Source organism: Etheostoma cragini, chromosome 5, assembly GCF_013103735.1.
Source record: "Etheostoma cragini isolate CJK2018 chromosome 5, CSU_Ecrag_1.0, whole genome shotgun sequence".
In the NCBI taxonomy this organism is placed as follows: domain Eukaryota; kingdom Metazoa; phylum Chordata; class Actinopteri; order Perciformes; family Percidae; genus Etheostoma; species Etheostoma cragini.
The window spans coordinates 2,733,584-2,805,672 of record NC_048411.1 but is presented as its reverse complement, the minus strand read 5'-3'; the positions used below and the strand labels follow the sequence as shown (position 1 = coordinate 2,805,672).

Here is a 72,089-nt window from a genome sequence, read left to right as displayed (position 1 = left end):
AGACTCATCGGCTGCCATGCTTGATTTGAGCGCCTACCTGACATGAAGGCGTATCAGAAGATCATGAAAGATTCAGTGGCTCCTTTCAGGCCTTTTTACAACGCTTCACACGCTCCTTCTGCCCTGCACCCCTCCCACAACATTGACTATAAAGAATAAGCATGATGAGAATGTTTTATGTAGATGCAAATCTGTTTTTGTGGCTGGGTTTGTCTGATGAGGATGATAGGCTGTGTAAGATCATACATGGCAGGAGAAGGGACTACTAATGTGTTTGGACTATAGGCCCATAAAATCACTGGGTCATCCCAACCGGTACCGTCAGCTGACCACCCACCCAGAGCCCGCTTCTGTCCCAGGTTTCTGCCTGTTCTGTTACCAACAGGTAGACAGGTACTGAAACTGGACAGGACAAGACAGAAACCCAGACTATCAAAATAAAACAGGAAACAGAACATACAGACACTCAAGGGAACACAAGACAGGAACAACACAAAACCAGGGAGGAAATCAGAACACAAACACGAGGAGACAAGACAGAACCAAAAACCAGAGAAGGAGGAACAGAAAACAAAGCAATATACCATAATCATAACAGTGTCTTTCCTTGCTGAAGATGCTGCAAAAAGTGCAATTGCTCTTTGGGGCTTGTTGGGTCTCTGCGTAGTCTGGACCTATTCTATCTGTAAAGTTCTAATCTAATCTAACATCTGTCATGATTTTATTTATGACACCATATTTTGTTGATGAGATGACGTTTCTTCAGAAACTTAGGGACATTTTTGAAATTTTAGAGCTCATAGCTCACCCCCTTCATAAGACCCCTCCATTGGAGCCTCCTGCGCTGCTGTTTTTAACCAGTTTGAGCCAGTGTCACGCTCTTTTAGGATGTCCTACGGATGTTGTCCCACCATGCCTTTTTAAAGAGATTTTTGGTTGGTTCAGATCCTTGTGGTCCGACAGATGATTTTCTATCAGCATTGTCAGCAACCTCCTCCGTGCCTCTCCCTTGTGGAGTCCCTCAGGGTTCTATTTTAGGGTCAATTCTCTTTTTCCATTTATATGTTCCCCCTCGGGTCCATCCTAAAAAAGCATGGAATTTTATTCCATCTGTACACTGACGCCACTCAAAGCTACATGCCTTAGAAAAGGAAAGATGCAAACTCCTTAAAGCCACTCTTAAAAAAGGACATCAAAGCATGGATGCCATTACGTTTCTTAACCTTTAATGAAAGAAAAACTGAGGTCCAGGCATTTGAACCTGGTGGTGAACATAATGCCATTCATATGGACCTGTGACACTTGAACCATAAATGAGGTCTTCTGTTAAAAATGTGGGTCTGATTGTGGACAGTGATTTTAAATCGGACAATCAGATAAATTCTGTAATAAAATCAGGCTTTTTTTCTATGGACGCTCTTCTCTAAGGTCAACTGGCCTTCCTTCACTGACACCCTGTATGTTTCAGAATTAATTTCAAAGTACTATTGTGGAACCAAGAACAAGGTTGCAGAACAGGGAAGACTGCATCTCTGCAGTAGTAGCTCCTAAACTCTGGAATCAGTTGTTGCTTCTGCATATTAGGTCGGCTCCTGCACTATCTATTTTTGAATCCTGTCTAAAAACATTTTGTTATTCTCAGGCTTATAACACATTATAATAGTTGCTTTCCCACATTACACAAATTATCATTTTGCTGTTAAACTGTCCTTTTGTTTTTATGTGTTCTATGTTTTTCTTTTTGTGGTTGTACAGCACTTTGGTCAACTGTTGTTTTTAAATGTGCTCTATGAATACATTTGGATTGGAAATAAGATTTAATTGAATTAAATCATGGAACTACTTAGCTATTAAATGGCATGCAGAAATCATTCCAGAAATGTTGCAAGTTGCTTTAATTCAATATAACCATGCATTATGAAGTGGCAAAACTAGTAAAAAATATTGACTTTAGATTTACTGTCCACTCGTTTAGAAAATGAAATGTTGCCCTTGGCCTCAATAGCTTAAAATTCCAAGAATTAAAACCCCTGTGTGTGGAGGTGGGCGTGGTCTGTAATCAGCTGTAGTGGAGATAGGTGTGGGGATAGATCAGGAGAGCAGTGCCAGGTGGGTAAATTGTCTCAGCTGATTGTTGTTGGACTAATTACAGTCCCTTTATCTGCAGTAATGTGCTGGCACTTCAGATGACTGCCACACACCTCAGAGACAGGACTGGCCTGTGAGAGACAAGCTAGGTTTCCAGCCACTTGTCAATCAAATTATCTGAAGTTTAGTAAAAAAAAAAAAAAACTCATGCAAATAAAGCTGGTGAAAGTGTGTTTCCATCCAACGGCTTTAAAGCAAATAAAAACCTGTGCATAAAGACGTCACATGCTGTTTTGCGATCAAGTCCCACAGCTTGTCCTAACCTTTGTCGGCCATTTGCTTCGCGAGTTCTTGATAAATTAAATTCAAAAGTCTGTCGTCTCTCGTCCATCCACTTCCATCTGTCTTTGTAGACATCCGGATTGTATGCAGACAGAGAGGAAATACTGGGGGAAATGAACTAAAACTTCTTCTTCTTTGTTCTGTGGCGAGTTGAAACCATAAAATGACCTTAAACTTCATCACAATTCATTATTTATTCGTCAAATAACGTTTTCATCATCGCACAAGCCAGATATTGATCAAGATAAAATCAGACGAGACCGAATCTATTTCTTTGAGTCAATGTTCATGAAATTCCATCGAATTTTATTGTTTCCAGAAGGCATTTTTCATTCAATATCACTTAATTTGGATAAAAACGTGTGGATGGAAACATAGCTACTGATTTGGTGGTTCTTTGTTAAAACGTTGTGAGCAACTGGCAGAGGCACATGGATTATGGTTGAAAAGTTATGTTAAAAGTGCGTGAGCAGTTGAAATAAAAACCGTTGCTGCCGTCGTGGGTCAGCACAAACCAGCGTCTAGTCAGATAAAGCGAGATCTGCTACAATGGTAAAGCTTCATTCAGGAAAATCATAGTGATAAAGTACTGCCAGACCAGGTTGAGTTGGATGAATGTGGTGACACCATTTATACAAAACTACAAACAATTCTCTACACGTAAGCATTGACATTGCTTGAGGGATTGTGTTTATTAAACTGACAGTAATTCGTCTTCTCTTTACAGCAGTTTTTACAAACTACAATAACTACCTGTAGTGGGTGCCAAAATGTACCAGATAAATGTTATAATTACAAATCACACAAGGTTACAATCTTTTCAAAATGCAACACTTCAGATTATGTAATAGTTTTTTTCCAATTGCTAAAACACATTTTAGGCTAGTTTTCAAAATACTTAACACAATTCACAAAACCACACACCCAAACGGCAGAATACCTCATATATGCTGCTAAATGAAGCACTACAACCAAAACTACATATCAAAATCCAAATTCTGCTTATTTTACACGTGATGATACCTGTGTGTAGTGTGTTATGTGTCTTGTCTTTAGGGGTTATATGTTTGTGCACAAAATGGATCCGGGATATTAATATGACATCTTACAGCCATCTGAGCAACAAAACAGAATGTATGATAGCATCAGACAGTGTCAAAAAAAATGTGACAAGCATTAGGCCTCGCAAGAGGAAACACGTGAAACGTTAAGAGGTTAAGTCTATAAGTGACTCTCCCGTTATGTGCTCTGTGCTCTGACACTTAGACTGTATATATACAGTATATATAAATATTAATGGTCTATGCTCTGACATCATGCTGACTGTCCACAGAGGGGAAGTGTTGCTCAGCAGAGACTCCATCCGCTCCACAGCTTCATTTGCTGTGGCTGCTTGGACTGAAATGTCCTTGTAATAACCCAACATTAATACTGACAACATATCCCGATTATATGTGCTGGTAAAACAGTTGGAAGTGGCTATTAAAAATGACGTCATACAACACCAATCTCAAACATTACAGCTACACTACCAACTAAAAGGGACACTATAAACAGTAATGGGAACTCAATGTTGTGCTCATAACTTCTGTTGCTTAGAGAATATCAATGATTCCTTACAAAATGTGAATCATACTATATAGAACATTTTCTGTTGGGCCTGTATGCAGTTCTGTTATAGTCTGGACATAAGCAGACCAAGCTGAGCTCAACAGATCTGAGATTAAGCGTTGGTCTGGGGAGTCTGCTCTGTGTTTTCTCTGCAAGAGGCGGGACCAAGGGGCATAGTTCAAATGACTCTGGACGCAATTGGATAGTCCTTCAGCCAATCAGAGCAACGAGCCAGGTGGCGTAGAAGTAAAAGCGCCAACACGGGTTGTTTTTGATTTTTTTTAATTGTTAAAAAACAACATACAAAACCCTCATTGGGGAAAGAATACAAATCAAATGTTGTCCACGTATAAGAAAGAATCCCCTGAGCAAAAGAAACATAAAAACTTAAAAATAAACCAGCTTACTGATGTCTCACATGACAGTGTACTAAAGCTCCGTTACACATAAAAGAGGATATGTTGGTGAGAGTGGGGATATTATCAATCTCAAGTGACAGCCAATCATGTATCTCGGACCATTACTAGGTTGCTGTACTTTGGTGACGTTTGTGGAAAAGCTGCTTGGTCGCTTCTCTATCGTCATTGTGTTAAACCCGCCAATAGAACGCTAGGTAGCTAGCCAGTTTGTGATTGGTTCCTGCGAAATTGGGAACCGAAGCAGGAGAATTCAACGTGGGGCTTAACCAGTCTAGCTCGGTCACTAACTTCTGAAAATGTTGAAAACTTCAAAAATGGCTAAAAACACGACGGACATAAAAAGCAGCTACACTTTAGAAAGAAGATCAGATACATATTTTTTCATTTCTTCGAGCTATGTCACGTAGCACAATAATTTGAACACAGCAATAGCGACAAACTCATTCCAGTTCATCATCCACGATAGACTATTGTATTTCACAAGCCTGAAAAGCATAATGGTGTATGACTAGTTGCAGCATCACGATAGCTTACACAGCCTAAAATGACTCGGTTTACAGAATTTACATTTTGAAAAAAAAGAATACTAGTATACATGTGTGGGCATAACATAATAATAACATAATCTTGTATAGAAGTTATTTAAACCACTTCTGTATCAGAAACTCAGAGCTAATGAATAGTATTGTGTACTCCCTAAAGTAAGTTTTTTTCCTGGAAGTGATGGGGGAGTGATCAGCAGACCAGCCGTTTAAGTGATGGCTCAGGGGCCCCATGAGGGCCCGGCTAATGACTTGTCTCAGTGGAAATGAACGACCCTCAAAGTACTGAGAGAGCTGGAAGACAAAGTGAGCGCGCCGGTCTGCAGTGTGCAGTTAATATATAGTTGGAAGAAAATATCTATACAGCAGACAATGATGTAAGGGAGGGGGGAGGGGAAGGCAAGAGTCTGGTGGTTGTACATTACAGTACCACTGCCCCACCCTCCAGCACAGGGCTTGATCAGTATTCTACAGCTCTCGGTGGGTGTGAACAGAGTTGTACTTTACAGCTGTTTGTAATTGGAGAGCGCATGCTGGAAGAGGATTTACAGCTGTGCCGATAGCGGATGATGGAAGATAGATCAGGGCCGGCAGAGCGGCAGCAGATTGTTGTTGGGCCGGGCTGACAGATTATTATCCACTGGCCACTTGCCAAAGCTGGCTCCATGCCAGCCAGGAACAGTGATGGAGTACATGCAAGAAGGATGTTAAAGTAGCCGCAGCAGGAAGTGCCGGGGGAGTGAAGAGAACCAAAAGGGTGTGTTTCCATCAGTTATGGGGATTTTTAAGATAACGTTCAAAGAAAAAATTGACAAGTTTACCTTTCTAAAAAAGGAAAAGACATGTATTACGTTACTTTCATTGATGAAGTCTAGACAACAGGCGGGTCCAGTGTGTATGCATGTGTGTGCTTTTCCTTCTCTAAGTCAATGTGTCTGAGAAGTGTTAATGACTGGTTGCCTGTAAAAACCTGCCTACATTTAACATTCAATAAAAAGTATCAAAGACATTGAGGGAGATTAAGAAGTTAGGCTGGGGATAAAATAATACAAGTTTTCAGTGGTTAGTTAAAATAACTTGAAACTCACAGGGTCGGAGGCCATGTACAAAATTAGGATGTTGTCCTAAAAGGGGACACGCAGTCCCTGTGTTCCCCTTCGAGGGGAACTCGAACCGCGTCGGTTGCGACACCTTGGGAAAGCCTATAGTGTCGTAACCGACGCAGTGTCTCGTTCCCCTATCTCGGGGAACAAGGGTTACATACGTGACCCGAGACGTTCTCATCTAGTGGGAGAGACTAAAAACACAAGGTAACGAGGGAAGTTAAAAGGGACACACGGGGACAGAGCTGACAACGGACTTGTGTTCTTGGGGAGACCGTTTTTGCCGGTTGTTCTTGAAAGAATGGACTCCCCAGCTAACTGCTCTTGGTTCCCAGAATGTTCTGGTAACGTTCGTTTTTGGTTGCGGGAACGTTCCCCCGAAGGTTGTGTTTTGATTGCATGTGAAAGTTGGTTTAACGTTCTAGGAACGTTAGGTTTTGGTTACTTTACTATTGATAGATTCTTAGATTCTTGTTATAAGTATTTACACCTGATACATTTATAACGCCAAAGTCAAGCACAAAAAATTGTTTTAAAAAAATATATTTTTTAAGATTTTTTAAAAACTTTTCCACCTTTTAATGGGCAGGACAGCGAGGTGAGACAGTGGAGAGAGAGGGTGAAGACATTTAGAAAATCATCACAGGTCGGACTCAAAACCTGGACCTCTGGACGTTTAGGGAACTTTGTGTGACAGTAGCTGACTCTGAGGTTAAGTTACCTCTCTTTCTGAAACAGGCTGGAGTTACCATAGTAACTGACTCTGAGGTTAAAGTACCGCCCTTTCTGAAACGGGCTGGAGTTACCATAGTAACTGACTCTGAGGTTATGGTACCGCCCTTTCTGAAACGGGCTGGAGTTACCATTGTAACTTAAGGTTAAGTTACCTGGCTGAAGTTGCCCATCTCTCTCAGGTTTGATTATCCTCTGTTTCTGAAACAGCAAAAAACAGAGTTTCCCTCATCTCAAGGTTAACTAACTCAGTTTTCGCTAAACCTGCTTTCTGAAATGGACCCGTGGACTGAAAACACATAGACAGGCTGACAAGGGTTGGACACGCAGGGCAGGACTACAGAGACACATGAGGTAATCCCAAGAACTGGTCTAATAAAATAAGCTAAAAGTCCAAAGACCAACTGGCCAGGGGGAAGATGGTGACAATGACATGTGAGTCCACTAAGAGACCCTCCCATTGAAAAGTGATTGCAATTGGTCTCCCACCTGAGGACACACATTGGGAGGAGCAGAATGGATTCAAGACCGTGGCTGTGTTCAGGACTGAAATACTCTTGATGCTGCAGCAAGAGCAGTGTGCCGGACTATCTCCGTCTCCCAGTCTTTGTTTTTGTTCAATGCACCTGCTCAGAAATATTCTTTGGATGTGTGTTGTGGGTAGATGTAGCCAGTGGTCGAGCACTCAGGATGAGTCAGAGACGTGCTTGGAAAAATATGGGGTTTTTATGTATATTCCCAATTAAGACCCTTAAGAGACAAGAACCATTAATAATATCCAAATTATATAAAATACTTTCACAAAAATGAAAAATTGACATGAGTCAAAATAAATGTAGTATACCAAAAATAAATACAGCTGAAAATCCGTAACCTTTCCTTTCTAGTCACTAGAGTTTTCTACAGACTTATATCCTACCAGAGCTTGTTCCCCAAACAACTGAAACCTACTGTATAGCTCTGAAGCGTGCCCCTAGAATTGGAACATACCATTACTAAAAACACAACAGGAGTGGCTCAAGCGAGTAGTCAATTCAAAGCTCTAAACATCCAAAGTTAGTAAATCTAGTGAACTAGAAATATGCGGAATGATGTAGATATAATTATAACAAACGTTTAAACAAACCACAAGACATCTTGAGGGTTAGAATATACTGTGTATTTAAAATTTGTGAATTGGGGATTTACGGAGGGCTTGTATGATGTTGACAGTGATGTTGTTGTTACGTAGAATTTCCCATGGGGGCAACATAAACTACGTACTATAGCTTTAAAAGTCTTTAGCCACTGAGCACTTATGAAATATGAAAAATACAGAACTAAACAGTGCAAGTTACAAAAACCTCTTTAAGAGTTTAACTAATAATCTGCTTCATCAGGGCTGTGTGGATGATGGTTGATCAGATACTGTAGCCCCGCCCACTAGAAACCATTGAGAGATAAACAAATGCAGATATGTGTCATGTGAAATAACTAAATTCCAAAAATAACCAAAACTAAAGTTAAAAAGTAAGTGTTACGTATTGTTGAAAACGTCAAAAAAAGTGACAAACATTGGAAAAAAAGCGTCAAAAGTGTGGGAATAAGGGGCGAAAAAAGTCAGAAAAAGTTAAAAACATCGATAAAAAGCGTCAACAAAAGTGTTGATTTTGTTTATATATCATTTAATAAGTTTCATTCCATATTTTCAATCATGTATACAATGTATTCAGACTTTCATTCCATGTATTCAGACTTCAATTACTATACATATAGATAGACTGTATACATATTTAATATATATACATGATCCAAAGTTAATGTGGTAATGCTTCCTCAGCTGCATTGTGTGTTTTCTTTCTGTTCGGTGGAACTCAGCCCACGCTGGAATGCCACTTATCTTGATTAGACAGGTGTGGGGGGGGGGGGGGGGGGGGGGGGGGGGGGGGGGGGGGGGTGACGGCATAGGTTTAATCTCATCTAACAGTTGGGCGGGCGCCAACAAACATGAAATTTCTAAAGAGCAATTTTTAAAGGGGACACAAATAATACAGCCGCAATGACACTCAGAGGATATGTGTACACAGAGGAAAGCGTGTAGCATGGAGACTGTTTCTCTTGATTCAATGACAAAGCTGACTAAATTGATTTTGATATTTCCAAATAGTCTTGATATGAGGACTTATTCTACATGCTTGGCTTGTTAGTGTATTGAAAAAGGATCTTTTCTGTCATTTTATCTAGGCAACAACACAAATCTTTAACGTCAGATGTCCAAATAGACGTTAGATTCATAGGTCCACCACGAGGTCATGATCTAATTATTAAATGATCTTGCATCCTCCACATACATATTAGGTTTTATGAACAGAGGATAGATATTTAACTGCATGAAAACCCACTGATCTGCCACTTAAAGTCACATTGAGCCAAAGACATGTACATTAGATCTTTAATATTAACCCTAATATCAGTTCACACACATTACATTAGGCTTATTGCCGTGTTAACGTTAGTTGTAGTAGGTGCATTTCTATCCAATATGCTAACATAATGCTAATATATGTAACATAATATTATATTACCATAACATGCAAACGTTTTGTCATGACTATTAATCACTCAGCATCATTTCTACTTCAGAAAAGAACAACTTCATTTTAATGCTACGAAGCCATCAACCGCCGTTAGCATCCCATTGACTCCCATTCATTTTGACGCAACTTTGGCAGCGAATAACTTGACATCTAAGGTGTTTAAAGACTCTATTTTTCCGTTCTTTATTTCTAAAGAAACACAGCAATGTATAAAAAGCTCCATTACCTTGTAGCTCACGTTATGGCCCCGTGGCAGACGTTTTTATAAAAATAGGCTAACGTTTGTGTCATAACCACGTGACTTACTGTTGGACAGTAGAGGAATTACCGTACTGTCAGGAGAAGCTCGCAGACAGTTTGTACTTGCATTAGTATTTTAGTTAGCAATAATTAGCCTGTGCCTATGTTATCACCTAACATACTGTATACCTACCTCTCCGTCTCTGCTGATTGGGAATGATTGAGATTTCTCTTGCACAGCTACCAGAAGACTTACAACTTTCAGACAGGTTGCTCACGTCACATCCAAGTCGTCAAGCTCAGTTGGAGGCTGCGCAGTAACGCTCAGCACTCACAGGAAAAGAGCTTCTGATATCCTTCACTGGTCTACGTCCAAAACAAAAGGATCTGTTGGTCCATTTCTTAAGCTGTCTATGGGGGGCACTTACCATCAGGATTGTGATAAGACCATCATCCAGCCACATGAGGCCAGTAAAGGAGCAGGAAGAAGATGCTGGAAAGTGAAGTGCCCTGTGTGGCTGCTGATTAATGGTGGGGTTGTTTGGTTGTAGAGGTAGGGGAGAATATTGCATTACTTAAGCCCTGTGCTTTTTCTCTTTACAGTATTTGTATGAGTGGTTAGGACTATAAATGTGTACATTGTGTTGCTTACATAACCTTTGCCTCTTTATGTAAGATCTGCATATGTGAGTCATTACTGCAGGTTTTCTCTCAAGTCCTCTGGGCCTGCGTCTGCTGGTACTTTCTGCAAAGTTGTAGTTTTTTGTTTTGCAGTGAAGAGCTTCAGAACGGACTGTGGCCAGAAGAGTGCAGTTTTGCCAATTCTTTTCCAATGAAAGTAGCAAGTAGTTCCAACATTTCGGCAAATGTCGCAGGGAGAAGTCATACGCTCATTTGCGTATCTGTGATGTTGTGCACATGGCTTCATTTGCCAAGTTAATTTCTTCAAAGGCTTCATTTGTTTCAAGCTTAAATCTTAAATCTTAAATAATTTCGTATAGCTGGAGCATGGAGACAAATAGTCTAGTTCTGCATAATTACTGAGTGCAGTGGGAAACAACTAGCCTGGCTGTTTACTGAAAAAATCCTTACAGAAATACATGTATCTGTTTTTAAAGAATATTTTTTGGGCATTTTCAGCCTTTATTGTTGACAGGACAGAGTTTGTGGTAAAACAGCCTCCTGAAGTCATGATGTCACAATACGATTGCCAGGCTTGGTATTATTGTGTGTACAGATACAGAGAACTCCACTAAAAGCTCACTGACATATGTGGCATTGTTATACATAAATATTGGATGAATGATTTCTTCTTTTAAAGCTACTTGACCCTCCTGTTGTCCTTGGGTCAAATTTGGCCTGTTTTTAAAGTTTCTGTATCAAAAATATAGGTTTCTTCCCAGTAAAGTAAAATTAAAGATCATTTGCTGTTTCTTTTATTACATTTTGGGAGATTTATTCAATATTATAGCACAATTCTGCTGTTTAATCTCAAAAATGAGGAATGATTTCATAAAAATGAGGTGTGTAGACCATGAATTCCAAGCATAAGTGTGAAACTAGTGTTTATGATTGTGTTAGAAAAGTGTTAGAGGTGTATTTACTGGTAAAAAAAGGGTAGAAACTGTGACAATCAAAATTTCAAAGCGACAAAAAGTGAACAGAAATATGAAAAAAGCGATAAAATGACAAAAAAACGCAACAGAAACATCAGGAAAAACAACAAGCAGAACTAAACAAAAAGCGACGAAAATGTCTAAAAAGTGACGGAAGCCTAGAAATAAATGCAAAGAAATCTTGAATTATTTATTTCTTTAGCTGGGGAGGACAACACAAGTGTTGAGTGGAAAGAGGGTTATTAGGGGCTAAACACTCTACTGAAACCATCCTTTTGTGTTATTTTAAATGTGTGCCTAAACAGGATCTTTGAATCTGAATAAAATCCATTTTGTGATTGGTCTTACTGTACAGTAACTCCACAAGCTTTAAATCATTCAAATATGAAATTCAATTGAAGCTTACATTTGCTTCTGATAATTGGCAGCACACTGCCCCGGAGTCCTGCAGGAAGTCAGGTCATTTTAATGTTTTGTTCTTCTCCATCTCTCAGATCAATGCCTAGCTCCTGGACTAAATATTCATGACGGAATTAAGTCATTGTGAAGATTTTATTCTAGATTTATTACCATCATTTGACTCTATGAAAGTGTAATATTAGATGTTGCATAGATGGTGCTTATTAGAACACCAATATCATGATTTGTGTTTAACTGCATTACAATTTATGAAACACATACACACCCTTCCCTGGACAAAATGAGATGAGCTTTTCCAGGACTATACATATGAAGCGTTGATGGCATTTTTGATTGAATTCAATCCAGTCTAATCCAGACAGTGGAAATTCCATTTGAGAAGCGCTGGGGGGCAAAGTACAGACCAGATCTGCTCTGGGACCAGCTTCCAGGAATGAGAGATGTCAGAGAATAAGAGGTTCTGACAGGGGGGGGGTTAAAGGTCAGGGCTGCGGTAAAGTACAACTCACCTTTGGACAGGGAGTCAACTGCCCCCCCCCCCCCCCCCCCCCCCCATCAGGAAGACACAGCGTAACCTCCAGCTTCGATCAGAGACAAAACACCTTGGTGAGGATTGCTTGTGTCCATAGGCGCCCTACCATGGGTGCTCCTTGGACCCATGGAAAAAACTGAGCCCCCACTGAGCACCCACGTGTGACTCCCAGTAGGCTACATTCATTTTGAATTTAACATTGCACTTGGTGCTAAGTGGAGCGCCTGTCATAGTGTGATGGTTATGTCGTTGTCAGTCCCCTGCTCCGTTGATTCTTCATTTCCCACAAAGCTGATGGCGGTCACGCGTCAGTTCAACTTCTCATCTCCAGTCCTATCTGTTTTTAATAGAAGTGGCGCTGTCCTGAGTTGAAAGAGAGCCTACTTTATGGTTTTCTTATTGCATTAATATGCGTGTGTGTTCCAGTCGGCCGCTGTCCATTTCCTATCATTCTAAAATGCAACCAATTTTTAACCATTTCTTTTTCTTTTAAACCCACCGAGGAAAATAGATGCTTGTGTCCCCTCATTTCTTTATGCATGTGTCTATGGTCAAGTATATATTTGTAGTATATAGTGTAGTTTCACCACTCACCACACTCTTAACTGGTACAGATGTTGTGCAGTGGGCTAAATCAATAAAAGAATCAGTATTTGTTGGTGTGTGAGTATATATGAGGAGTGTGAAATGGAGACAAAAGCTGTTTAGAGTTTCCTTAACACTTTCCCCTTGGTTGCTACACTAACAGTATTACACTTTATCAGCAGTGGAAAGTAGCTTTAAAATACTGTTGAGTATTTCCATTTTCTCCTACTTTATACTTCTACTCCACTGCTATTCAGAGTCACTATACCTCACAATATATTATGTAGCTTTAGTTGGGCTACTTTGAAGATTTAACCTAATAAATAATAGTAAAATATTATGAATAAATATGATGTAGGCTATTAAAGTGGGTAAAGCTGAGGCTTCAAATCCTGTGGTTAAATTCACAAGCCAAGTAATACTTTTGCGGTCATTTTGATGAAAGTAACTCAAAGGAACGCAAAAGTATTGTAAAGCCTTAAAATTCAGAAACAGTAATATTGCAATATAACTACTTACTCTCTGTCACTGTCATAGTCGGGTTATGCAGATAGAGATTGGACCTTAATGCAGAAAACTACTAAGTTACTATTTGTTATCTGGAGTCTGCACCTTCAGGGTTGAAAGCACTTAATTTAAAGTCTCTTTGACTAAAAACATCAGCTAAATGACGTGTAATTAATTCAGTGATTTATTTGTGGAAAGCTCACAATGATCAAGATTTCAATTGGTAGTAACCTTTTCCACTGTATACCTGCCATCACTCAATCAACAACACAATAGAAACAGGCTGTGTAGAGCTAAGGTTTAATGTAAATAAAGTTTTTAAAAACAGCAGTTTTCCTCACAGGTTATTACTAACATTGTGCAATGCAACAACATTTCTTTGCTAGTTCAGATACAATAGTTTGACTGAAATCATCATCTATTCTAAGGAAGAACCCAAAAGCTCAGGGAAGCTACCCAGATATATTCTTAACATTTCCTAGTATCAAAGTCCCCAGACACGCAGTAATACTGATTGCTATTATACCTTCCCTAATAAACAAGACCTGGTTCATGAAGACATATGTTGAACCTTTGAGCATTACTATAACATCGATCCCACCCACAGATCTCTCCTGTGTGTTAGTCTAGGAAGCTTTTTCAAAAATGGACTGCTCGGTTAGATGACTTAGGAGTTGATGCAAAGTGAAACAGACGTTACATGAACACATTAATTTCCCCTCGTCCCAAAATACAACCACAGTCTGACTGGAGATATCAGGGGCAATCAATCCGTCACCGTCATCACACTCGATCACGCTCCCGACTGAGCCCTGGCAACCTTCGTGGAAACCAGCGAGAGCGGTGGGGAGGCCACAGCAATGCTTTAATTAATAATTCCATCAGGGGGTCTCAATGATGACACAGTTTCATGTGGAAAATAACAGGAGAGGGGAGGCGCTCATGGGTCAATCGCTCCATTTGTGTAATTGTGTTCTCTGAGAAATTGAAGTGGGAATGGAACGTTCATGCTAATATGAATCCCCGTTTGACATCTTGGTTACCTCTATGTGGCGGAGGAGTTTCTGCTTTCTCAAAGTTAAGTGTCACCCAATAAATTGCCAAGACTGTCCTGGTATGACTCCCTGCTCAACTCCTTTAATGTCACCTGATATCAGGCAGGAAACAGAATTCGGGGCTATGCCAACCCTGGTTAGTCAAATTAAAATTAAATGAGTATAAAAAGAGTAGTTCATGGGGAGGCATCAACTCCCTCCCCTGTTATACGTTAACAAAAGGCCTACTGATGTTAGGTCTCCTGCTTTGTCCAATGCTCTTGCCCTGTAGTGATCAGTTTCGAGCTCCCAGTGGATCAAATGACCGGGTATTAGAGGGGGTGACGAACCCACAAAGAAATACCCCCCACCTCTGTGGTTCCTCTCAGCTATGAGTAGGTTTTTAGCCTTTTTTAGATCATCGTTTTGGTAGGTTAACTTAAATCCAAGCACGTTGCAACACAGCAACCAGCTGCAATCTATAGTTCTTAATACAGACTAATACAACACCTTGCACTTTATTCCCTATCATCTACTGTACATTTTACAAATACAACCATACAGAACTATTCATACAGAGTTATTGCTACAGAAGAAATGTTTGGAGAGTAGCATGAATGTACAGCATTGACAAACGTTCAATCCTACCTTTAGGTAAAGAGAAACTTAAAGCTCCCAGTCACATGATTTTGAAAAATATGTCTCTAAGGGCTAAAATGCATAACCAGAAAGAAAAAAGAGCTTGTTATATGACTTTACATGAGTGTACCTTTTTGAGGTTGGTACAAATGCTAAGAAACAAGCAAGAATTTGAAAAAGAGTGGCAGCTGCTACTGGCCAAATGTGACTAATGTACAAAAGTAATATAAAACAGCGTAACATTTCAAATAAAAGCCAGTATTCCAATCAAAGTTTGATTGACATACGGTGTATTGTCTAAGTTGTTTGCAGGATTGACCACAGTTAATGTGACAGTAATATTGTGATATTTGCTACTTCGTGGCACAGCTGCAACACCAGCACATATTCAAATCATAATTTACAGTAAAACAATCATTCACGCCCAGAAAACAACAACAACAGCAGTATAATGCAGAGGACAGTATCAAAGTTGCCTGGTCCTTGATCCACTTAAAGGACCAGTCCAAAAACCAAGGCCGTCAGGATGAAACTGTTTCAGCTTTCATTTGACGCAAATGTAAAAGCATTTGTACTATAAAACAGTATTCTAACTGCAATACTATTAGAGCCTATATAATGCTTTTTTTGTGTGTTATATATAGTGTATGGAAAATATGTTTATATGAAGTACAAAACCCAATTCCCTCCAAAAGGAGACTTTTCTTGTTAGTGATGTCACTGATGGAGAAAACCAGCCTAGTTTTACATCTGTGCTGTCCATAGGTGCTGACTGAAAATGCACCCCCACCCACTGGCTTGTTTGAATTTGAATCCCAACAGAGTAGGCCAGCTGACCAATCAGAGCACACTGGGCTTTTCAGGAGCTCAGACAGCGTTTTAGGTGGAGGAGCTGCAGCAATGGGCAGCATGAGACACATTAAAGTATGTAATCCTATCCTAAACAGCCAGAATATAGATATGATGCTGAAAAGAAGTATAACGGGGCTCTTTGATAGCATGTTCTACATCCTAACTTGATGTAAGGAGAGAACTCTAATGCTTTAATGTCCCAGTTTGGACCACAGCGCTACTTTAAGAGACTCCCTTGTCCTCATGGATGCATTAAGATGAATAGTGTTGGCATCTGAATCCATAAAAATCTCCAATGCAAATAACCCTTCTTCCAGCTCAGCTGACTGCATGGCTCAGGAAGCAAGAACACAAGACATGGATGTTCACATCAGCAGAGACAGGGCTCAGTCAGCCATGTCTTCACTCATTTAGAGTATGCAGCAAAGCGTGGATGGACTATAGGAAGCAGATGTGGAGGAATGACACATACAGTATAGTTAAAATTCCTCCCCTGAATCACACCTTTACGTCCATATCGATACAAATAAAAGACATAAGTCTTTGAACTTTAACAGCCACTGAATAGTTACTATTGAAATATTTTATTTTGAAAAACGTATCTGAATTGTTTTGTTCCGAAATGACCTCTTTGACCTCTTTTGAATTTCAATGAATATTTTCAATGGTCACAAATACCGATACAATGAAATATCAACGTATTCATATTTAACTTTAATTCTTCAATCTGAATTTGAGCAATCAAATGTGATCAACCTGACTCTATTTTTTATCTGAAATTCTGTAAATTGATTTTATCTGAATTTGCGACCACTGAAAAATAGATTTTCGACACGTCACGACAAATCAATTTGTTTTTCAAAAGGAAATATTTCAATATTAACCCTTGTGTTGTGTTGTCAATTGTTTTGTCGATGCTTTTTAATCAATGTTTTTAACATTTTGTTAAATTTTTGTCCCTATTTTCAACACTTTTTTCAATGTTTGTCACTTTCTACTAACTTATTAACTTTAGTGTTACAGTTATTTTTTGGAATTTATGGTCAATAAACCTCATTTATAGGAAATCATACCTAATGTTTGAGTTAGAAAAGCAGAAATTATGAATTATTTAGACTAAAATTAATGGAATGGATGTTGATGGATAATCAGACTGGAATATGTCAACTTTTACTCAATACTATTTCAAAACCACTTCAGTGATTTATCAAATGCTATAAAATTGAATAAGCGACCCCAAAATTAATGAAAGTAGAGATTTGTACTTGCAAAAGAGCGTTGTGTGGAATCAATCATGTTATTTTGGGGAATTAAAAAGAACATTGAAATAGGAAAACGTGTCAATTTGACCCGAGGGAACGTAAGGGTTAAGTATTTAGAGGCTGTTAAAGTTCATAGACTTATATCTCCTATTTGCTTCCATACTTTTATATAAAACATTAATGATGTGTTCATAAACTTATATTTGGAAACACATCAGCAGAAAGATACAAAGTCAACAATAATTCATCAATAGAATACATGGCCATGTCAGCACAAGCTTGAAACGGAGCAATGTAATGTCACTGCTCCTATCTGACCATACGTTAATCAGTACCGATCCCAGCAATTACACTGTTCCAAATAGGTTAAACAACGTCTACTGTCAGCAAGTCTGTATTTACTTCATAATGAGTGTACATATTGTTAATCTTTACAGTACGATGGGGTATGGTAAAAACAAAAATGGAAAGATGGGTCCATTGTGTGTTTTTTAGTCCACATGGAGATCAGTTCCCTTTAAAGGTGGAGGAAATACTGTGATGATGTCGTCAGGCGTCTCTGCCTGTGCAACATATTTGGGTTCAGAGTTTCCAAGACACAGCCAGGGAGGGTGATGAAAAGACCCTGCCTAGTTGCATGGTGGGAAACGTAGATGATGATGATGATGATGATGATGATCCAGTGCTTTTGGAGTTTGTGGGAATTAAAAGTCAGAAACAACAACTTGGTAGAGAAGAAAAACAACAATAACTCCTTCTCCATTGCTACTTTAAGTGATTCAAGTTCAGTAAATACTAATAATGATAATAATTTCTAATTTGATCAAAAAAGTGATTTAATCTACTGTTGAAATAAATGCAGTAATCAGTATATATAGTATGTATTTCTGTCTACATCATTGTGTAGAGAGTCTGCTGTCATAGTCTCCACCTGCAACAGAGTGACAAACTGCAAGTACACTATGGACACACACACACACACACACACACACACACACACACAATGAAAAGGAACAACAGCTAGTGTTGGCTCCGCATGGTCAAATGTAACGCTGAAATGTTCAGAAACATGCTTGGAGACATCAGTCTGTTCGGCTACAGTTGACTTGAAAGACTAAGAAAATATAGAAAACCTCCGCTCTTCACACACACACACACACACACACACACGTTAAAATAGGACATGCCCCGACGGTCAGGACTGTCACTGAGGACGACGTTGTGTGGACTGTGAAGGCCTTGGATTCTGATCTACAGCATGTTGCATTCAGTGTGTACAATTCTTAGTATTAAACAAGATATATAACCTGAGTTAATACAACAGTCCCTACAAAATACTATTACATGTATTTAAAGATTAAAAAAGCTGTGTTTAATAGACAACTCTCAATTTGAATAGGACTAATTAAAAGTCTAGGTTTTCACAAATGAGCATGGATAGAGATAGATAGATGCTGGGAATCTATTCTCTAAGGCTCCGGTGTTATTTACATATAAGCTCTAATTTCCTCACCTGACGAAGAACATACTCCCTCCCTCTCAGCCTCTATCTTAAAACAGCAGATAGGTTGGCGAAAGGCAAAAAACGAGAAAGAATGAGTTCCTTTCTAAAGCTGTCCCTCTTTGACGTCACATCCTCTCCGAACGAGGGTCTTCTGACACATCTAGGCTAGAATGACGAGTCCCTCGCTTCTCTTTCTTGTCCCTCTCTGTCTTTTCTCGGAGAGATAGGCAGAAAGTGAAAATGGATACGGGAGAAAAAGCAAACTGCTGGTTGAATCTACAGGGCCACCCTATCGCTTCGTAGGGGAACAAAAGACCCAACTGCCCCGCTGCTCCAGCTCTGCCACAGAGCCCGACTAGGGGCCTCTCGGGGCCCTTTGAACAGAGGCCCCTTCATGGTACAGGAGGCCCAGGCGTGAGATAACCGGCCGACGAGCCAACACAACGCGCATCGGGTCACAAGAGGTCGTCGTAGTCCAGCAGCTTGGAGTGCTGGCGGCTCTTCCACAGGCGGAACAGACGGAAGTCAAAGTACGTCTCGATCATGTCTTTGCCTGCAGCCGGAGGAAGACGCAGAGAAGACAGGATCATTAATGGAAATGTACAAGTGTGTGTTAGAGACAAAAATATAAATTATGGCTAAATGTACATTGAGAATCTTGGCTTGAACCATAAGCTGTATGTAAAGAATGGAAGTAGCAGCAGTGATGTCAGATTAGTTTGTGGACTGTTTGAAGCCTTGAGTTAACATTTTGGAGGCCGCCATCTTGGTTTTTTTGCAGCCATAAGTCACCATATTTTGACAAGAATGTCTAGCTCTCGACACAGCCTACCCACAATCCTACTGGGCGGTAACTACTACGTCACTTTCTGAGTCCCTGTGGGTTGGGAACATGTTATCGTGGTGCACGTGACTTACTGGAAAAACTGAGCAACTTGTCCCTCTCGTGCTGTAGACAAAATCCTTCATATGTAAATTGAAGCGGTGCTGTCATTAAAAACCTACCGATCACTGTCCGATTCTCTGATATAAATGCCACCATTGCATTGTGGGAAATGGGCCGAGAATGCCTAGCTGTGTTTTTGCACACTGTAATATTACACCGCTTATAAGGCCGAAATAATATAATTAAAAGGCTAGCGATCAGTAACAGAAGGTGGTGGCTGGTGTGCGCCAGTGTTTATGCGTTTCTCAATGATTTACATGGTTAATATTGTTCTTTGGTGTTCATTTTATACAGGTTTTTCAAATGTTTTTTAATAAAAATATATTTTTTTCTCAAGGTTTGTATCGAATCGTAGGTCACAAATCGTGATATGAACCAAATCATGGGCTAGGTGTGTTGTTACTGCCCTAGTGTGCATGTTGCTGTGCATGCAATAAACATATCTGTGTAAAGAAAGCATGTGTTTGAGCTGGTAACTGTCTACAAATGCGTGTGTAGGACCTCACCCTCTGCAGACAGCTCTAAAGGGGACTTGAATTCGACCGAGGAGGGTCTCATCAGCTTCTTCAGAGTCTGAATCAGCTGTGGGGCGAGAGGCAGAGACAGAGAGGAAGAGTTACAGAGAGGACTACTTCATTCCAAATGCTATAAGGCATTCTGACATGGAAACAAACCAACCGAGTGGTGATGGTGCAGAAATCGGAGTGCATGCAGAGAGCACTGAAGCACTTTGAATCGGTCCATGCAACACGGCAGCTGAGTCTCTGTGAAAGGTCACTGTGCCACCAACTCAGCAATAGCTGACAATAAGTGAAAGACATTTTTGGTAATATTTTCTGTCTGTATAGATGCATATCTGTCAGAATGGATCTACAGTGGGGTAAGGGCCTGTCAGAGGAGGGAGCTGTTGGAGGAACACCTTATCTCACTGGAACTGCCTTTAAAAGCCCATAGATACATTTGGCTTTTTAATAAGTGAGTTAATGCCACTGGCTGGAATTCTCTGGATGAACCAGCTGCTGAGGACACTTATGACTTAAATGTCCCATGGCATGAAAATTACTCTTTATGAGTTTTTTTTTTTTTAACATTAAGATGCGTTCCCCCAGCCTGCCTATGGCCCCCCAGTGGCTACAAATGGTGATATGTGTAATCCGAGTCTGTCTGGCTGTCTATCTGGCTGCCTCTTAGTCTGCCTGCCTGCCTGTCTGTGGTGGTGTTGTGTCTAGAAAAGTGTAGTGTGCTGAACCTGTATCCCCATCATCAATTAGACTTCATCACTTCACCATCTGTCTGTCTGTTGCTGGGCCTGGGAGAATGACGATGCTTCTTTAGTCTGCATTTAAAACTCTAGCCACATTTAGATCAATGTGTTTTACTGTGCACTGTCTCTGCTAAAAACCAATACATGAAAAAAGAAATGTGGAAATCTTAATGCATCTTAACTCCTCCCCTTCCCCCCTCCCCCTGCCGGCCCTCCTCTCACTCCCTGGGGTCATGACCAGTTCCACCTGCTGTGCCATCACACATTAAATCTGGCATTTCAGCTCCAGAAGGCAATGCAGTGGATCTGTAAGATGAGCTATAGTGTGTTTGGTTCTTTTATTATTGTTATTATGATAATTAGTATTATTATTATGATTGTTATTCAAGAAATTTATTTTGCTATCTTGCAAGGAAAAACGCTCAGCATTCAAGTAAGTCCTTGAGATAAACTTTGGGCATATGTCTGAAGATTTCAAGGCCCCTTCCTTTAATATTTCAACATTTTCCCTCATGGGGACATGTCATGGTGAGCTGAGTTTGAGTTATCATGTTCCAAATTGTTTTTTTCTTTTAAGGTGATATACTCTTCATGAGATCATGGACTACCACTTTCCCATTTTGGGAAACATTTTCTTGCCAAGAGTGAGATGATATCACATTCCTGTCTGAATGCTCAATATTAAAGTACAGCATAGCCAACAGCTGGTTAGCTTAGCATAAAGCCTGGAAATGGGGGAAACCGCTAGCATGGCTCTGCCAGGGTCTGGTGAGCTGGAAATCAATCCGAACAAATAAAGCACGAGCTGTCAGAAAAATTCCCAAAACTCCAAAAATCCATAATGTGGTCCTGTGCACGTGGGTCACCCTCCCTAGCACAGCTGTAACGCAGCACCACAGCACAACAGGATAAATGACCAGTCCACTTATAATCAGGTTGAAACTGCAGACATATTGATATTCTCTGGCACATGTTAAATTTCTACATGTATCCACATGTAGTGGAGGCAGGCTAATGGAGCATTAGGGAGTGATGCGTGGTGAAGTGGAGCGAGCATCTGAAGCTGGCTCACTCAGACTATTAATGGCGGCTCTCCAGCCGAGCTTGCAGGAGTGCAAACAGGACGAAGCCGTCCCCGTCTAGTCCCCGAGGGACATCTACATCACGCGACAGGCTGTTGGAAATGTGCTACACGCAGCATTTAACACCATTCTCACACAGTGGCCTTGATCCAGCTGCAGATGGTACAAGCTATATTAAAACAAGGCTGGTATTACAGACAGACCTTTATTTTCCTCTGTTTTCATAAGTACTTCTATTTTTTTCAGTGTTCTTAAATCCTTTTTCTTCTTAAAATGCTAAAATTAAATAAAACGCCCAAATTCAATGAATTTAAAGCGAACTGATCAGTTATTTAACTTGTGAGGAGCGTCGTATGGAACCATCCACGTTATTCTTACAATTTGGTTGAAGGAAACCCAAATTACTGATATAAAACTTTTTGAAAATGGGTCAAATTTGACCCCGAGGACAACAGGAGGGTTAAGACTAGCTTTAGACAAATACTATCATAAATTATGTAACATCATTATCAGGCTCATCAGACCCTCAGATATCATCCTCTGGTGGTTTTTCTCTCCAAGTGTCTGACCGCCCTCACAGCTTCAGACTGCATTAAACACTTCATTTCGAGCCCGAGGTCAAGAGGAACACAAACATACAGTATGCATCTAATGGCCTTTTAACCACAGTATCCCTGAAATATTAATACAGGACTATAATTCACTTCAGATTTCAGAGGTTTTCGTGAAGTGAAGAAGCTCAAGTGTATTTTCTCAGAATAAAAGAACAGCAGTAAGCCATCCTAAGAAGCAGTCGTACAGTGGTTCTAGAATCAATATTTTAGTGTGTGGGCATGTTCCTGTGCATATGCTGTGTGTGTGTGTGTGTGTGTGTGTGTGTGTGTGTATCAGTCTCTGCGGGGGCTGAAGGGTCGTGGCATGAGCAGCTGTGTGTGCAAATGTGTGAACGTGTAACTGCAGTAGGGCTGAGTGGGTGTAACTTAATTAAAGGGGTGTCAGGAGTGTTTTTGCTGTCTTTCCAAAGTGCTGTGTGTGTGTGTGTCCGCCCCTGCCTGTGCAAGACAGCGGGATCAGCGCTGAAGATAATTCATACACCCGTCCGTATGATATCTAAAAATAATCACTTCCCTGTATGAAAACTACTCCCTCCTTTATAATTGTGCATATGCTAAAATGCTTTGGTGTGTCATTAGAGAGACAAAGTGTGTGTGTGTCTGTGTGTGTGTGTGTGTGTGTGTGTGTGTATATTATATATATCTTTATATACATATATTGTATATGTACTGTACAAACAGTATGTGTACATTAGAGATTATGCGTGCTGCATGTAGACCTAACTAGTGCAGTTGTATTTGTTCCTGCTGCTTATCATGACACCGTAGAGAAGTACCTTTTCTCCGTTAGCGCTGCCCAGCACGTAGCAGCCCATGATGTGGATGAGGTTGGGCTTGGGGTTGAGCTTACTCATCAGCCTGCTGAGCCGGCGCCAGAACCTGCAGAGGTTGACACAAGCAACAAGGCTGAGAGGATAGAGTCCAAACCACATAATAGTCACTTTCTGAACACAATGTGGTGGCTCTTTATGGTTAGAAATTTCCATTACGTGCTTTACACCAGCTGCACGCATTCAAATGTAAAGGTGAACCTGAAAGGGTGTACAAAGGAACCATATGTCTTATTTTTCTAATGGTTTCTAATGATGCCTGGTTGTAAGGAATGTATACAGTGGCTTGAGAAGGTTTACACACCCATGCTTAAGTTGATTCAAAAGAATTTTATCTTAATGCCTTAATTCAAAAGATTTAGGAAAATCCAACCTTACCCAACCTTGGTATTCTAATTCCAAAGGCCAAGGGAGCTTTATCAAGAGTCATAGTATCCTGATCCATGAAATAACTGGCCTTTAAAAATCAAAATGTGGCTGCCTCTATGGGCATTTAACATAGGGGGTGTATACTTATGTCCCCTGTAAGAACATTTATTTATTGACAATACATTTTTCATTCACAAAGAAAATTGGTGTCCTTTAAAAGGTTGGATTTTCCCAGTTTTTTTGCATTAAGGCATTAAGATCCTCTATTTTACTTTAGCACGGGTGTGTAAACTTTCTCAAGCCACTGTAAGTATCTATAAGTGACCGAAGGTCCAGACAAAAATGTAAGCCCACACTACAGTCAGTGATAATGAAGATAATGACTAACACAACCTGCTTAAACAGGATAATGCTTGCTCTTAGCCCTCTTTCATGATGATGGGTGATAGATGTCCACCTACTGGATCATGTCTTCTTCCTTCTCCACTTTTGCAAAGGTGGCCACTTTATTCTTCAGCAGGTACAGATGGCCCGGGCCTCCCTGGGGAAAGGGGTAGCTGTTACTCATGCTCTCTCTCTCTCTCTCTCTCTCTCTCTCTCTCTCTCTCTCTCTCTCTCTCTCTCTCTCTCTCTATGTATATATATCATCCAGGCAGCAGAAGATGTGTTTCATGTGGGTGAAAGCTGCTCCACCTCCACTCTCGTTGATTGACAGAGTTCTCTGATGAACAGAAAGCACCAGACAGACGGCGAGCTGTTGGACTAGTAGGTAATATCAGCTGGCTTGCTATAATCCCTGTTATTGCAGTTGCTTGATGTTTTGGCTGTGTCATAACAACTGCAAGTGTACAGCTGTCCATATTTACCACAGAAGTGTTGAAGTGTATGTGGCCCAGTTATGCTTTAAAGGGTAAAACTAATGGATTTCTTTTTATTTAAACTCCCAAAATAAAATATGTGTCCCAAAACTTCCGAAAAGCAAAAACAAATTGATATCATTAGCAGCTGATATTAGTTCATCCTTTAAGCCATAACAATAACGTTACAATCCGTCCCTGTGTCTCCTGTCACTCACCTGGCAGAAAATAAGCATGTTCCAGATCTTGCAGCCTTTCCTGTAGCCAATCAGCTTCTTCTCTATTTCCCCTGGGCCAAGGACACACACACACACACACGCACAGAAAGAGGTGTCACTTTTCCCAATCAGACATAATGGTGTGAAACATTAATTGGCTGTCCCTCAAGACGCACACACGCACACACACACGCACACACAAACACACACACGCGCACACAGTACAAAGTACAAAACGATGAGTCATTTCTTCTCCCCAGCAAGCTCAAACTTATCCTCTCCTTTGCCACATTTACACTGGGAGAGTGACTTTTCTACTTGAAACCGTTTGAAAACCCACACATGTCACACTCACCGAGGATGTCATCAAACGTGGCATGTTCATGGTCCTTCGAATGGAAAATTAAAGTTAGAAGATTAGCGTTATCATTCATTAAACAGTACTGAACAGAAATGTTAAGGATTTTCTACACCATCACTGTAACGGAGTCAAAGTTGGATGTACGTATATGTATATATTCTAAGAGTCCTGATCTTAACCGTACTCACAATAACAATTCATTACATTTTTGAGGAGCATTTTCAACAACACCAAAATACATTTAAATTCCACCAACATCAACATTGTATACATCTCAGCGGTTGTCAACCCCTTGGGTACAAGGTAAAAATCAGGTTCATTGGGTGATTAATAGGGTAGGAAAGCTGAGAAAAACCTCTATGCAACTGAATTGTATATCTCTTTTTTTCAGAGTTTCCTCTAATCTGTTTTTTTGTCTAATGTAAAGGGAAAGAAACCCTGAACCACCAAGTTTAAGTCTTGTGTTGGACCCCTTCCTCAAGGTTATGACCAAACCAAAGCCATGCTAGGGCATTGTGTGACAATGCTAACCTGCTGATGTGTAAAGTACAATGGTTACCATGTTCTTGATCTAATTTTAGCATATTTACATCCTATCATTTGCTAATTCATTCCAACAAAGTCCAGCTATGGCTGATGGGAACATCTGTAGTTCTGCAGGTGTTTGGTCTCAAACAAAGAGTCAGAGGATCACCAAAGTCATTACAACTCATCCTGAGGTAAACGTGAGTGTCTGCACCAAATTCCATGGCAATCTATCCAATAGCTTATGAAAATGATATTCTGATTATGTCATTACAAGTAACTTTCCAGGATTTATGACTGCCTGAACAAAATGTTCCATCCATCTAATAAGGCAAGGCAGCTTTATTGGTATGGCCCATTTCTGCAAAAACTGCTTTACACAAACATCACAGAGCAGTTAAAAACATCCTTTATACAGAATATTGAAAAAGCTAAAATAGAATGAGAGAAGTATGAAATAAAAGACGGGTATGATTTTGACAGACAGAGGCTAGAATAAGTTTACTTAACCAAGCTAAAATTTATTAAAAAGCGGAATAAAGTAATATCTTTTGGACATTGATCTCAATGCCATAATTCAAATTTTTTGGGAAAATCCAACCTTTTAAGGACACCAATATTCTGTGTGAATTAATAATGTATTGCAAATCAATAAATGTTCTTCTTTAAAATACTTTTTTTTTAAAAGACCAGTTATTTCATGGATCAGGGTACTATGCATCCTGACAAAGTTCCCTTGGCCTTTGGAATTAAAAGACCCCCCCCACACACACACACACACACAGCATCACATACCTTTCTCCATACTTAAAGATAGACATAGGGATATTTCATCTCTTAATGCAAATCAAACCAGCTATAAAGCTAACTGAAATAACACCATGCCAATCTCTGAGTATGGTGAAGGGAATTTGATGAAATGGGGTTATTTTAAGGAAATTTTAATGGTCAATAAACCTAAACATTTATAAAATTAAAATTAAAGGAATGAATGTTGATGGAACATGTCAACTTTTACTCAATAATATTTCAAAACCACTTCAAGATGCCCCAAAATTAATGAGAAGGGAGATTCGTACTTTCCAAAGAGCGTCGTGTGGAATCAATCATGTTATTTTGGGTAATTACAATTGGGTAGTTAAAAGAACACTGATATGGGAAAAGGGGTCAATTTGACCTGAGGACAACATGAGGGTTAAAGCTAAATAGTGTATAGCTGATTGCTGTTACTCACATAAAGAATGGGGATGATGGAGGGATCGTCCCTACGAATGATGTTAGGAACATATTCAGCCTTTGGGACCTTGGAGGATATCAGCTGTGGAAAAGAGGAATCATGCGGAGAGACGTGAATACCCCTGGCTGCACGACGGATATAATTTGTTGAACTTAAAACTAAAATTGTAAGTTGATTGCCAAGATTCTCACCATGATTTTAGGTGGGATGAAGTCCTCTCCTTCACAAGCCACTCTCTCCATCTCCCTCTCCTCGTCCCAGTCGGCGTCCTCGTCCAGCCCTTCATCTAGTGTCCCTGAGGAGGTCGGAAGCTCGCCACCTGACGCACACACACACACACACAGGAACAAAGAGTGAGATGAAAGGATAGCAAACAAACAGGATTAGAGAGGGGGTGCTACATTTAAAAGTGTTGCACCTGTTATTTCATCTTTCCTGCACAGAGCAGAGGAACTGACAGAGGAGTTAAAACGAGACAGCAGACCAGAGAAAACAACACAATAACAGTCTCCTGACGCATCCAGCCAGACACGGACGGCGACAACACAAAGCAACAGGCAGATGGACAACAGATTGAGACACGAGGAAGGCTGAGTGGAGGGATGACAGCAGGCGTGTAAGACACACAGAACAGGGCTGGAGATATTCAGATACACTGTAGACTCACAACGGCAGTCAAAAACTACAAAAAGACAGTGTATTATGCAGCTCTCTGGGCACAAGTGTTCAATCTGTGTGTGTGTGTGTGTGTGTGTGTGTGTGTGTGTTTTCTCCTACAACCAAAAGGATATGCATGTGTTTCTTTGTGCAATTCTAAATGTGATATGAGTCTGTATTGTAAAGTATGATGTTGTTAGTGTGTGTGTGTGTGTGTGTGTGTGTGTGTGTGTAGGGGATTGAGAGAGCGTTGACTCACTGTCTCTGGAGTCATGCAGGGAGTCAGGCTTGACCGGGGTCGGGTCACTCCATGAGCGGCTGAAACTCTTGGCCCGGCGGTCGGCAAAGGCTGATAGAGTTAGAGGGGGAAAATAGTCACTCTCTCTCTCTCTCTCTTTCACACACACACACACACTCCAAATGATTTAGCAACCCCAGAAACCAAGGGTTTTGCCTGTTCTGCCTGCTTTGACCCAGTGTGTGAAGAACAGTTTAAACTACTTGGGTAAACATAGAGTAGACAATTTATTTGACAAAACATTTTATACAGAATAAAAGAAAATTATAATTATAACTAAAATAATTATGCATTTATTAATGATGGTAACATATACATATATAAAGATCATTAATGTCAACAAGCCCCATTCGAGGGCTAGACTTAATTAATGATCCCTTAGAAGAGAACTAGTTAAACTTACTGGGTTTCGACTTGGGAAACTATCACATTTCCTTACTGAATCCTTTCCTAAGCTTCATACGTTATTTTTTTGTTATATTATACATATTCTGCCCGTTACCTAAATAAGACAACATTTTTGTTTAGCATAGGAAGGGACTGTCAGATTTACATCACAGGTGTTAGAGATACAGCAAAGAAACTAATGTGTACAGTGCTTAGTTTTCCGGCACTCCATTTTTCACCGTTAGATACAGTGGCCTTCAAAGTTTTCATACACAATTAGAATGTGATACAAAAAAAAAATTGTGACAGCGTGCACAGTCCCAGTAACAAACAAACATCAGTTCAGTAGGCTGACAGCAAACAGAAGGTTTTGATGGCATGTCAAATTCATAAACACAATCTAACACCATATTCCTATAGCCATGCACAGTATGGTTGCTCCATGCATAAAGCACAAATTCTGATGAACATCTATTCCTATGTTATGTCACAGACGGTAGCATGAATACACGACAACGTACTGACATTAGCGTGCTTACATACATGCTGCAGAGCCTGTGAAAGACTTACTCTGGACTTTCATCCTGCGGCTGCCCACAACCCTAAGGTGTGTGCGGAAATTTCTACAATTTTAGGGAAGAAAAGGAGAAAGAGACATTTAGAAAAGGAACAGAGCGAGAGAATGACAGAATGTGTCCAACCTACAGACAAAGATGGGTAAGTAAGTCAAAAGTTGAGCCAGAGCTGTGAATAGAAGATTGGTAACTACATCAAATCTGAGCCTCCAGTAGGTATCAGTCTTGTGCACATGCTAATGTGTTAGCATACATTATGATAAAGAGTACCCGAGTTTATATAATTAAAAGCATATTTATTCTGCATTACCTAGTCATCTGGCCAACTCTATTTCCTAAAACAATATTAGGTGGAAATGACATACAGTACATCCATGCTTAATTAGCATATTGTGAACCAAAATTAAAGTTTGAAAAAATGAGTTATATTGGTTATATGGATTTAAGTTAGTATGTTTTCTACAGAAATTAATAGTAGGAAAAATATATAATGCCACGTTCATTTTTAACTTGTGTCGTACAAAACAAAGACAAACATTTCAGCTACCTCGATAGAAAACTTGGGAAACGGGTTTGAAATCAGTTTTTTGGGGCAGCAGGTGGAAAAACATTGTTCTTTCAAATGGGTTACATTAATAACTCCATACCATAACCAATTCCAATGATAACTAAGTGCATCTTTTTAATTATGTCCCAATGTCTACATACTGTGTGCTAACATGTTAGCATTCAAAGAGGACGCTTTACAATGCTTTTTAACTCAGGATCTTCCTCCCTTCGTTTGCTGCCTGCCTGGCATTACCTTCACACAGGGGAATGTCCCTTTGCACAAATAACGCCTTGGTTTAAGTAGGAATTGCATAATTCATTCATACCACTGGAGAAAAAGAGTGGGACAGAGTGAAAAGAAAAGAAAAACAGGAGACAGCCCGCAATGGAACAATGTGCGGTCTAAAGCCCAGCTTTTTATCATCCGTCTGCTCGTCGGACTCGGATGGTTCAGTGGAGTGTAAGAAGGCTTCACTATTACTTTTATTGTGGTGACTTATCCCTGAATAGCTATCTGCCACTTCTAATACATATCCATACGTATACTGCATGTCTTTTAATTGGTAGTTTTGTACTTGCACCATCATTTATGTTGCTACTGCTGCACAACAAAAACTAAAGTTCTCTTATGTCGTCTTTTCCTCGTTATGCGGAATTATGGTATGAAACTTAGAGCTTACTGAAAGTACGGTTTTGCTAAATGACAATGTTACAATGAAGACTAATTGGGAGCACTGTTCAGCCTGTGGGAACAGCTGGAAGGACCTTTAGCCCAGTGATGTCATCAGGGGTCATCGCAACTTGGACTTAGAGTCTACAAATTGCAATGGAGGGTCAGCATTAAAAACCGGGGTCATGGAGTCTCCCAGACAGGGAGGTTCTATCTATCCCTGAATATCCAAAGCGAAAGCTATGTCTGGGTTCTCAGCAGTAAGTCGGACTCATTCCAGTTGGGGTTGGTCTCCGCCAAGGCTCCCTTTGGCACCAGTCCTGATATTATTATAATGAATATATTCCTGGATGGGATATTTAGGAGTAGTGGGGATTCAGTGGGCGGGGGATCTCATCGCTGCTTTTTGCAGATTATGTGGCCCTGTTGGCAATATTGTTCCGGGACCTTCAGCACCTCTAAATCCGAGACATGCTTCAACAGGAAACCAATGGAGTGAATACTTCATGTAGTCATTACCCCAAGGGAAGGAGTTCAAGTACCTTGGGGGCTTGTTCGCAAGTGGGGGGGACAATGAAGCGGGAGATTGGCTGGAGAATCGGAGCAGCTGGGGTGGAAACTACACTCACTCAGGCAAATCTATCTACCGTTCAATGTTTGTTCCTACACCCACCTATGGTCATAAAAGCTGGTAATGGGTTTCCTCAGGAGGAGGGGCTGGCGTCTCCCTTAGAGATTTAGAGAAAGGGCGAGAAGCTCTGTCATCCGTGAGGAGTAGAGGAGTCAAAACCGTACACTGATAATTACTGGCTACATGAACCGACTTGAGTCATGATCTGTCAACTACAACATGAATAGTTACACTACATGCTAACCAGTCCCAAGTGGCTAGCTATCAGCTATCTTCAAGAGATTCTAAACGTCACATACAAGATGAAGCTACTGAAACAAGACGGCACACGGATCTGCATCTGTATTTGTTGATGAGCATCATCTGAGGTCATGAGAAGTGAAGCCGCGGGGGGTCCTGCCATGTAGTCAGGTAACTAACAGTCGGCAAATATCACGAGTCACACACCAAGACCAAGACCTGTTCTTTAACTGATATTAAACTATCAAACTGAATGATGCTGCTCTTTTAATTGAAACATCTGGTAATGACAGTGCACCGCTGTGTGGGATATCCTGTATTTTTCACTTATTCAAATGGTGATAGTGTTGAAAGTGGAGGATTGTTTCAGTTTTTGTTTTACAGCAACCGAAATAGTACATTTAAAACCTATTTTAGTCTTGCTTCATTTTGCCATCGTCAATGGATTACTGGTAGTTAATGAACAGACATTCTTTCTATATTTTATGAAGATGAAATTGGACCATAGTAGTACCGAGCTGTACCTAGCTGAGTTTACAGGATAATGGAGCTCTGTGGTGATGCAATGATGAGGTCCGTGACACCTGACATGGCTGGTCCACAACCCCACTGCTCATTATTTTGAATGTGACCCACCTGTCGTCAGTTATAGCTAGCTTTTCCCACAGTCTCTGCTGTTTGTGCCATAACATAACACCAAAGAGCGTCACTGTCAAACTAAAGGCTTTTGTCTCAATAACATCAACCTGATATACTGTATTAGTGTAACATCAACCAAACAGCAGCAAGGTTCATCTGTGTCACAGTGAAATGCAAAGCCTCCCACCTGCATTTCTTTTTTTCTAATCTCAAGCTATTTCATATCCAGAGTGCAGTTTGAGGCATGTCAGTGTTGAAGCGGAGCCTAAAATAGAGGGATGACTCAGAGGAGAGGGGGATCCATGAGTCAGCCACTGTTGCATTTTCCTACTGAGTGACAACAGCCAACACCCGTGCATCAACACTACCCAGCCAAATTCCTGTCAGTGTACGCGCATGAATACTTGTGTTTGGAAAAAATGTATTGCTTATTCAAACGTGCATAATTCAATACCTATCTAATAAAAACACATGCAGCCCTGTACAGACACACACACACACACACACACACACACACACACGGATTGGCCCTGTAACAGAAGTTGAGGGCCCGAGTGTGTAAAAGCATGCCAACTGTTCACCAAAATGTCTGCTGAGGAACAAGCTATCAATAGGCTACATAGTCAAAGATAAATGTAGAAATAATGACTTATATCTGTGCGTGTTTGTGTCAAGAGTTAGTGTACCAAACTGTTACCATAAATGGAGTGAGATGATCTTGATTACTGAGTCATGTTTTCAGTGATTGGATTGACAAGGCATGACATAACATTTATTACTTTTAATGAATGACCTAAATTAAGTTTCTCTTGCCTCTGAGGGCAGTGGTGTTAGATATAAAATGTTTCTGTGACCCATAGCTTTCATTCTCTGTGGTAACTAATTTTTTTTAATTACATTTTAACATTTTCCTCAGCAGATGGGGTGCGCTCACTTGTCATGGAGATGGCTCAATTATGATCACATGACCCAGCAACTAAGCCATCCATCCAGAGAGGAAGATTATGAGATGGGTTAGTCTAAGTAGTCACATTAATAGCATGGACATTACTAGTAGTGTTATTTTCTTTTTGCTAATTGGATTACCAGCATAGTAGTTCCAAATGAGTCATTTGGTTCAGAACCTTTAACACAACCCGGAAAACTTTTCTCTTTAACCTGATCTCTCTGTACTGTACTCACCTTCCTCAAGTCCAGCTGCCGGCAGTCAGAAAGCAGTATTTCCCATGGCCATGGTACAGTACAATGGTGTGTGTGTCGTATGGGCCACATGCATTCTCAATTAGCTGTTAACCAAGTAATGCTGAGGCAGCACAGAAAAATAAAGGCTGATCTCTTCTCAAGTTAAGGTAAAACATGGAAATACCTTAGTGTGCATTTCTACAGCACTAATTCCATACGTAGTCAGATGTTGATCGATGTTTCAAATTAAAAGCCTACAAGCAACACAAGCTTCTCTCTGCATTGGAGGTCAATAAAAACCCTGTCACCGTTGGAAAATGTACAGTAAATGTGGAGATGAGGTTAAACATCAGCCAAGTAGTCCATTAAGAAAAAAATCATTTTCAGATGTTAAGAGGGGTATTTTGCTGTGTCATAGGGAAACTGTAACACCACACAGGACAGAACAGGACAGCCAGGACACGGTACCTCTCCATCATGGTGGCTGCCTCCTGCTCTCTTTTCCGCCTCTTTTTCTCAGCAATGCCTCGGAAAGCCCTGCCAGGATGTCAAAGCGGTAAGTGGATTTTTGGAGAAATAAAAATGTTACGTTTTAGCTGCGCCTGACCGAACACAAAAGAGTTTTTGTCGGAACCCAAACTGACCCAAAGAGGGTACATAACCTTTACAGAATGTGTCTGATTTAGCTCAGGCATTTTCTTTTTTTTGTCCTTTTATTTTTACCATTGGCCTTACTTAAATGGCACAAAGTTGAGAGAAATTAGATTTAAGCCCTTTGAGTCTAGTTGGGTTCGGGCATAAATATAAAGTTTCAGTTTGGGTGGTTAGGGAAAAATAAAGGTGAGGAGGTTAAAGTCCATAAGGGTTAGTGAGGGGTTTAGTTAGCTTTGCTGAGTAGTTAGGGTTTGCAGCACAAAGCCGTTTCATCCATCAAAGACAGAAGCCGTGGCTATATTCTCAAGTAGTAAACCAACACACACACATACAGCTATAACACAAGGATCAACATGCAAGAGTGGGAGCTACAAGAAGACACAGTGAGGAGTAAACAGGAAACTCAATCTGCCTATTCAATGTTTTAACCATATTATTACGTCACCAGTATCCGCAAAGCAAATCCTGCTGAGCGAGTGTCATCATTGAGGTTCATTATTACATTTCCCAATGATATCTGACCATGAGGTATTTCGGTGTCCATTACTTGTCATTCTGCCAGTGTGTAAGTTGGCCAACGTGGGTGTGACAGTAATGGCTCTGACAGGACGTCAGACATAATGAAAATCATCTGTGACAACGTATGTCAGAAATGAAGTCATGTCCTGCAGCCGGGTTTTGACTGACAACCAATAGGCTGAAGTCACCGGAGTCAGTACAGTGCTCGTTATCCAACAGCTCTGCCTCTGCACTGCTATTGTACATTTGTTTTCCCTCATGAGCTCTCTCACTCTCTGTTTCCTCTCCCTGAACAAGAGGAACATGTTGGACATGCCTCCTCCTTCAGCCTGTCACTCCTTCCACCATCTGCCATCACCAGAAACTCTAAAAGCTAAGAGCCCTCTTCCTCTTCTTTTCTTCTTTGTTAGCAGTGCCGAGTGGAAGGTGTGCCTGTTTGGAATGAAAGGTTGCTTGGTATCCAGTACTATAATTTTTTTTCACAGCTTTATTGTGTCAACTATCACAAACGGGACACAAAGTGCAGTTATTAAACACTTGGTTCCCAGTGTTGTTGACAAAGCCTCATTCAATGGTAAATGGTACATTTAATGCAATGATGCAGCACCTATACCTAATGGACAAAGCGCTGTACAATTTTCCTGTCATTCACCCATTCCTAGTGGGGGAGGGGTCATGGACCACGACAAGACACCCTCATTGGCTCTGCAGCAGTCGCAAGAGCGAAACACCTCTCAGAAGTATCTCTGCTGCAGAACATCGTTAGATCAGCATGGGACGTGTGACGTCTTTTGCGTTATAGAGACACACACACACACACACACACAGAGTCCTTGATTTATAGTTAGATAAAGCAGTCCTGTACATTTCCTGCCAAGGTGCACGTCTCAAACTTTGAAATTATTAATTGTCCAGACATATTTTTTTGCTAATCTGTGTCTATTGTGATGGTCTGGTCATTCATAATGCTGTTATTTTGAGCTGATTAACAAAATGTATTATATATATATAATATACATTTAGTTAATCAGCTCAATCTGTGTCTATCTTTAGACTGAACCACATCGTGCTGGAAGCAATGCTTTGCTTTGATCAATGTGTTTTTTTTTATGATGGCAGACATTACGGCCCTGTGTACAGGTACATGGTTATTCTGACAAACAGAGACATTTCTCTTATGTTTACACGCAAGTTCTAAACACGAGTCTTTCTAAAATCTCCGGTCAGAGTGGAGATTTTTTGAAATATTCGTTTGCACGTAAACTGAGACAAATGGAGATCTAGGCAGCCGAGGAAGTGAGGAAGAGAAGAGAGAGGAAGTGATTCTGATTGGCTAACGTGGGTTGAGCTCATCGTTACACTGCCACCTACAGGTTTGGTATATATACACGAGTACGTCTAAATGAACAGTGTACAGCGTGCTGTGCACAATGTTATTTTTCAAACCGGAGAAGCGGAAATGTCAGTTTCTAAAAATAGCCAGCCACATGTAAACGTAGTCTAAGTGTGGGTAATAAGTTATCACTGTGTTGCTCTGTAATACATCAAAGACACTTCACTAAAGAAACTGTTATTATTATCATTATTCAGACGAGGCACCAACACCAACACCAACACTTTGATACTTTAACTTGATAACTCATTTTTGCCACTCATGAGTGTAGGATACACATTTCATTCCCATGGTACGGTACCTTCCCTGGACTATTGAGTGAATGAATAATTTAAAACACCCAGTCCAGCAGATAGTGAAGGACACCGCAGACTGAATAGCACAAAGCCACACAAGGAAAAGGGTTCAACGCATGTTACCTTACTGACAGAGTGAGAAAAGTAAGGAGGAACAGTGGGGGCAGTTAAATGAGTTACTCACGATATTCTACAGGCGTAGTTTGGAAGGCCGCCACGTAGAGAGAAGAGTAGAGGAAGGAGAGAGGACAAAATGAAAGAGAAGTCAGCAACAGGACTACTCGCACACATCACACATCAGAGACTGCTTTATGTTGCAGGTCTCCCTTTCACTGAGGATACAGTGAGATGAAAAATCTTGATTGAAAACGTCCTGATTGTGAACTCAAAATATCAGCGAGAGAAGACAGAATCCCTGTCAGTCTCATTAGGACACACACATTGGATATCAGTGATGAAGAGAAGGGAGGAACAGTACATGACAGATGATAATAAAGCACATACCTACCTGATCGGATCAAAATGTCTTATTAGAAGTGGGCAAATAAACGAATCGATTCTACAGTAAATGTGTAATTTATTAAACTGGAACAAACCCATTACATTAGAGGTGAAGGACACTGATAGGCCAGTCTTTTTAATTAAAGTCCATAGTCAGGCCAGGCCCATACATTAGTCTGACCCTAATATCGACACAGATGGAAACAGATGGAAACGGGATAGGGAAGATGCTGAAGGGGGATTGTGGGAGAGAAGACGGAAAAGATTATGGTGGCTGAGCTTTGTCAGCTTGACGGTCATAATTATAGAATCTGCATGTTAGGTGATAATTAACTAGTCACGAGGAGTGTGTGTGTGTGTGTGTGTGTGTGTGTGTGTGTGTGTGTGTGTGTGTGTGTGTGTGTGTGTGTGTGAGAGACCAACACACGTTTTCTAAATCTGGTTTATTGGGAGCAAGAGGAAGGACTGGCTTGTACAGATAGCATTCTGGGATGGGAGAGAGACGTGCTCTGGTTTATTGGCATTTTTTTAAACCAATCAAAATCGTCTCGGGAGGTGCTAAGCGACGGACGGAGCCATGGTGCCTCTGTTAAATAGTCTCAGGAAGGAACTTTTTTTGGTGTAACAGGCGTACGTAGGGAGGCGAGCGCTGGACTTTACTCAAAAAAGGTAAATGAAATTTGTCGGCTGTAGCTCAGAACTGAGACAAACATAACACACAAACAGGCAGGAAGTGGACTGGCTTCCTATGTTGAGTAATGTGTGAATGCTCATTATGGCTTTAAAGTAGAACGCTACATCTTGGAAGGAAAAGACTGGGCCATCCGCTGCAGTCAGACACTGTGCTGTACAAAGAGAGAAGGCGCATTTCTTTGTAATACTCACGCCTGCATGGTGGTGGTGGCTGTCTGAAAGCTGAACATATTCTCTTTGGGGAACCAGCTATTAGGGGTGTCCTCTGCAAACAGAAACACAAAAGCGAAGTGAAGTATCCGCTCGTAAAATGCTGAAACACGGTCATTACAATTAGCGGAGGAGGCTAGTGAAGGCACGATGACAAGAGCGTGGGAAGTGAAACATGGGAGGGAGACGGCGTGAAGTACAACTCCTTTTCACTGTTTGTTTTTTTAGGTATCTTAAATGTGTTTCACAACTATTTTACACATTGCACGCGAACACATTTATCATAAAGCTGTCGACATATCTACACTACTATCACTGAAAAACATGTTTTTTATCTTTTCTCCCTTAGACTGTTGTAAGTCCCTCTCTAATTGCATTACCCAGTTTACTCTAGCTATCTGCAACTAGTGCAAAACGCAACAGCAGGGCTGTTAACACAAACTAATCGTTGGTCCCACATCCCCCACCCTGCATTGGCTTCCAGTAAAACACTGACTTGACTTCAAAATTATTCTAATTACATGCAAGGCCTTGCGTGGCCCTGGTCCTGCTTCTATAGCAGAGTTGTTGAGCCCTATTCTACCTGTTGGCTACTCCGGTCATCTGATTTATCTGTTTCCTGTACTAGGCTACAATGATTTTGCAGTTCTAAACTTTGGAACCGCGTCCCTCTTCCATCAGATTCCATTTTGTAAGCTTTAAAATAAAAATGATAGAAAGGCCATTCAATTAGTTTTAGTGGTCATTTGATTATTATAAAAACAAAATAGAGCTTGATGTTAATTCTCCTGTTGATAAAACACATCAAGTAAAGTGTTTTGCAGCCTGCTGGGAGGAGAACGACTCCAAGAGGCTCCGGAGACGCTCTCCGAATCAGAGGGGACAGAGACGGAGCCAAAGAAGGACGTCACTCATCTGGTGATAGCAATGTGCTTTGTGTACGTGAAGCATTAACTTAATTTGACTCATTTAGCGGCTGGCTCTCTGACTGGTAATATTATTACTACACTACTATGTTGTCTTGCATGTCGGAGTTCGTCCACTGCCATGGCAACAGTACACATTAAAATGGCTGGGATCCCAATGACCTTTCTTTTCATTTTATTTCTATGATTTTAAGCGGCTGTTTTTCTATAGTTTAGCCTTTTTATAAATCTCTGCATATGTATAGGTATGTATATAAATCTTGTATGTGCTGTATATTCCCATCCATCTGTCTTTACCCCTTTCATCATTAGACGCTCTGTCCTCGCTGTACATCCTCTCCAGTTTCTTGCGGGGCTTCCTTCCATCCTGCGGTGAGGTATCCAGGTCCAGGGAGCGCTGGCTTTGACACGGAGCCCGAATGCAGGCCACGCAGTCTGGGGTATATTCATCCCGCGACCCCCCTCTCCTCATCCCCCAGTCCCGGATGTTGTTGGCGCTCCCAGAGCTCTGGAGTGGCTGTGATGATGACGGCGGGCCTCCGTGATGTTGGTGGGCATGGTGATAGTTGCTGCGGTGATGGCTACTATGATGATGGCTACTGCAGGCAGCTGTGGCGGACGGCTGGCTGGTGCAGGACAGGTTGTGGTGAGCAGAGGCAGGAGCCTGGGACTGAGACTTCAGCACGTCCAGCTCCAGGCTCTCCTCGCTGCCACGACCCACAAGGGTCATCTCTCCTTCCCTTGTGATTGTATACACCCTCGCTGGCTTCACCACCACGCTCCCCTCTTGACCCCTGGCACCTGGTGGGTCCTCTATGGAGAGGCTGCGCTCCACCGAGAGTTGACGTTTAGAGGGGCCCAAAGGGGCCTGGAGGGTGTTAAGCTTAGGCGGAGACTGGAGATGAGCACAGGGATTGGATTGGCTGGACTTTTGGGGTTTCGATATGGGCAAACAGTGGCTCTGTGGTGTCAGACTGTTGTTATGCAAGTGGATGACGACTGGAGAGTCGCAGTTCTGGTTAGGGAAGGTGTTAGACAATAGATGATCTGGTGATAGAGGGAAAGAAGCAGAAAAGTTTCAATAAATCATGTGCTCTGTACTTTATACATGTATTGCTTTGGCAGCAGAATGGTAACCATTTGTGAGCCAGCACAGCTTTCGGGAGAAGGAGAAGGGAAAGCAGAGAGGTGGCTGAGTGTAAGAAAAGAGCAGGATGAGTTAGTACAATGCACAAGGGGCTTTGGCCCTTTCCACCTGCAGGGTCATTGAAGAAAATATTCTCCTTCTCACAGAGTAAGCATCTTTAATGCTGCAGGCCAGGAAGTGTTTCTTCATGCTATCTATGCAGTGTGTGGAACAGAGCTAAACTGAACTAAACTACAAAAATAGGGCCAATTATTGTTATATTTACATTCCAACCCTTCTGAATTCCTTTAGATGTGTTTAAGTGACATTTTATGTAGTTAGATTGCAGTTTTATTATTTTGGATATGATTCTTTGGGTATATGGGTAGCTATAGAGCCTGTGTCACACCAGAAAGTGGGACAGCAAAGTCAACCCATGCCGCCTGTGTGCTAATGCTGCAAAAGTGCTCTATTAACGGGTCTGTATGATATAGCACAAAAATGTATGCAGACTATTACGTATGATATCCTGCGAAAACTAGGCGACCGCCAGCTGGTCATGTGACACCGGCTACAGAGCTCAGTGACGCAGAGTGTAGGTTTTTGGTTGTGTTTAGCAGCAAGAGAGCTCTGTGTCGCCAGCTACAGAGCTCTGTCATATTAGCGGTAGTTAGTAGTAGTCACCAGATAAAATGGAACTTTGAGCCGGGTAAATGGCAATGCGAGCTGCTGGTAGTTTTGTCGGAAATTACAGTTAAGTTTGCAACAAAAAAGTGAGCGTCATGGGTGACGACAGTTAAGTTTAGGCACCTAGTTAAGTTTAGTAAATAGATCATGCACTCTTAAAACAGATGTGTTCATATCAAGTAGACACTAATGTGTCTATTTTATTCTTGTGTTTTATGTGTCCTAATGTTATTACAGAGAAAGTCAGAGATAGTCAGATAAGTAATACAGAGAAAGTCAGAGAAAGTCAGATAATTAATACAGAGAAAGTCAGATAATTAATAAAAATAAAACAAAGAGAGCCAGACTCAAGTGGTAGCACTTTAAAGAAAAAGTGTGAATGTGTAGTGTCGAGATAGACATGAATGGCAGCACTATATTGGCTTAATTAGTGTGAAGAAGAGTCAGAGACGAAAAGTAACGTCTCTAAAAATAGAGTTGTGAAAGGTAGTGACACTGAGGTGATCACGAAGGATAGCACTAACATGGACTATTAAGTGTGAAAGGTAGTCTCCAGTTTAAAAACTCCTATTTTGTTTTTAACTGTCTATTCATGTGTTTTATCGTTTTTTGATGCTTATGATTTTTAACTGTTTGTACTTGTGTTTTATCTGTTTAACTGATTTTATGTAAAGCACTTTGAAATGCCCTGTTGCTGAAATGTGCTATACAAATAAAGCTGCCTTGCCTTGCCTATATAAGGACCACGCATATTGTTTTACTTATAACACACCTACTGTGTTTGAATGCATGGTTTGGCCTAAAACAGTCCCGTGGAACCAACATGCATTTCCTGTGTGAAAGTCTTTGGTTTTCCCTGTGAAGCTCCCAGCTCTGTTTTATGACCCACGAATAACAGTGCTTAACCAGAGTCAATATGGTTCATGAGAAAAGGCTGAATGATGACAAAGTCCCTGCTACTACTACTTCAGCAGAGTAAAAATTGACAGCAATAACGATTTTTCCTGATGAAAGACTGAGAGTGGCTCTGTGTTGATGGATCAGAAGCTCTATAAATGACAGAAGGCAAAAGTCCTTCTACTTTTCAGAGAGACTCCGCTCGACCCTTCAATCATAGGGCATTGTTTTAGAGGGGGTCTTAACTCACTGCCATGATGAAACTAGTTTAGGAAAGAGGGTTGCTTGGAGGCACTTTTGAAAAAAACAACCAAGATGGCTGCAGCTGTGGAACTTTCCATTCAAGTACACATTTTAAATTCTGAAATGGCAACCCTCACCCTTCACAAACATGTTGACTCGGTTTAGTCGGTTAACACTTGTCCGTCTGTTCAATGCTACGTCTCACGTTTGATTGCTATGATTGGTTGTAGGTCTATCCAATTGTGTCCAGAGGCATTTTTGCTCTGCAATCGGTGATAACACCCCTCAGAAATCAAAGATGTACATAGAGGTTTAAGACAATCTCACATTTGCTCTGGCGTTGTCAGGTTAAGTTTTTCCTCCAGCTAACCCTGCATTTTTAAAATAACACATTCTACTGCATTGAGCATGAGAAATAGAGTACTGAATGGTGTAGGACTTTGTTGGACTCCTTTTTTGCTGTCCCTTGTTGGTGTTCAGTGTTATGTTAGATAATGATTTTAATGATTCCCCTACCTGCTCCGTTGCAGTTCTCTGGATTGGTATTGGACAGGCATTCTCCAAATGCTCTGGCTGCTCTGTAGAGACAAAACAAGTGCAGAATTTAGACCTAAGTCATTCGGCACAGCTGCTATGGTCAATCACAGAGAAGTGACTTACAGAGAGTCATGATTCTCTCCACATGAACAGCCTACCCCGGCTTTTCATCAGCGAGGCCTTTTCATAGGTGACTGCCATTACATGCTACCAGTCAGTTAGACTGCACCACCACAGCATTCTGTAAGAGTGTGCTGACTCCACACTCTGTAACAGCGTGTTCTTATATACAGTGTAGTGACAGCTTGAAGCTACAGCTTGCCTCCCCTGCACAGCTAAGGTCCTATAACTGGGACATCACATGAGCCAGCCATAAAGCCAAGAAATAAATGCAGGCACCTATACACGTTATGAAAACTGACATATTGGACTAGTTCTGTACACTGGCATGTTGTGCAGAATGTCTATGTTGCAAGACTCTTTTTAGTATTTAACACATAATGAGAGGACTAATGCTCTCAGCAAAGCTGCTGCCTTTAGCCAGGTTTCATTGTATGTGTGACAAATAAATAAAAACTAAATCAAATTTATGAAGCATCAAACCCTTTTTGAACTAAAACAAAAGTACTTTTGATTAATACATGAATCTAGATGGCAGATCCATACATCAGTTTTCCTGTTTCCTATTCATTTATAATAACGACAAATATCCATTCCAGTGTTTACCCCGTTCATGCAAACAGACACTGTCCGGGGTGTGTTAACACGTCTGTAATAATGCCAGAAATGTCGTAAAGTCAGTTGAATAGGTGAAGATCACGTTGTTGGCGGCCTACCGGTTACAAAAAAAGCTAGGTAGTGACTGCATCGGAATCCATGTAAAAAAACACCACTTTAAAGGAAAATGCCCTTTCTTCAACAGTTTCCAATGGTTCACCATCCGGATCATCGGGTTAAACCCATGTACCATCTCTAAAAGAGCCAACAGCCTTCAGACCTCGCTCCATTTATTCAACACCTCCTTCAGCACATAATGGGGTCAATCGTCCTTTATATCTGCCAGAAGTGTAAACTGGGTTTGTACACAGGTTGCAAGGGATTTGACTCATGAATATTTCCTTACAAAGACTGACGAGCAATCCAGTTTCAGTTCAACTTATCTTTAAATATTGATCACCAAGCTCACTGCTCACTGTTGATCACACAAGATAAGTAATAACCAGCTGTTCTACTGTAATATGTATCATTTTGTTTCATATTTAGATACAGATTCCACTGCTGAAAGACCCACTGGCTCATTATAAACACACCATACAAGGTCTATGCCACACACAGCTATAAAGAAACAGTAAAGCCTAAATAATCACTCTCCTCCCACTCACTCTGACATCCCTGCTACCTGTGCACGCACACACACATACACACACACACACACACACAGGCGCACACACAAACACACACACAGACACGGTCAGACTGTATCGTGCAGGGAAATAGGCCACACACATGGGCACATGCTTGACTCTTTGGGGGCCCTGTTGAAAGGTAGCTTTGTTGTTGCTGTGGCCTATATGCTGCGAGCAGGAGGAGGAGGAGGAGGAGGAGGAGGAGGAGGAGGAAGAGGAGGAGGAGGGTCCTCGGAAGAAAATGCATTCCTGATCTATCTTCTTACTTTCACAAAATATTCCATCTGCCATGCTGAGAGAAAAGGAAAGTCAAAACACAAGCAAAGAAGGACTCAACTACTGTATATTCAGTCCTCGTTTACTCTTAAAGACTTGATCCATCCTTGATTCCATAGGCATGATGAGACTTTTCCATGCCTATGGAAAAGTCTCATCAAGTCTTCAATTCCACGGCACTGCTGCTTTAATCAATGAAATTTGCTTTATAAAACTCTTCATGCTTTGTTGGATCAATCCAATTCGCAACGTTAAAATAAGAAATAAAATACATGCACATTCACACACAAGCAGACAAACATACCTCACTCATACACATTTCTACCCAGAATACAAAAAACAATGAAATGTATTATTAATAAAGTATGTCTTCTTCAAGTCATGACATGCATTAAGCCTGGGGGTGGTAGTTCTGTCTGTGTGTTTGTGTTGTGTGTCGTTTACACGCATTTGTGTGCATGTGTATGCGTGTGCGTGTGTAGGAGTGGTGTGGTGGGGGATGGAGTTGCTATGGTTTCTGCAGCCTTTCCACAGCTCTATAATTGTAAATGGTACAAATGGTACTATGGAATGATTGCCGAGCCCTAATATAAGGTTGAGGGATAATTCAGTGCAAGCCTTATTACAGGGCTACTCACTAAAGAAACCATTCAATAGCAAGGACAATGCCACAACAATATGACCTCTGAAGACCTGATGAATGCATTATTATGTAGAATGTGAACATAGGAATAGATGGGTGGTGAGATTTAAAAGGGGATGTCGTCTGGTTGGTGGGTCAAGTCAAGTCAAGTCAAGTCTAGTTTATTTCCTCCATAGAAATGGAAATTACAGTGTTCATACCTACATCATACATACATACATAGTGTGAGGAGTTTAGTAAAATCAGAGAAGAAGGAGGGATTTGGTGTAGGTGGCTGGTAAATGAGCATGACTGTCATGGAGGAAAGACCTTTTGAAGGCGAGAAATTCAAACAGTGACACTGAGGGGAGTTCTGAGGTTGTACCGGTTAGTTAGGCATGTGGTCTGTGGTGGAGGGGGGTGTTGCAGGTGAGGGGGGACAGTGAGCGTATTTGCAAAAGAATGGAGAATAGGTGTATGAAAATACAGAGAGGCGGTCCAGAGGTAGGGATACAGCAAACACACACAAACAGGAACACAAGAGCCAATAGCAGACGGAGAAGCGGCACCAGCGTCCTCTCATGTCATGCTCTATGACTTGATAACCTCTTAATGGTGGTCCCAGATGTTCTTTTGAATGTAGAAATTAATGTAGCCTTTAATAATGTATACTTTATTAAAGTATCTTTCATTGGTCCCACAAGGGGAAATTACAATTTACACTGTTGTTATTACACACAGGCTGCCCATAGAAAGGAGCCCCAAACAGTTGGGGGTTTGGTGCCTTGCACAAGAGCACCTTGGCAGTGCCCAAAAGGTGAACTGGCACCTCTCCAGCTACCAGTCCACCACCACGTTTTGGTCCGTATGTGGACTTGAACCAGCAACCCTTCGGTTCGGTTTGCCACCCCCAAGGCAAAACTGATGTTCAATAATCAGCCAAAATATGTCATGTAAGCATTACATTGCACGCATATAGCAGCTATGTCTCTTTAAGTGCCGCTGTGTCATCACGTAATCTGTCACTGAATGTTTCCCTACGACAGCGAGATAAGTGCAGCCCAGCTGATGGAGGTTTGTTTCCAGCCTGCTGTGCCCTCCATGTTTCATTCGCTAACTGGGGGCAATCAGTGATACAGACCATAATTAGTCAGATCAAGAGGGGGTACTGCCCCCCATCTTCCTGCTCACCTGCCTGCTTCTAACAGTAACAGGGAGTAGTTATAGCACACATAGTTGCTGTTATTAAATCTAACTGACGTTGCCCTCTGGACTATTGAACAAAAGATTTCTGTGTGGGATTAGGTTTTATACATGAATAATCTTGCAGAACCAAAACCAAAGTTAAGGACATCTGTCAATATTAAAGGAAAATATTGCACTGAATCATACAGTATGTCACATCTTGCTTATCTGAAAGCTAGAGATCTTAAGTTGCATAATTGAGTAACAATATCTCTCTGGCCATTGAGGGTGTCAAACCAAGAAATCTTCATGAGGAAAATAAATGTGTTATTAGAGAGAAATGCAAATTGAGTCTCATTTCCTTATGTATTATACATAAAGCCTTGGAATTATACTGTTTGGACACTAACACTGATACTCACTCATGTCCCAAACCCCTGCAGCCATTATACTAAATTCCAACATGTCCTGCTACACACTGACTGCAGCTCTAAACCGGACACTCCAGACAATTCTCTACATTTGGCACGATGCTAATAAATAACATTTCGTGTTCACATGCAACACAAAGCCATTAGAAATGCTAAACTTAGCATTCCGACTGTCCACTCTGACTTCTCACATGTCACTCAATTTTTCAATGAGCAATCAGAGCTTTAGCAATCAAAGGGCCACAGGAAGTGAGGCATAAAAGGGGAGTGGGAGGAAGAGGGGAGGAGAGGGGTAGCAAGTCCAAGGACAGCCTTGGCCTCTGATGAGGTTCGGGCCACTTTGGTTGACCCTGTGCTCAACCATGGTCCAACCCATTTTTTCTGCCCGGAGTCGTAAAGTCTATGAGAGCAATCCCCATACATCTTTTACAAGCTATGGAAGATGCATGTGCAGATGTAGCTGTAGTAGATTTAGAGGGCTGGATTTGTCAAAGTAGCAGATCCCAAAGATGCTGCATAACTAAAGATTGCACATTACAAGTTGCACCAATGCTATACATTTCTAAGTTGGGTTGATGGATGTAAAGTTATATTTGCATAATTGATTAATGTGTTCATTTGCTAACATCAGCGATTTAAACAGCTAAAAGACGTATTTAGCTTTACAAAAATGTGTGCTGTTTTCAAACGTTAGTTTGGCTAGGTTTAAGATTCAAGCTTCAAAATCCTTTATAACAGTAATATCTCCACAGGGAAATTCAGAATGTTGAAGCAGCAAGCGATAAAAGAAAAGTATAAAAAGACACTGTAAAGATTAACAAACAACCCCGAGCAGCCGGGAGACTGAGTGAATTTCCAAAAGAAGCGTAGCGCTAGCTTCAAACCTGGGAGCACACACGGTGGTGGTGGCTCCAAATCGGAGCCTGTGGCTGGCCGCCAACATCTTTGCCTTTCTAACAGTTTCTCCTGATTTACTAACACACCGGCTGAGAAGCCAACTCTGGTTATTGGGAGCTCTATACTGAGGAACCTGAAATTGGCCACTCCGCCGACAGCGGTTGTGTGTGTCCCTGGGGCCAGAGCGGGTGATATAGAAATGTCGGACTCAGTAGTTTTCTTTGGACCCCTTCCAAACCTGATGATGTACAGCCGCATGTCATCCTTCCACCGCTGGTTGTCAGTGTGGTGACCAGCTAATGACCTACATAGACAACTGGAGTGCATTCTGGGAAAATATAAGCCGTTCTCATATCAAAAAATATGGCCGAGTCTATTATCAGCCACATACCATGACAACCCAATTCTGATATTAATAATCAGAGGTACAGTGCTATGCACTCCTCTGTGCTTCCACTGGGTCAGTCACCCACTCATAGTCTAATAACCACGGTGTCTGTCTATCAACTCAGATTGAAAATCAAAGACAAACAAAAGAGGGGCTTATATTTAAGACCCTAATTGGAATTAAATATACCACTGCAATGATAAAACACAATAGGAATATTAGATGTTGCACTGTTGCCTGCTCTGGAAGGAACTACTAGAACTGTTGGGTCCTTCTAAATTATAGAGTGTGGTCTAGACCTACTCTATCTGTAAAGTGTGTCAAGATCATTCTTGTTATGAATTGATACCATAAAATTGAATGTAGAACACTTCACACATACTTATTCTATTTTTAATTATAAAAAAAATATATATATATTTTACAGACTACTGTACATACATAGTGTTTTGATTCCTTTTCACAAAGGTGCAAAAGGTACAGTAGGTGGTAGTTGGTCCTCCACTGTTGTCATGGCGGTGTGTTCAAGTGCAACTTTTTGACCAAGACACAGGCGACATGAGGGGATGTGAAGCAACGTCACGGTCGGCCTTTACTGCTTTTAATTCTATGAAGTCTGGTTGGTGTGTCAAAGACTTTGACTTCGACTGTCAATTCAATGGATTCCAGTGGTTACATTTTAATTTACATTCCTTATCTGTAAATATGTCTAAGGACAGAGGGCGTTCTATGCTGTACAGATTGTAAAGCTTCTATTAGGCTATATAAATACCATTGACCTGACTTCTTCAGATTCATACAGCACAAGTCTGGTCTGTGTCACAGATGACTTCAATATGAGACACTTGCTGTACTACAGTCCACTAACAACAAAGGCCATGATTAAGGTAATTACACATAATTCCCCAAAGGCTGTAAGTGGGTTCATCCATAGGCCATCCATCCATCCTAGTCCTGGGTCTTCCCCTGAGTCCTCCTTCCAGTTGCCTGGAACACCTCCCTAGGGAAGGGTCCTGGGGGCATTCTTACCAGATGCCCAAACCATCTCAGCTGGCTCTTTTTCACAGAAGGAAGCCCCAACTCTACTCCATAGAGTACTACTTCCTTACGGATGACTAAGCTTATCATGCTCTCTAAGGGAGACACCAGCCCCCCTCCAAAGAAAATCCATTTCGGCCGCTTGTACCCTGGATCTTGTTCTTTCGGTCATGACCCAGCCTTCAGGACCATAGGTGAGGGTAGGAACAAACATTCACCTCTTAGACTGAGAGCTGCTCTCTACCATCAGTGACCATGTCCACACTGGGAATTCACATCAGACACAGGACATGAGCAGCATGTAAGTGCTACTCAAACGTTGATCCTTTCAATTCACACCCACTCTGAGCATCACTGTCAGGAACTGCCTTGTCAACAGCAACCCACTGAGGAGATAAAGGGACAGCAGGCAGACAGACTTGTCTTCACCAGGCTGAGTGATACCAGAAGGTTTTTAGACCAAATTATATACATTATTTTAGTCACCCACCTAACAAAGCTGCTTACAGTGAAATCAGAAAGCCAGTGCACCCGTGGGTCTAGGGGAAGTGCTAGGCCGCGTCCAGCTGGTTAGATTTGGGTTGTTTCTGATCCCTCTCCCCTCATTTCCTGCCGGCTATTGAATAAGGAATGAAATGACCATAAAAACAATTAAAAGTTGTGCAATTTGAAATGCTGCTCATGAAGATTGCACTACACTGAGCACACCAGAGAAAACTCAATACAACAAGTATATTCCAACAGGAAATCTGATTGGTCAACAAGACATTTAAGTGCTCAAATAAGCATGATCACTAAAAATATTAGCCCGCCAGTTCCATGTCAAATCAAAAATAGTTTTTGAAACGTTTGTATTCATGAACTAAATCAGGAACCACAGTGGACCAAACATAAACCCTCCAACATCCAATATTTATAACGCTCTCGAGTTCACTGCTACTGGAAATGTTTGGATCACATCAGCTGTGCCGCTGACATGGAGCAATGCTAAAAATAGCCGATACATGTGAAGTTCGTAGACGTACTGTATACAAACTACATTTAGCAAATTGAGCTAGCAAAGCGGTCTTCCAACACTCTCTACAAAGCTAACGTTATCTTAAGTTAGCTGGCTGACTAGGAACAAGGAAGGACTAGAAATCCTCTCCTTGCTCTTTCCACAGTAACAGAATCCTCTCCACAATCTAGCTTTTATTAACACAGATTTTATATTGTGGGCAACCTTTGCATGATCTCAATATTGCACTAGTGTAATCTGATTTCAGACGCCTCAGTCTAAGCTGTATCACTGTCATGCCCATAATGTAGTTAAATCCCACCCTCTTGTGTAATATTGCTAAATTTGACCCTGAGAACACTGAAGTACCTACGTTTCTGTACTGTCCCTGTCAAGATGGTGGTAGTTGGGCTGTGGTGCATTGCAGAGAGTGGATGGAGTAATAATGAAGGAAGATCTTGTCAGAACTCTTTAGAACCTAACTGTAAAGTTAACGTAACTCCTGGCCATACTGGGCTTATTAGGCCATTTTACTCATTATACCCTCCCTGCTGCGGCTCAGGGGCTCAGCATGAGACTTTTGGCATCGTTTTTTGCATCAAATAATAAAGGTGTACTGTAATAAAACCAAGAAACCATGATATCATTTTAGGACACAACATATCATCTAAATTTTAAATTATTGTGCCATATTTGGTCTTTAAATTCGGAGTTATGGTTGTCCACCAGTGAATGTGACAGGTTTATGTTTTACAGGTGTCATAGTGCTAATTGCCAGCTAATTGTGGCTAGAGCTCATCTGTTCAGGGCCGAAGACACTGCTGGTCACACGGTCTTGTGGGAAAGAGGCCATGAAATCACATTTTCACTAAAGTGGAATCTATTAATGTCTGATAGCTGTTATGCTGTGCAATTCCTTTGAAAAGTGACTCAAATATTCTTGCAATATTAAAAGGCAACAGTAGCTCTGAAGTGGTTGTAATCTTTTATATCATGTGGTCTTGGTGTGCTGTTCTACGAAGATTTGTCCTCAATGAGACAGAGAGGACCTTTGGGCCATCACTAAGTGCTTCAAGCACAGTGCATGAAATACTATTGTTTTGCCTCAACTTCCCTTCAAAATGAAAAACACACAGTTAACCTTCGCACAATCCTTAGCTGTATAAAAACAGAACCAGTGGACCAATATGAAAAAGACAACGAATTTTAAATCATCAAATTTTAAAATGCAGATTTACCTTGGCATCATCCTTCTTTATCCCATTCTCCTGAACGAGCCCAACTCTGCAAACAAATACATAATGGGGAATAGCCAGATGGCCTGGCTGTACTGAAAGTTATAAATCCCATGTTTATTTTCAGGTTAATGACAATTTAAAGCCAGAGAGAGATAATGAGGGATGCACAGCAGCAAGGCAGACCCGCTTCACACCTGAATCCCAACAATTTCCGAATGCTAACACCAAATCACATGCTGTCAACAGCCCAGGGTATTATTTAAAGATTGTAACCCCAACTAGTTTGATGAAAGCCTGCAAGGATTCGTCAGTCAACACTACACAGTACACTAATGTTTGCAAAGCAAAGGGATGACAGTAACGAGGGAACAGTGCTTTCTCACGACAGAGAGCTCCCTGCTGTTCAGGAGTCATGCAGACATAATTCTCAACCAAAAACCACATCTACTCCACGCTTTCATTTGGACAAACACGATTAAACAGTAGCTTGCAGGTTGAGTTTAGTTCTGAGATTTTGCTTCTGTTTCATGGAAATGATGATTCGAAAGGAAATATGATTTTATATGTTTTACAGGCCGTAATTCAGAGAAAAATTGTAGCTTTTCTGCGTCCGCTGATGTCACAGAAGGGAATGTTGGCAGTGAGCACAGACAGTTGTCCCATATTTATATAGGCCAATATCACAAATCATATATGCTTCTAGGGGTTTAACAAACTGTATACAGCATGCAACACGCTCTGTCCTTCACATCAGGAAAACATTTCCCTTTATGTGTCTTTAGCCGATGCCTGCCAATCATTTAGGCACCTGACCAACTGTGTCTCCTCTTACCCTTGGAGGCCCAGAAGGCTCATGATAAGGGCAGCTCTGGTCCATCAAGGCTTATGAATATGTATTTGCTACATCATCAGTGTCAAAGGTAGCACTGGGATCCATTGATCTAGCTTGGCCACTCTCCCTCCCGTCATGGAAATCTTCTGGAGTCTAGATGGTACTGTGTGGATATACAGTAGATTAGATCTAAAATCTTCCTTTCAGAGGTTTTAAGAGACATCAGTATGCGTAAACCAAAGTGCTCGTCGGAGTGGCAATCAAACCTGAGTACTGCATCCGCAGTCAACCTGCAGCTATATTACCAAGTGCTGGCTATTGATCTCTGCAGTGTTCTCAAGTGAAACAGTTCACGGAGTGACACTGTGTGAGGTACAGGGTCAAAAGGAGTGCTGCGACAAGAGGATCCTACTAAACCAGCTCACTTTATGTATACCCCCTCCCCTGCAATACTCTTTACACTCCCTCACAAAGACATATAGGGTAAGTTGTGTTAGAGAGGTGAAACTGCATGTTTATTCATTCAATGTGCATTCACTGCCCAACAGATAAGCTCAGATCAGATCGAGACACCACTGATCCCGGCTCTGCTCAGACAGGATTCAGGGGAAGTGCTATCGTTCACGGAGAGCAATTAAACTCCTTGTCAACTGGAGTGTGGCTCACCGTCGCTGATAATGCAGGAAATGTGTACAAGCGCTGTCGCCTTGGCCGCGGTCCACATGTGTCTGGGAAGCTGGCTGCGATTTATGGAGAGTTAAGCCTGCGAGGTGACAAAAAGGCAGGGAGAGAGATGGATAGCAAGGTGATAAACAGATAAACAGCAAAAGGAAGACAGAGACAAATAGAGTTGGGGAAGGTGTGCATAAGGAAGTGTAGTGGAGACTGTGGAAGTAGATGGAAAAGTAATATGTTGAGCACTTAAGCATTCGGTATGTGCATGCACAGGATCAGAATGAAGGTGTATGCACGACAGAGAGCAGAAGTGTTTCATTGGTCTGCGTTGTGGCTTCTGAGGTCAGCAAATTAACAACACGGAGCGTGTCTCCAACCACAGATCAGTAGTCATCCGGCACCCTTCGGACCGAGAACAGCCTGATCCGACACCCATGACAGAAAGACGTTACAGGGCATGACTCATGCATTCACAGTTAAATGTCATTCGATTTTGTCAAAGTCCAGTGAGCCCAGCTGGACGTCACTGAAGCCAAGGAAATACATAAAACAGCAGGACAAATCATATACGGTGCATTTCAGAACATGTGAAATGTAAAGGGATATGTACAACAACTAAGTATAAGTTATCAAATGTGATAAAATGCTGCAAGTAATGATGGGCTGGGACAATTGATTAATGTCATCGATTACAAAAATATGTCGATTTGCATGATGGGCACCGACGCATTGGAACAGAGGAAGATGGCAGATAACATAAGCACGGACATAAGCACTTGTGCTTTGGTGTGAGTGTTGATCTCTTTTGGTGAATAGCAGGGCCAGTGCGCGTGTGTGTGTGTGTGTGTGTGTGTGTATGTGGGGAATTTATGTAGAATATAACCATAAAACCTACAACATTATGTTTCCATCCAGAGGAGTAGAGAGGAAACAACTCTGTGCTCACTCTGACATCTCTCCATCAGTGCATGTATAGGTCCTGAGCATGTGTGTGTAACTCAGACCTGTGTGTAATGTGTGTAATAACAACAGAGTGTAAACTGTAGCTTCCCCTTGCGGGACAAATGACGTATACATTATTACATAATTAATAATAATAATTAACCGGAGGTTTTTTTTTGTTTATGTCCTCCACCTTCTGTCCCACACTATCTGCCGTGCGCTGAGTTGCTGCCGAGAAATTAGGAGAGATGATAATCACTGTTACTCTCTCACTCACTCTACCACACACACACAGACACACACACACACACACACACACACACACACACACACGCTTGTTTTTCTTGCCCCACACTGATCTAAAAACACATTTGCCAGTGATTATATTTACTGCATATTACTCCAGTGATGAAATGAATCCATGTCATAGTGATTTTAAATTGTATGTCTAGTACTTAGTACATACTAATACACTACGTAGTACTTACTGATTGTCCAAAGTTCAGTTCAAAAATCATTAGAACAGCCTAAAATGCAAATCAATCGTTCGATTAATCAATGACTAAAATAATCGTTAGGGACAGCCCTTTCTGCTATGGATTAGTCTCCAGATCAATCATCTTTAGGGCTCAAAGAATTCCATCTGAGGTTCCCAGAGTCCAATGTGACATCTTCAAATGTCCAGCTTTCTTTCTTTTTTTTAACAGTCCAAACCACAAACGTGGACTTCACAAAGATGTCAGACTAAACATCGTTCAGCTTTCAGCTGATTGCACCTTTTTTCATCTCAATAGCCAGTTTCATTTAAAAGTATAATCATCATTTTAAGCTTCTAATGCGGACACATGCATTGCAAAATTAACCCAAACGTAAAGTGCATAATAAATTCAAACAAAGGAGAGAAAGAGCTTATAAAAGGTTTGCTTTGAGACGAATGAAAGGTGTCCAATCCCAGCTTCAACGTCCGGAAGATGTTTTGCACAATCCATACTTAATTTGGATTGAGAGAGAAGAAAAAACATCCATTTCAGATTTGAGATAGGATTAAATGAAGCTTAAAAAGGAATTGCGCAAACAGGACTGTGCATGTGGGAATAACAGCATCTAATCTTCCTCTATTGTTACTGTAATGAGTCTCCGAGCCTCGCCGAGTCCTCTCCAGCACATTCCCCGGACACTCACCTAACTTTTGCTGCCACGGAAGATATCGCATCGCTCCTCAGATTCTTCCTTTTGGACACCGCAGTTCCCATGCTGAAGGGGAAACCAGCAAGGAGAGAAAGCGCAGACCATTCCACAGACTGAGCACCGAGCGAAACGCATCCGGATCCAACTAGAAAGCTCTCCTATGTCTCATCCCCGTGCAGGTCCAGACGGTCCGGCGGGGCGTAGAGCGCAGCGCTGCTGGAGGATGGACCCGGGGATGGCGCGCTGATGCACGGACTGAGCTGCTCTACTCTGCTCTCCGCCTCCCACTGAGCTCCAGGAAGGAAACGGTGACCATAAATGGCCCGCTGCTTGCTGAGCACCGCACGGCATGGCACGGCTCATTACATGGCTGTTTATTGGATGCGAGGAGGTGTGGACACTTGGGTCCAGAAGTAATCTTACAGTTGATCCTCAGTTGTCATGCAACAAAGCTCTGAGGGCATATTTCATACATGCACATGTCATATTTTACTTTACAGTTATAATCCTCGAGATTGCACGTATTATATTTGACACCATTATGGTCTAGATGTTCTTCTGTACACTCAGAAATCATCTTTATGGTTATATATTTATATTTAACATTTTTGAATTACCAGTCCGGTCTGCAGCCACACAACATCCTGGTTTAGGTCCAATACATAGTGGAAGTATGTCAGTGCTTTCCTTTAACCCTTGTGTTGTCTTCCCATCCAAATAAAAAATCAACACTTTTTTATGCTTTTATCAATGTCTTTGACTTTTCTTAGGGTTTTGTCCTTGTTTTCAACACTTTTTTGTCCTTTAACACTATGTTAGGCTAACTTATTGACTTTATTTTTTACAGTTATTGTTGGAATTTATGGTCAATGAACCTCATTTATAGGAAATTACACCTATAGTTTGAGTTAGAAAAGCAGAAATTAGGAATTATTTAGACTAAAATTAAAGGAATGGATGTTGATGGATAATCACAGACTGGAATATGTCAACTTTTACTCAATAATATTTCAAAAACACTGTTTCTTACTCCAAAAGGCTATAAAATCGAATATAACACCCCAAAATGAAGGAAAGTAGAGATTTTTACTTGCCAATGAGTGTTGTGTGGAATCAATCATGTTATTTTGGGTAATTACAAAGAACATTGATATATGAAAACAGGTAAATTTGACCCGAGGACAACATGAGGGTTAAGTCAAAGTACAGTACCAGTATGTGAAAAATACTACAATTAAAAACCCTGTATCCAGAACAATTAAAAGCCCTGTATTCGGAATTTTAAATGAGTAAAATTACATAATTACATACAGTACATAGATTATATAGTATATCAGAAAAAACTGCATCAAAATTAAAAGTTTTATTCACATATGCATTTACATGTAAGCAGCTTTCAATGTTTCTAATGTTAATGTCAGTTATACTGTTAGGTAGATTATTCAGGTGTTGCGTTTTCTAAAGGTACCATAATACTTGAATGTAAAGTCTCACCGGCCCCCCACAAACATTGCCTAATTAGTGCTGTTCTTGATTGACATTTGGTAAAATCGTGTCATTCTAATCTCCACCCGTGCTCATCAGGCAGCATTCCCATTTACAGGAGGGTACAACTCTCCCCAGTTGACTTTGGGGTCTGGAACTGTACTGTGTAAAATTTCTGACGTATTGGGGAATAGTTGTGGTGAATGAGACGTACCTGCTGCTGTCTAATCTCTTGAGCTGTGACTGGGAATCTGATGAAGAAGGCTCTTATTCCTCAAATAAAGCATGGCAGGTAAATGTGTAGCAGCAGCCTGGGAAGGTACCCGCTTGACACAAATTAAAAAAAAAATGCATGTAAATATAGCTTTAATTGAACTTCTATTAGTTCTAGTTCTGTTTTTATAAAATGTGCAATGTTTTCTCACAAGACAATGCTCATGAATACAGCCGGTTGCATTGGTTGAAATGGCTAATGTAATGGAATATGATATATAATCCTTCTTTTGTGTTTTTCCACTGTGTCCTTTCAGTTTCTCCTGTCTCTGTTGTTTCTCTTTCTCTCCCCCCCCCCGTTTTTCCCCTCATGCCTTCACCAGCCAGCTGACTGCGCACACCTGCCTATAATCTCGCCATCACCTCTCCCGCCGTACACACCTGCCAGACATCAGCTACAGACAAGCCCAGTATTTAACCATTCTGTTGGTTTTGGGTCAAATTTGATCCCTTTCCAAAAAGTTGGGTGTCTTTCAAACAAATTTTCCAAAAAAGTAATGTGGTTGGTTCCCAACAACGCTCCTCACAAGTTAAATAAATTATCAGTTCAATACTTTCACTGACTTTGTGTTTTTTTGTCAATTTAATTGCATTTGGAGACAAAACAATTGTTAAAATAACATTTTTTTTAGGAAAAAAAAGAGAGAAAAATGTCATTAAAAATGACAAAATGCGGAAAAAAATTCCCCAAAACTGACAAATGTAAAAAAAATTAGAGAAAAACCCATTAAAATTGTAAAAATGGTACAAATTGTACAAATGGACCCCGCTGAATGGTTTCAGGTGATCCAACTTGTACTGTAAATGTCCAGAGTTAAGAGAACGAGAGCACACCGTGCTAGCTACAGCGAACGTCTGAGTATTAGCTGTTATTGGTCAAATTCATGCAAATCCAAAATCTGCTTCATGTTCTATCAAAGTACATGGTGGCGTCCATTGGTCAGCATTGGTTGCAGCAACCATGAGCTTAAGGTTTCCTTATCTGAACCCAGGCCAGGACCTTTTCCCGACCAACGTAGTTGACGTGCCTAAATCTAACCCTACCTCATCAGATCAGAAAATGCTCATATTGCAACACAAACAACATATTTCGTCATTTAGTTTGAATGACTTATTGGATATGCGGTACTGAGTTTATCTGAGTCTTTATGGAAATATTTGAAGATGAAAAGGCAAGTGGACAGTCTGTAACTTCTACACCCTCCTTCACCATGCACCCCCATCTCCTACATGTGAGCAGGTATAAAGTCTCTGAAATCTAATCACAGAGACAGATCTTTTTCGTGACAATAATCATAATTCTATTCTAATTAGACAGTCACTGCAGCTTGCAGCAACTGGAACCAATAGAGGTTTCAGGGAGCAAGTGGCTGCATCCGTAGAACCCTGCCTGGAGGTTCCCACATCTCCTTGGTGTTCAGATGTGTAGCAAATCCATTACATTTTTCCGAAATGTGTGCCAGAGAGCATTGACTGTCATTTTGTGTTGAATCTCAATCTGTATCTCATCCACGTCAGCTGTAAGATTAAAGGGTCTCTCTTCAGTTTCACATCCATCCATCTTCATCCGCTTATCCGGTATCGGGTCGCGGGGACAGCAGCTCCAGCAGGTGACCCCAAACCTCCCTTTCACGAGCCACATCAACCAGCTCCGACTGGGGGGGATCCCGAGGCGTTCCCAGGCCAGGTTGGAGATATAATCTCTCCACCTAGTCCTGGGTCTTCCCCGAGGCCTCCTCCCAGCTAAACATTTATTTAGTTTCCCTGGAGAGTGAAATATATTGTGCATGATACTCAGGTCGATAGATCAAGGTCAAGAGATTGGAAATGAAAGTCAAACTATCCTCTTTGTTTAATGTGCTCTGCACTCGTTAATCAGTGCTCTTCATTGAAATGAACCATACGGTTGGGTTAATCTGAATCCATGATGCAGATATCATCTTTGAACCCTCCTGTTGTCCTCCGGTCAACTTCAAAAAATGTCTATATTATTGTCTATATTTTTCTGAAATATGGGTTTCTTTTGATACAAATTTCCACAAAAAATGGATTGGATTCCATACAACGCTCTTTGCAAATACAATTTATCACGTTCTTTCCTGACTAATCTCATCTGTATGTTCCTCTGATCTTAACTATTAGTCAAAATAATTCAAAGTTTCTGCTTTTTTAACTCAAAGAGTAGGTCAATTCTATATAAATGAGGGTTATTGACCATGAATTCCAAAAAGTAGTGTGGAACTAGTGGTACTAAGGTGGTGTAAGTGAAAACAAAAAAACAAAAAATGTCTGAATTGATACTATAACATTCTGTGCAGTTTCATACAGGACAATATTTAATATTTATCCACTTCATTTCATTGCAGTGCCATATTTATTTGTTATTAATACTTAACTACTTTTTACACAATGTGTATACAAAGCTATTTTATATATGTATATAATTGCTCTCAGGACTTTGCACCAGGTCCCCCCCCCCTTTCAATACTTTTGCACTACCAATACTTTATATAGTAAAAAAATACTTTTTTGCACTACCTATACTTTATATATTTACATTATATATTTTTATATTTTGTGTCGACACTGTAAAGGTTTGTTTCAATCTCGTTGCACAGGTACTGCATTTGTGTATAATGACAATAAAGGCATTCCGTTCATTCTAATCTTTTCTATAAATAAAATAGAATTTAAAGCAAGTAAAATGCATATCCTTAGAAATATCATTGACAGTGCATGGGAGACAGCAGGCCCGGCCTGGGGAACAGGGACGCATGAGAGACACAACCCCCATCCCTGCCGTGCGGTCCCGGCCCCCCTTCCCCCTTCATTATCTCCCCGTCTTCCTGCTTATTGCTTGCATTGGCCTTGGTCAGCACCAGAGGCCGGTTGAACCACTGTGAGCAGAGCACAATAACAACTCCCTTGTATGATTATTCAAGCAGTCGTCTGTTTTTTTCTTTTTGCTGTTGTGTGACTCCCACGGCTATTCACTGTAACAGTTTTTTACTACCCACGCACACACACACCTGTGTGTGTTGCGCAGGGGGGAATGCAATGACATGCTCATGATCGGTTGCCATGAATAGCTCTCTCCCATGGTAAAAACATGTTGATAGCTTTGACATGCCATGCTGCTGGGGGAGGTAAATGGGGCTGTAAAGCACAATGTTCATGGGGGACAGGACAGTAATTACAGCACTGAGTGTGTAACCTGTGCGCATGGGAAATCAGGGCAGAACATGCTGGACTAAGATTGTTTAGGCGTTCCATCCTGCAAAGATCTGGAACATTGTTACGGTTTTAATATTTTAATCTGTATGTTGTCCTGTAGTTCCTTCGGTTTTTGGTCTCGTCTGATTGTCGTTTTTGTAATTTGCCCCCTTTCCTGTTTTATTTTGATAGTCTGGTTTTCTGTCTAGCCTTGTCTTGAGTTACTTCCTGTCTTTTGGTTTTCCCGCCCCTGTGATTGCTCGATGTTGTCCACCTGTCTCCCAGCCCTTGTCACCTGCCTCGTGTTACCTCGTTACTCTGTGTATTTAGTCTTTGTCTTCCCTTTGTCCTTGTCAGATCATTTTATTTTCTGTACTGTCTCCAGGTGTTCTGTGCTCCCTGGATTTCCTTTTGTCGCAACTTCCTGGTTTTTGGATCACTTAGTTTTTTTTTGGGGTGAAATAAATCTTCCAACTTAGACTTCTTCTGCCTGCCTGTCTGTTGTTTGGGTCCACCGTTCACCGCTTACTACAACAGAACAGTCATTGGACCAATGCTTCCTCCAGTTAACAGACACGGACACAAGGCGTTCTTGTTTACGGGCATTTATTGGTCAAGTCATGTCATCCTCAAGGCCATCAAACATGCCGTGAGAACTAAATAAAACATAGAAATCCCATAAATTACAGAAATTACAATATTCTCACAGAACAGCACATGAATAAATAAGCAACACAACATTAGATTGACTGTTGATAAACCCTCAGTTATGCTTTTACATGAAAAATAACCGCACACCATTGGCCACGTTAACGCCAGGGGAGTGAAAAAAACGGCAACAAAAAACATCTTTAGCGTATTCCTCAAACTTACAAATGTAAAGACATTACCAAAATAACTCAATGAGCCACAGCTGGCCCGGCAAGCGCTGCATGCTCCAATGCTGGTGCAAGGTTAATAAAAATGTCTGGAACAACCGAACCTCAGAACAATAGTTCCGCTATTCAAGCCCACATAAACTTCATATCAAAGGAAATGTAGAGAAATACAAATATATTAAACTACATTTAAACATGGTTTCTTATCAAATTAAACTATTCTTTTTATGGAACTTAAATTATGCAACTGTCTCTGCTGGCAGCAACATGGGGTGTCACTCCCCGATGTGAGGCTAGTGCAGGTTTGAGTTGCGCATGCTCAGATTTAAACAGTTCAGGACATAACTGTCATACTGAAATTTGTGAAATCCATGAAATAATAAACTCTTGTCATTACAAACAATAACAAACAATGGAAATCATTTCAAAAACGTTTTAGCTGTCTATGATTGTTTGATTGCTAACGTTAGCTCAAAACGCCATTCAAGTGACAGCATTTGTTGTGTTTGATGGCTAGCTTGTAGCTAAGCTAGCAGTCATTTCAAAAATGTTTTAGCCATTCATGGTTGTTTGATTGCTAACGTTGGCTCAAAACGCCATTCAACTAAAGCCTTTGTTGTGTTTGATGCTAACTTGTAGCCAGCAGTGAACCAACTTGGTTAAGTAGGTCCATTTTTACTTTATTGACATTACAGAAGTCTCTTGTTAGCGTCTTGTATGCTACTTGTCGCAAAGTGACGCATGCGCGACTCAAATCTGCACTCTCCTCACATTGGGCAGTGACTTGGGGTAATTCTTAAAATATATGCCTTTTCCAAATGGAGAATAAATAGTTTTAAGTGCAACATGAATCCATTTTATTAGTGAAGTGACCTTACCTTTTCTGCTTTCTGTTAAGTTGTTATTGAATTATTAACAACAACTGAACTGCATTGTAAAAACATGACTTTTTAAAGGCTATTGACCTCACATGTTTCCTAATAACCTTTATTTATTCAGGAAAGGATACTGATAATTATGCTTGCTACTTTTCAGTGGTGCACTGTTTGACATTCAGTCCATGCTGTGATTTCACATTTAACAGCTCCCAGAGGCTCCACTGAGAGTTAAACACCATTATCATCTAGTATTGTAATTTTCATTTTGAATCCATTTAGCCTTACCTTCCAAATCTACTGTGCTTATAGCACGCGTTTCCAACAAAGCCTTTTAGCAGCCTTTAGAAAGCAGGTACACAAAAAAAAAAACGCCATTTATCGCACATAAACTGTAGTGAGAATGTAAATCAGTGACGAGCCTCACACATACAGAACAAGCCCTCAATGCTGGGTAGATCTCCTCTCACCCCACATCTCTGCGTTGTGGCTTTTGGTTCCTTTCACCTGTTTTGACAGCACAATACCCCTGCAGCACATATCCACTCATCCACTCCTCATGGTTTTATTATTTTGTGGTTAATAATTTAAACTGTTAGCGTACCAGTGTGTCTCCTATTGTTGTCCCGGTTCACAGAGTGGGGCTATGTCTGTGACAACCGTTTTATGCATCTGGCCCCTGCTGCGTAATTGCTGCATCCTGGTGTAGAGGGACCAGTGACAACAACACTGACATTACAACAAGGCCCTGTGCCCACTCAAGAAATGTCTCAACCTGATTTGACCTTTTATTGTTATGCTTGCTGGTCTACATTAGACCAGTCTGATGGTCCGGCTGAGTGTGTCAGCCCTGTGTCTTAATAATCTAGAACATTTTCAATCAACTTGGCTGAGTCATGTGTCATCCTGATGTAACACCGTCTGTTTATCCCTGACATGCTATATTTGGTAATGTTATCCCCGAGGGTGTGTCACACTGAGCCGACAGTGCAGCAGCCCCAAGGGAACTAACGGCTATAGAAATGTCTGTCACACTGTGTTAGCTACTGCTCAGGAGAAGGAGCAACACTCTCACTTCCAAAAGAGCTTGTTCTCAAGTGTAACGGCCAGCTTTGAGTGGTACATCTTGACCTTAATATCCCAGCATACTGCTGTTTCCAGAAAACACAGGCAATAGAACTGGTGTGTGTCCTCGTTGAGCTATATCAACAAATATGAGATGAGAGTTAAACTCAGAATCAGATGTTTTTTATAATTAATAATTAACTGTTAGAGACACTTGAAAATACATGCTTTTCTTGCCTAAATGTTTTACCTAAAAAAAAGTGATACAGCTCCACCATACTTTGGCCCTCTGGGATGTGCCTGAGGTTAATGGGAAGTTAACCCTCTCAATATTTTGTTCCAAGTGTCAGTGTGATTCTATCCTTACTGACAAAGACCTACAGAGGTTAGACTAGAGAATTTCTATTTCCGTCCGAGTAAAACATCTGTAACATGATAAAAAATGATTGGGAGTATACATGTCAAGGATGTGTAAATTAACTAAACTTCAGCTGGACTCCGATTTAATACGACAACACTATTTACCACATCAGTGATCTCTTTCTATTCCACATCCTTTCAAGAACTGTGTTGTGTTTTGAGAACTACGGACTGACTCAGCATGTGACAGAGCCCACACACCATAATAATTTGTGCAATACTCTTTTTTTTTTTTTTTGTTGCTACTATTTCTTTATTATTACTGTTCACCATTACAACTCCTCAATTATGTAAATACTGTTATTCCTTAACACAGTGGGGCTCGAAAGTTTCGGCACCCCAGGTATAAAGAAAGTCAAAGGTATTGAAAGCTAGAGTGTGTTCATTGGGTTACCACTCGCCAAGCTTCTGCAGAGCTTGTTAATTGACGCTGTATCTTTGATGTAATAAACCTTATAATCAAGAAACAGTGTTGAGGCGACTTTCTTTCAACACATCATCCAGCATTGTTGTTCAGAACCCCACACTGTGAATAAGGCTGTGTAATGGTACAATAGTAGGGAAGGGTGACTAAAAACACTGGGGCCATTCAGTACCTCACACAGAACTCCACAGATGATGATGATGTCTTGCATCTTGGAATATATCAAAGCCTGGAATGAAAAAAGCCATAGCGTGAAATAACCAAAAAACAACATCCAACCTAGAATGAGTTATCAGTCAGACTCTGTGCTCACACTCCTTTCAGCTGATAAAAGCTCACCAGCTAATCCTCCAGTATTTCCCAGAGCACTGCAGATTTCTTCTGCCTCACTGCCTCCATTTATTTCCCATTTTCCCCTGCAGCTTGACCAACATTTATGTCACTGCTGTTTCTGAACAGTCAACACACCACGCTCCCTCAAATGGGTTGACATGCATGTAGGGAATTTGTAGCTAAGCTAGTGTTAATCATGGCTGTAGTCTTGATACTGGCTTTTAGATATGCCATTGATTGTTGTTTTTTTGTTCCTATGTTGTTTCTTTATTATAATTCTGTCCTGGTTCAGGGCGCTGGGTTTTAAACAAATTATCATACTGTCAGGTTCATAACATTTTAACTTACTAAATAAACACGGTCAAGCAAGAACAACGAGACGCAGACGGTAATGAGCAGTTTGATAGACAATTGCAAGAGGGAAGAACACACTAAAAGCCCCCTATCCTCCAGCGCAGCTCTAGTGGGACTTCGGGGAATTCTCTGCAGTTCTCTTCCTTTATTGAAAGTTAGACACACAGAGATTACAGGACATCTGTTATTTGGTTTATGGCTACCTAAAAGAATCAGGGCAAAGTGCACGCCTGCACTTTGTCTACTCTGACTGACCTCGAATCTAAGACACTGGTTATCTCTGTGACTTACAACAGTGAGACATTCATGGCCTCTTGGTTAGGCAGCACTGACTAAAGAAAAACAGACACAGTTTGAAAGAATCACAGTATTGTTAAATGTGCATATAAGATTAATAATAAGCTTAAGATTAATTATAAAATATAATAAGCATGTAAGTTCATATGACAAGCAAGATATGAATATAGAATAATCATGAAAATATTATAAATAAAAGTTATAATATTTTAAAACATTACTACAGAGAAATACGAAATAAAAGACTTATAAAAATGAATTTGTCTGTCACATACTTAGAAAAAAAACTAGGGACAGATATAACTCTCACCTGGGTGTCTCGTTTGATGGAAGACTGATGTCATTAGTCTAATTAGGTGACTTCTTGACTCATCCCCCTCTTTAAAGAAGCTCTGCTTTCGGCCATTGTAAATACAAATATGTTCTTTAGGAACGGGGGCGAGTCCAGGATTGCATAGGATAGAACAACCCAATGGAAAACACATAACTTTCATTATTCATTTTACCTTTTTTTTTTTTTTTTTTTTTTTTCATCAAATTCTGTATCCAAATACAATACACATTATCTATAGGCTCTTCAGGCAAAAAAAAAGTAGACATTTGGAAAAAAAATTAAAAAATGATTGGACATGTGACAATGGCTGGGAAGATTATTTGTCGCAGAATATTATAAGTGGAATGCACTTCATTTATTAATTACAAAATTGTATTAATTATTAACTTGCCTCTAACTTCAACAAAGAAAATCTTGTTGTACACAGTTTTCAGATAACAGGAAACAGAACAGAACTAAAGAGCAATACACAATAAATTTCTTACAGCAACAGGTGTTCTGCAGTGAGTTCAATATGTTTCTACTTCTAAACTGGTCTCAACGGTTTAACAACGTACACAGGTGCCCTACAATGGGTGTTTAAAGTAGATTTACCAAATGGAAAGGATGACAAATACGAAGTAAGCAAAGTGACTAAGAGGCTGATTCACGTACACACTTGTGGGTAATCTGTGAGAGAACATTGCTTACAGATGTACTTGTACCACTTAGCCTTCCATTTCTGCCTCCAAACACCCTGATTCAATTAGAAATACCAATGGACAATCTCCCTGTGTATCACAAGATAATTCTTATATTGGAGACACACAAGTGTTTTTTATTACTGCTTGGCATCCAGTTTTACGATAATGTTATTTTCCATGATTAAGCCACTAAAATCAGTTTGCCCTTCATTGCCATTCATTTAAAAGAGAAATTCCAACGGGGGAGACTTGTGTACTAGTGTCTGTGCATATTATAAACCGCTGATGCTGAACGCATGCCAGAATTGATTTTGGAATTAAATGTTGCAATGAATGCATCTCATGGTGTATCCTTGAGTTGCCTCCTAAATGTGCTGTATATTTCAGAGAGATGTGAACAACCTCCAAATAACTGGAGAGAAGTTGTTGACTTCAGCTGCTGATTAACACTGCATAGTCCTTCCAAAAAATGTCCTCATACCCAGGGCTAATATATATATGTATATATTTCTTCAACGTTGCCATGGTGCGTGTGTATGCGCATAGACTATAAAATCTGATATATATAATGTGACAAACTGTAAATGAAAGTACAAGGTGAAACAAGACTCTGTTCTGAACACTTAAACACTGAACAAAGTCCTGCCGATACTGCAGTAAGGCGGGACCATCAGACCGGGGGCTTTACACTGAGTGTGTCAGCTGGTCACCCGTCAATGGCGTCATATAAATACCCTTTGACCCTTTGACCCCTACAGTTGCTCTAACCTACATCAAAACACAGGAAACTGGAGATGATAACCTAGAGAGTAACATTATTATATTATTATATTATTATATTCATTTGATTCATCATTTTAATTAATTACATGCCCCTTTACAACACGTTAATACATTAGAATCATAATGTATTGATATTATATTTACTATCATTCCAGCTAACTACAGTGTTGACAAGTAGCTCATACTAATACTTGCTGGCTGAATTGTACCATAACACTATAAGAAGAAGAAGAATTTACAGTAACTTACTGGCAACAATTCAGTAAGTTTCTCTGAATTGTTTTTACAGTAAAGGTACCATACTTCCATTTACAGTATTTTATGTATTCACTGTAAAATGCAAAACAATTAAACACAAAATAAGATAAAAAAGTACAAAATACAGTAGTTTATTTTATTTAGAGTACTATAGTGGCTGTATTGGGATTTTTTGTTTTTAAAGTAATGCTTTGACTACTATGATTTCAACTGTAATATTTAGACTACTGTGATGTTGACATGGTTGCAATGTACCTTTACAGCATTCTACTGTTAAAATCGTACACAGTAGTGTTACTGTGAAATCGAAAGGAAATAACTGGAGGTTTCACAGACATTATTTACAGTTTAAGGTTACAAGGCCTCAGGCACTGGCGTATTAGCAATATGGGTTAACAAAACTCCCATGATCCCATGCAACTTGGATCTTGGAAATGTAGATCTTGAACGGTCCAATGTAAGAACCTTCCACTATAATTTATGAAAGTGGCAACATCGGACAGAGAGCAGCGTAGTGGTGGGCTGCTCCATGGAACTCTGCTCTAGGACAGCTTTGTATTTATATATTTTACGCCAGGTCTTTCACATATATGGATCCTAAAGTGTCTAATTCCTTTTAAATGCATCTGCATCAAATGATTGTTCATCCACCGTCAAATTTGTTAAACCGAGTCCTTATGGTTTACATTCCCAGAAGACCATTATGTTTAATGTACCTCAAGCCCGGACCCGGAGCCCGGAGTTGTTCAAAAAGGCCTTCATGGTTGACACCGTGACCTCCAGAAAACACTCAATGCTAATTAATGGCACTTCTATTTAATTGAAATCCACTTGAGTTGTCTTTGCTTCTTTTGTGTTAGTTTTGTCATTTTAATTTTTTGTTACATCTGACTAATTTGTCCTGCTATCATGGCCAGGTCTCTTTTGAAAAAGAGATTTTATATCACAATGAGACCAAAAAAACGGTCCGCATACATTACACGTTCAATGTAGCCATAAGCATAAGTGTCTTATTAGCTCCAATTTAGTATGCTGTGAAACTCTATAAGACTTTTTCTGTAATTATAAGATCGTGCTGCTTCTCATACTTATCCTTTTTTGTTCTTTGGTGAAATTCTTTGGTCTATGTTTGTGTTTTTTTATTTTACAGCATAATGTTTTTGGAGATAAACAAGACATTTTTATTTTTTCAAAGTTTAAAATCAAACTGCGTGGTGTTATCAGAAAGTCAGTTTTGATCCACCACATTGGGGTGGCAGTAGCTCAGTCTGTAGGGATCTGTTTTGGGAACTGGAGGGTCGCTGGTTCAAGTCCCCGTTCTGACCAAAGTAAGGAGTGTGGGCTGGTAGCTGGAGTTCACCTCCTGGGCGCCAAGGTGCTCTTGAGCAAGGCACTGAACCCCCCTCAGCTGCTCAGAGCGCTGGCAGCCCACTCACTCTGACATTAATGCGCGCATGTGTGTGTATTTGTATATGAGTGTAAATTGTAATTTCCCCATAGGTGATCAATAAAGAGTATAAATTAAATGAAAAATTTAAATTGTTCCGGTCATCCGTAGTCATGGAGATGATGAGTGTGTCACTGCTCCGTCTAAGACACAAGCAAGATACTGTAGCTATGGCCTGGGAAGGTCCACACACACTATTAATCAAAATGAATGCACTACTTTTTAAAGTTCTAACCAGGGAGTGAGCCAGCTGATCTTTTTCCTGTCTAGATGAGAATGTAATTGCCGCTGTTCATCATGTCATTCCATGTCCCCACTGCTATAATCATTATGAGTCAGACTTGTGTATATATATATATATATATATATATATATATATATATATATATGTTTGTGTGTGTGTGTGTGTGTGTGTATATATATCTCTCTCTCCATGTTTCGCCTCCCACTAAGAGTCAGGTTCTGTTTGAGGTTTCTTTCTGTTTGAAGGGAGATTTTCCTCGCCACTTCCACACCAAATGCGTGCTCTTTGGGGGGATTGTTGTGTCTCTGTAAATTATCTCTGTAAAGTGTCCTGAGACAACTTCCAGTAGGATTTGAAACTAAATAAAATGGGATGGGATCGCGAAAGTGATTAGAATTCATCAGGATGGAAGACATTCTGAGTTCACCAAAGTCCAATCCATCCAACAGTTGTTAAGATATTACACCAAAAAAAAACAAATGTTGTAGATGGGAAGAGGAACAGTCTCTCCGCCTCCTCTAGCCTCAGCTGAGCCTCATTGCCTTCAACATTTAATATTTTTTTTAAAAGCTTCTTACATCCATAGACTTGAACTCTTGCCTTAGTGAACTAACTAGCCGTGTAAGTGGAGCTGATTGGTGCTCACACTGGTATGGAGAAGCAGATCTGCTTTTTGTGTTTTTCATCAACAATATCATATTATTTTCGAGGATTGGAATGAGAGATGAATGGATCCGGGGCTATAATTTTAAACTATTCCTAGTTTTGTAAATTATAACCTCTAATCATTTAGAGAACCTTTAGCTTTAGCTCCGATGGCCAGACCTGATGGCGCTCACGGGAAGCAGTACAGGTGCTATCACTGATCCTGATTCATCACACAGCTCAAAAAGCACCTCCTCCCCCCCCCCCGCTCTGCTGCACTATGTCAATAACTCTGATGTAGTTCAGATAGTTTCCTTCGTTGATAGTATTGGCAAAAAGAGACAGCAGAAGGTCTACCTGGAAACACATCCATCATGGGACACGCACTAAACTAAATTCTCCATCAAAATGGATTGCCATAAATAGAAAACAAAATTGATTATGATCATTTCAATGTTAGGTGTAAAGCTTTCTGAAATAAAGGTCAAAAATGATGAGACCTGATGATGAAAAGAACAAATCAAGAAGCTATTTGAAAAGAAGAAAACAGCTTATAAAAACCAAGACAATATTAACTGTGCATTCTGCACATTTAAGTCTTTAAACTCAACTTCTTACATTATCCTTTATTTATTTATACCAAATATGTGCTTTTATACACAAGATAGAGGGAAAACTTCCAAATCATTTCTCTCTCTCGCTCTTATTTTCAAACTAACTGACAGATTCCCTCTCACTCATTCCCTTGATTCAGCTTATTCCTCCTGTCAATCAACGATCACTTGGCTAAACTGGCTCTATTACCATGCAAATCCTGCTAAATTACCATACTTTCCCATCAGTGCTGTCCAGCTGGAACCTGCACGTATAATAGACTTTACTATTCCACTTCTGACTCTGCACTATATTATTTATTGATATCATAATATGGTTTAGCTCCATGGCTGAACTGAATGCACCCAATGGATTCATATAGTTCTTTTGGCAGTTTTAACACCAGATGATTCGTACTGCATGATTAACAGGATTTATGGCAATATGTAATTGAACTGGTGTAAATCTATGTCTTGAGTTGATTAGTAAACTGGACTTATACACACTGTATAACACACTGATCTGTCACCGGCTTGGCAGAGAAAATGTTAAAACAAGCTGTCATTTTTACAAGTTAGTATTTTCACGAATTAAACAACACATACCAAAGCTGACTGTTAGTAATTGCTGGTAGATGGATTCTTCTGGAAGGAGTCCAGCTGCCTTAAGGGTGCATGCTTAACTAAAGACTAAACAAGCACAAGAGTATTTTTTTTTAATCCATTTGATAAAATGAGAACCCATCCTAGTGCCTCCTCCCGGCACCGAGTCGGGGGAGAAGTGGAAGTGCTGTTTAAATATGTGCTGTGTTATGACGCATAATTAATGCACAGTGCACTCAATGAATAGGAAATGTGTTTAATGTAAAAGTTCTGTAGATGTACTGCAACGAAATTTGTTAATGGACCCCAGGAAGTCTAGCGTTAGCACATGTGACGGTGCTCGGTGGCAGTGGTGGCCAAATGAAGCTTTGTGAACCAGTGTCTTTTTTCCTGAGCCCACTAGATGGCGGTCTCTGTTCAACAATTGGTTGAGAATACATTGAATTGTAATGCCTTAGACCTTTCTCTTAAAACCAAGGGGCCATCTAGTGGACTCGGAAAATAGAGACACTGGCTCATGAAGCTTCATTTGGCCATCACTACTCGGCGGGTTAAGTTGGTGTTACGCTGGCCAAGGCGAAGAGTAAAGCCCTTTTCAAGGATTTACAGACCTCTTTTCAGGACAAGCAGCCAACGAGTTGTCACGGCATGACATGGATGCATTATCCTAAGGACAGAAGTAAGCAATAAAGAACCAACCTGTGTCTGTGGTGTCGTGAAGAGAGCTCCAAGAAGCATATGTGCTTCCCCGGTTTATAACTCACTAGTGCAGTGTCTGTTAAGATTGTGCCTGTTTTGAGAATTCATCAAAACCAAATTGTGCCCCAAAATGACTTACAGGAAGACCCCAAACCACTTCATACGCAAATCCCCTGTACACCCTACTGCTGACTTGCTGATTTACCTGACAGATTCGGAATGTAATCACAAAATATCAGTAGGCTACCCACCAGGCCCGTTATGGGAGCTAATCAGCACATTTCTGCGTTCATCAACCACCAGAACCGGACTGTGTGTGTGTATGTGTGTGGGCGCTGAGAGAGAGAGAGAGAGAGAGAGAGAGAGAGAGACGGTGTTGTCTTGTGTCGTATGATCATTAAAAAATTTAACATTTCAGCAGAGGTGTTGATTTCCATACCGGTTTAGTGGCTTGTCAGTTAAGGGTGATGTGGGGATTTGATTGGCGGGTGTCTTTAGCTGACGGTAATGTTATTAGCTAGCAGTAGACTTAATTAAAATTGTTGTGTCTGCCCGGTTCAGCTCTGAGATTGTCTCACAGTGCTCAGTGAAGGAATAATCTCAGAGATGACTTTATGTTCTGCCTCTCGTTAGAAGTGGTGAATGTCACACAGCAACTTAATACACAGTGTCTGGCATTTTTTTTAATATGTAGTGTTGGCAAATGGCTTGTTGTTGACACGGAAAAGCGTAGCGCCTTTTTTTCGCCAACCTTATTCCACACAATGTTCCTTTCAGCTATCTGCCTGTGCTCCAGGGGCCTCATTTATAAAAGTTATGTGAAGCAGAGTGACATTTGCGGTTAACATTCCTCGCAAAAGTCGGAATTTGTAAAGAATTTCCATGAAGTAAATATGGGCCCAGTTTTCCGCAACCTTTTGACCATGGGTGTGATGGTGTGTAACAGGAAATATCCCATGGATAAAGTAGGCCTACTCTGGATGCAGAGCGCCCAGTCAGAATCCAGAACACCTGCAACACTTCATTACCCTGATGGAGCCAGTATGACTCCAAAGTCAGAGGAATTTTCAGGGAACCATGAATGTCAACTGAATGACATAGCAGACCAACAGACAGACGCACAGAGAGACACAGACAGACAGAGAGACAGACCAACAGACACACAGAGACAGAAAGACACAGTCTCACGTCCCTGGAGTCACGTAGCTAGCATAGAGAAAATGAGATTTCCTTGCACACTGTCGAAATAAAGTTGGACATCTTTCCAAACGTGTATAAAACTATAAAAAGATCATGCTTGGTTTTATGCATGGCAAATACACAGTATGGAAACTGTTTGCACTTGTCTGATGTCTCCAGGGAGCTATTGGCAACACGTGCACTACAGAAGCATGAGCTGAAGCCAGAGGGCTTCACAGCTACAGCTCTGACCTACTTACCTGGGTGACATGCTTTGTTTGTTTGTGAGTAATCCGTGACGCAGAAGCCCTGAGAAAAAGGGCGAAGAGAAGGAGTGATAACATAGAGTTGAAATACAGCAAATGAAAAATCATTGGCAGACAGAGGTAGGCCACTAGGACAGATTAAATCAATAGTTCCTCCAGCGGGGGGTGACGTGTTTGTGGGCCAAAGCTGCAACGCTAAGCATCTGGCTTAAATCTTCCTCCATACCTACGGTCAAACTAACTGTGGCTGTACTGAAGTGTAACACAGTGTTGGCTACACAGCAAACATGGCCTATCAGATATTAGCATTATTTTCACATAAAACAAGTGAGATTGAGAAGCGAAGGGTTAGCATTCACCCCATGTGCAGCCGTCTGGGATGATTTATGACACGAGTTAGCAGACCTTGCTACATTAATCGTGTCATGTTGCTAACCATGTCCTCTATTTCAAGCTGCATTCTGCTATATTCACCTTCATGAGGAGATGGTTTGCATCGCAGCAGCCGGTGGTGGACAGGCTTCTCATGTTGAGTGTATACCCCCATGCAAGCCAAAAGATTACAAAATAGTCTCACTTACTAGGAAATATAGTGTTTGCAGTGTCCGCGTGTTTTTTGTCTGTTGTGTGTCTCTGTTTCTCCTTCATCTGTCTACCACATGATTACCCCCCCCCCCCCCCCCCCCCCCCCCCCCCCCCCAGCCACAGCGGGAGAAGGTCCCTAGTTGTCACGTCGTGCCCTACATCCCACTGATCACCGAAGTACACACTGCAGAAAGTGGCTGTTATCCAGCCTTAAAACCATATTTCCATAGAGTATGCTGTGTTTGAACAGCACAGCGCATTGCAGAGACATGGTCCTGTGTTCAGTGTGTGCTGCTGTAGCTACAGAAACCATGATTTACCCTCACATTTCACCTCAATCCAATCCAACTTTATTTGAAAAGCACATTTTAAAACTAATAACAGACTAGAAAATTAAAATGCAGAGTACAAAAGGCCAATGAATAAAAGTAAGTTTTGAGTTGTGATTCAAAAATGTGAAGGCTGGGGGCCGATCTGACATGCAGAGGCAACTCATTCCACAGCCTCTGGGCCACGACTGAGAACGCTCCATCTCCAAATATTTTTTGAGCCGCGTTCTAGGGACAACAAGGAGTCAGGAGACCTTAATGACCTCAGAGGAGCTTCAGTAGGTCAGCAGTA

At 40.8% G+C, this 72,089-nt stretch overlaps 1 protein-coding gene across 2 annotated transcripts; it reads right to left on the bottom strand.

Moving 5' to 3' along the window:
• Window positions 1-18,586: 18,586 nt before the first annotated feature.
• nsmfb (NMDA receptor synaptonuclear signaling and neuronal migration factor b) lies at window positions 18,587-53,883 on the bottom strand. 2 transcript variants are annotated; one of them, XM_034872476.1, is made up of 16 exons: window positions 53,527-53,883; window positions 41,397-41,458; window positions 38,225-38,974; window positions 36,984-37,056; window positions 35,782-35,787; window positions 33,204-33,272; window positions 28,820-28,872; window positions 27,824-27,913; window positions 27,099-27,226; window positions 26,905-26,988; window positions 25,140-25,173; window positions 24,785-24,855; window positions 24,171-24,250; window positions 23,287-23,389; window positions 20,057-20,132; window positions 18,587-19,157 (listed from the first exon to the last, which is right to left on the bottom strand). In XM_034872476.1, exons 1-16 carry the CDS (start codon window positions 53,595-53,597, stop codon window positions 19,060-19,062), a joined length of 1,848 nt encoding a protein of 615 aa, XP_034728367.1. In that variant the 5' UTR covers window positions 53,598-53,883; the 3' UTR covers window positions 18,587-19,059. The 2 variants fall into 2 exon arrangements, with proteins under 2 accessions (XP_034728367.1, XP_034728368.1); XM_034872477.1 differs by lacking the exon at window positions 33,204-33,272 and having other exon boundaries at window positions 53,527-53,882.
• Between the last annotated feature and the right edge of the window lie 18,206 nt (window positions 53,884-72,089).

Bases quoted from the DNA above. Each gene is read 5' to 3' on its own strand.
- nsmfb (XM_034872476.1), bottom strand. From the start codon at position 53,597: ATGGGAACTGCGGTGTCCAAAAGGAAGAATCTGAGGAGCGATGCGATA. The intron at 37,057-38,224 runs GTAAAGACAGAT...TTCTGTTTGCAG, and splicing joins AGCGTCTAATGATGAAAGGG to AGGACACCCCTAATAGCTGG. The intron at 20,133-23,286 runs GTACTTCTCTAC...CTCGCCCCACAG, and splicing joins GCAGCGCTAACGGAGAAAAG to CTGATTCAGACTCTGAAGAA.